This window comes from Dryobates pubescens, chromosome 8 (genome assembly GCF_014839835.1).
Source record: "Dryobates pubescens isolate bDryPub1 chromosome 8, bDryPub1.pri, whole genome shotgun sequence".
Taxonomy (NCBI): domain Eukaryota; kingdom Metazoa; phylum Chordata; class Aves; order Piciformes; family Picidae; genus Dryobates; species Dryobates pubescens.
In genome coordinates, this window is record NC_071619.1 from 13,309,839 (window position 1) to 13,375,753 (window position 65,915).

General features: G+C 45.9%; 2 protein-coding genes across 2 annotated transcripts; both read right to left on the reverse strand.

The window, feature by feature from the left end:
• Window positions 1-1,848: 1,848 nt before the first annotated feature.
• CPN1 (carboxypeptidase N subunit 1) lies at window positions 1,849-14,323 on the reverse strand. Its single transcript, XM_009908095.2, has 9 exons — window positions 13,820-14,323; window positions 10,798-10,994; window positions 9,991-10,146; window positions 9,335-9,517; window positions 7,713-7,824; window positions 6,853-6,992; window positions 6,481-6,580; window positions 4,640-4,758; window positions 1,849-2,782 (listed from the first exon to the last, which is right to left on the reverse strand). Exons 1-9 carry the CDS (start codon window positions 14,040-14,042, stop codon window positions 2,654-2,656), a joined length of 1,359 nt encoding a protein of 452 aa, XP_009906397.1. The 5' UTR covers window positions 14,043-14,323; the 3' UTR covers window positions 1,849-2,653.
• Window positions 14,324-19,042: 4,719 nt separating this feature from the next.
• Window positions 19,043-56,138, reverse strand: ENTPD1 (ectonucleoside triphosphate diphosphohydrolase 1). The gene is made up of 10 exons (XM_009908094.2): window positions 55,685-56,138; window positions 30,820-30,947; window positions 30,320-30,437; window positions 28,726-28,876; window positions 25,808-25,967; window positions 24,928-25,164; window positions 24,202-24,462; window positions 23,057-23,176; window positions 22,733-22,870; window positions 19,043-22,578 (listed from the first exon to the last, which is right to left on the reverse strand). Exons 1-10 carry the CDS (start codon window positions 55,698-55,700, stop codon window positions 22,372-22,374), a joined length of 1,536 nt encoding a protein of 511 aa, XP_009906396.2. The 5' UTR covers window positions 55,701-56,138; the 3' UTR covers window positions 19,043-22,371.
• Window positions 56,139-65,915: the final 9,777 nt, after the last annotated feature.

Genomic DNA, 65,915 nt, shown 5'->3' on the forward strand with positions numbered 1-65,915 from the left:
TCATCCATGGCCAAGTGGAGCTTTACCAAACTGTTCAACACAAAAATATTCAGAGCTGGAAGGAGAATCAGCTGGACAAATCCCAGCCCAAAAAAGAGAGAGTGCTCCATAAGTTTGTTTCTCATAGGGTCCCTTTTGAAGAGAAAAAACTCGAGGCTGAGATTCTAATTTTGCTGCGGCACTGCCAAACCCACAGCAGCCTGTGAGGGTGAGTGACGTTGTCTCCTGGACGGCTGCCCCTCTCTAAAGAAGAAATCCCCCTCCTCTGACTCGACTCTGGAAAGTATGGGGAATTGAAATGGTCCTACATTTTCTAGGACCACAAGAGGGCAACATGAGAGCACCCTGCATTCAGCAGGCTCAGCAAGGTGCTCTGTGACAAAGCTGGGATGCAGGTGGCATGGGTAGCTCTGTGCTGGATGAGCATCACCCTGTCCAGGGACCACCCAGCTGAACTGGCCAATTGAAGGCTGCTCCCAGAAGCCCTTTCCTTGATCTCAGTTTCACAGGCATCCTTAGAGCTGAAAAGTTAGATCAGCCAGATAAGCTAGTGCCGTGGTTGAAAGCAGCAATATCTTCCTGCACAATGGCTTGGATACATGGTGACAAAAGACCCTTCGGCACATTCCATGGGGCTAGACTGTGGGAAAAGGGGTGGCCTCCCTCATCCTGCCTGCAAGTCCACCAGGAAATCTTTTGGGTGCATGTGCACTGACATGTAGCTTCAAAAAGGGGAGTCCTGCATCTGTAGTGAATGTTGCTGGGCTTGGCCAGAGGAGGTGTTAAACCACACAGGAGTTTGAACATCTCAGCCCCACCATCCTTTTTCCTGAAACTACCACAACTTCCTTCTGCCACTGAAAGATAAAAAATTAAGAGAATCTGAATTCACCTTTGGTTGTAAGTGTGGAACTGGATGGTGACTCCAGCTCACACTGGCCTCTGCAGACCAAAATCCACTCACAGTCATAGAATCATAGACTTGTCAGGGTTGGACGGGACCTCAAGGATCATCTAGTTCCAATTCCACTGCCATGGGCAGGGACACATCACACTAAATCAGGTTGCTTAGTCATGGTTAAGTGCACTACCATTCCTGGCATTTTTTTTTTGCAATAACCTGTATAAATACCCTGTGAGGGACAGTTTGCTCTGCCTGTCATGCTCAGGCATGACACACAGAGAGAGCAAGCTTCTGTTTGCAGGCAGAGCTACAAGAGTGTGCATGCACTTCTAGGACAGAAAATGCCACTGGCACCTTGTAGCAGATACAGAGGACAAAGTGATAGTGAGGGAAGAAGTGCAGAATATTGCCTACGTGGTAGGGTGCTAGAGGTTGCTCACATGAGATTAAAAGATGTTTGCAAAGGTGAAGCAAAGGGATGTCTGGGGGACATGTTTTGGACAGGCTTGAGACATGGAGAGAGACAGTGCAGTGGAGGGCTGGGAGGGACTGGGATAACTAGGCAAGCAAAAAGCAATCACTGGGGCACATCCCTCTGGAGCTATTTATTTTCTATGAGAAATGCTAGAAAGGTTTTGCCTGCTTAAGGTATTTTTGCCCTGGAAATAACCAGCTTTGTTTCTACTCTTGCTTCCACTTCAGACTTGCCCACATAACCTAAACAGCATTTTAAGGCCCAGCCAGTAGCAGTCCACCTCACTGAACTGTGGATTATGCCTTCCCTAAACACAATTACAATTCACATGGCTTGCACTGTACCTGCACAGCAGGTACACTGCAGAACACTGCTGGCACCAAGCATCCACACTTCCTCACTGCACATTGACAGGATCAAGTCTCAGGGTATTTGTCTCAAGGAACCTCAAATCACACTCCTACTCATTTCCAGATGTCAGACCTTACCTAATTGCTCCTGTGCTCAGACTAATAGTTTGTGCTGGCTAAAGCAGACCCATCAGTGAGCCATCTGGTTTGGGTCTGAAGACATAAGGAGATGGGATAATCCTTGGCTTTTGTAGGTGTGTATCATTTCAGCCTGTCTGACTACAAAGAATCCAAACCATCTACCAGCAAGTCCCATCTGCACATCAAGATAAAGGTGACATCAGCCAGGAGATGACCTTGGACTACCACCTCTCATTGCCACATTTGTGGTGTTGCCAACCTGTCATCACTGTGCCGTATGTGAGACAAACTCTGTTCCCAGCTGGTCGTGGCACTGACTGCTTTAAAAGTGACCTCCCCTTAACTTCGGGGTCTACAGGCAGTAAGCATCCTTACCTGAAGGAGAAGCATGGCACTCACATCCAGAGGACTAGTGCCAGGATTCACATACCAAATTTGTGACTGCAGCAGTCTAAGACCAGGGTCTGGTGTGCACTAGTGTCTGAGCATCTCGCATGAGCTGTAGCAACACAGTCCGCAAGTAAAGGGAGCAAAGTTCTCTGAGATGGAGCAAGTGCAGAGGAACAGATCAGCAGCTACAGGCACTGCCCAGAGAACTGCAGCCCAGGCATATTTTGTCGTGAATGACCTCACAATTTGCTCAGGGATTAAATACTTCCTTGTTTAATAACCTAGTAATTTGGGCTAGTTTCATGCTGGATTGTTGGAAAGTTCACTGGCTGGAGTCATCAGCCAAGACTCGTATAAACAGCTTCCCCCAGCTCTCAGCCAAGTGAGCTGTCCTCATCTTTGGGTCCCCCGACGTGTTGCTCTTGGCACTACCTTCTTTTGAAGGGCTTTGTTCGCACGTGTGCCTGAGGCTTTGCGCTCTAGGGGCTTCTTCACCACATTTTGTTTGAGCTGGAAATGCACCTGGATAAAGAACAAAAATAACCATGTAACACTTTGCGTGTTCTCTGCTGGCTCAGGGGTCTGCAGGACCTGCCTCTGCCACTAGCTTTTGAAGCTAACTCTTGGGCCAAGACAAGCAATAAGGGGCCTCAGCCAGTGTTGCAATACAATGAGAACTCAGTTCTCAAATCAGCTGGAAACTTTTTTTCCTCCCTGTGGAAAATGTTGTACCAACAATCAGCTACACTTCTTATGCAGAGTTGCTCCTGTGGCAATACAGCATCCTAGGATGGTTTGGAAGCTGGGCTTCCAAAGACAAGGGTTTAAGCTATGCTCTTTCTTCACCTTTTCTCACCAAAAAGTGGAGAAATGGCATTGCTTTGCATCTCTGTGAATATTTAATACACAGGATGCTTTGGGACAGACAGTCCTTTTTCAATGGCATCGTGTCAGTGGCATCCTACTTCATCAGTCTTTCAGCAATCCATGCTTTCAGTACATCCGGGGGGGAAAAAATATCCAGGATAGAAACTTCCATCCACTACAGCCATGTAAGCAGGACAGGAGTGAGAAGGGGACAAGGAGTGTGCAGGATACTGTATCAGATAACCAGGGAATAGGGAGGCCATACAGAAAGGTGAAACTGGAATGGGACTGTGTGGGCTTCCTAGGAAGGGATGGGGTAAATGGTGGGTATGGGAAATGTTGCAGTGGCACAAGGAAATGCAGGCAGAATGGCTGTAGTGAGAGATCCACAAGACCCAGACCATCAGGGAACAAATCAGTCTTCTACAGTAACATTGTAAAAGGAAAATCTATCTTTAAAAGGAAAGCCAAAGAGCTGGGTGTTTAACCTAACTAAACAAAGGCTAGGACTGGGCTTGACAGCTCTCTATAAATACATCAGGGAATAAATACCAGGGAAGAGGAGCAGTTATTTAAAGCACAACATTGGCATAATTAAAAATAAGAATAAACTGACCATAAATAAATTTAGGATGAAAATTAGAAGGTTTCTAATCCTGGGAAAAGGGCAGCTCTGGAAAAACTTCAGAGGCTGGGTAGGGTGGGATGAAAAGATGTAGGGTGGGAGGACTGCTGAAGTATATTTATGTCAGAGCTTGACCAGAGTACATGTAGTGAAGCAAATGACATGCCAGGATGGTGCAGCCAGGGGGATCTTGCTGATCCTCAGAGGAGACTGCATCTGCAGTCCCACCATGTTCACAAGGCAACAGCAGGGGCAGGAATCACTGCCACTGTTGTTACAACCAATTTCTATCTGTCCAGTGTGCCCTCAGAAAGGAGCTGTAGGGGCCATACTGGAGTCAAGAGCACCTCATCTTCCAAAGGTGCTTGGCTGCTCTTGGGTGCTCTCAGCAGAAAGAAATGTAGACTTTGGCCTCTTACTATGAGTTTGATAGCATGTTTGGTCCCAGGCAGCGTGCAGATGACATCAGAGCACTGAAACCCACAGAGCCAGGGAGATAATGAAACCTCAGAGAACAGATGCTGTCTCCACATCATCATGTCCTGGAGAGTGGGGAGGAGGGAGGGAGAGCTAAAGAGCAGCAACCCAAGCCAGCCAGGGGCTTTATAGCCAAGAGGCAGAGAAAGGTCACAGGAGCTGGCATGGCAGCCAGTGCAGCTGTGAGCCGTCAGTAAGGAATCAAGAAGCACATGGCATTGCCTTCACCCTGTTCCCTTCTGTCAGCTGCGGGGAGTCCTGTGTCTGCCAAAGCAGACAGCCTGTAGCCACTGGCAATGCTCACATCTCATCTCTCTCTTTGCTGCTCGCTAGACATCCCCTGCTACATTTCTTTCTGCCTGGGGTGAAGACATTTTAAGATACCCTCATGACTGTGCAGCCTGACTCACCAATGAAGCTGCAGCTGGGCCCACTGTTGTTGTCACTGTCTGAGGCTGGTACCCTTCTGCAGAAGCTGTGACAGTGTAAGTGCCAGGCAGCAGCAGCCGGAAATAATCCCCCATATCACCTGGAACACAAGGGGGAAACAGAAGATAATCAGGATACACAGGAAGCACAGAACAGAAGATATTCCAGTATGTCTTGCTGCATGTAATTCCTTAAGGATGTGTAGCCTCCAAAACCCAGGCAATTTTTGGCCTTCCTTCCAAATCTGTTGGCTGCCTCAAGGCTGGATCCACAATGGTACAGCAGCTCTGGCTGCGCCAGTGCCTGGAGGGTGCAGATCTGAGGCGCTTGCCAGTCAGATGACAGCAGACCTGAGGGAAAACACAGCTCCAATCTGCTCCTTATGCGTAACACAATCTAATTCCTGTCATACAGAAGTTTGCCATGTTTGGGTTATCAGCAGGGTTTTAATTGCCTCTCAGCTCAGCTGCTCCCTCATTCTCTCCCAGGAGCATTCTGATGGACTGTGTACTGCTGTGGCTAGAGATAAAGGACAGCAAACAGGGAGGCACCACACTATGGTTTATTTTTGACAGTTTCAGTATATATGGAACTGGATGGTTGTTGTAAATGTGAGTCATCATTACAGGCAGCCTGTCTTACTTTGGCTTAGGTGGGACTAATTAGTACAAGTGAGACACATGAGCCAGGGGCTTCCAAGGGAAAATAGGGAGGGTGGCTGGCAGGTCAAAGGGAATAATTTTCTCCCTCTGCTCAGTCCTAGTGAGGCTGCATTTGGATACCATGTCCAGTTTTGGTGCCCTCAGGTCAAATGGGAGAACCCAAGCTTCTGTCTGACAGGGAGAGCTCAGTCCCCACAAGGAGAGCTTGGGGAGCCAGGTGGGCTCAGCCTAGCTGGGAGGAGGTGGAAGGTGATCTGCTTACAGCTGGCAGCTACTTGAAGGGCAGCTACAAAGGTGATGAAGCCAAATTCCTCTCAGCAGTTCCAGGCAATACAGCTTGGGAGCTTTGGGGTGGATCAGGGACCATAGCTTCAAGGTGAAGGTGGTGCAGCCCTGGCACAGCAGACAGGCTGTGAAATCTCCACCCTTGAGGGTCAGCAAGAATCAGATGAAGGGAATGATGGCTGATCAAAGTCAAGGTTGCAGGCAATCCTGCTCCAAGCAGAAGGCTGGACAGGAGACCCCTTTTCAGCCAGCTCCTCTGCAGTTCTATGATCTCTTGCACACTCCCCTTTCTTATGCAGAGTGTTACTGAGTTGCAGACCTGCGGCTAGAAGCTTTGATGACTTCAGTCTGATCTCTGAAGAGCTGGAACATTGGCTATTTTTCTGCAGCTGGTCTGTAATGCCTGGTTCATTTGTTGAAGGGTACTTATGCAAAGAGGTTAAAATCAGCCAGCAAAGGAGAAATCACCACAGCTTGGATAAACTAAAATGTCACTTTATCCTCAGTCTAAATTTGTCTGGCTTGAAGCTATCAGGCATTTCAGCTGTGTAGATACTTAAATGCTTGAGTAGATAATTCCCTCAATTTTCTCTTTTTGTTATACACAAACATATTTTATCCTGTCAGATAAAATAGGAGGAGACTTTCTGAGCTCCTTTACAATACATATCAAATTACATTGCAATTCTCACCTCTTTCTTTCCTGAGCTCCCTCTGGTTCAGAATGCACAAGCACATTTCTCACAACTAGTGCTTTTGGAAAGCAAACCATGCTGGCCATGTAGCCTTGCCTGCTAACCTCCTCCCACATACCCAGATAGTGTCTGAGAGGCTGTATCCAAATTGGACAGCATGTAAAGAGACTGAAAACCTACCAGAGGTGACGTCATGGCTGATTCCCTGGACAGAAATCACTGCTCCTGCAATGCCATTGTTGTTCTCATCTGACACCATCCCTTTAATGCCCTGGTGAACCTGTGGGGAGGGATACAGACTGGTGGGTCAAAGACCTTCCTTTGATCAAGAAGGTACTGCCAAGCACTAGTGGAAGGCAGAACTCTGGGGACAGCTCCATCTTGTCCTGCACTTTTGTCTCTCCTGGTTCTTCCCAACAGAACCAGTCTAGGACATAACAGCCTCCCCAAAGACCACCAACTAGAGCACTGAGTGAGCTTCATGACCACCTCCCTCCCACCCCTAGTGCCTGCTGGTCCCCTACCCTCAGTGTCTCAGGACTGCCCCCTTACCTCTTCAATGAAAGCAACAAGGGCCTCTCGGTTGGCCATCCACTGCCGCTCCAGGTCCTCCTCAGGTGGAAACTTATTGCAGCTGAGCTCCAAGGTGATTTCAAAGCAGTTGGTGTAGAGGTAATTGAAGTCCTGCATACCTGGAAGAGAAGAAAGGCCTGTGGCCAAGGGAATGCAAGGTCCCTTCCCTTCCCCAGGCATGTCCCAGGCATCCTGGCTCCTGCCTATCTTCTACCAGAACTGTTTTGCTCTCCTCTTCACTCTGCAGGTGCAGCCTCCTCCCTCCAAACCAGCACAACTAGATCCTTTTCCCCCCATGCAGACCCCTTGTGGATGCCTGACTTTCTCCTTCAGCTGGATCGTTTTCCACCTTGCCTTCAGAAGCTCGTGGAGGTTGGGTACCAGCAGGGGCTATGTATCTCTTTCCAGTTCATCTTAAATCTTTTTTCTAGCCTAATTTGCTGGTTTTCAGTTTCCTGATTGTGTCCTAATTTTAAGTCAGGCTTTTCAGAAGCCATCAGCAACAAGGAATCACGGAATCACAGCTCTGGGTCTTGATGGAGTAACGCTGTAACATTTTTAGACACACTAACAGATTAATGCTTCCTTAGTTGGGCAGCAGACAGCAGGTCTGTGCAGACTTTGGCTATTTCTGTGTCTCTCTCCCAAGCCACTTCCTGTCTTCCCAATCCATTTCCCTGTCTAAGATGGAGACACCAGAATGGTGTCTAGTAATGTGCACAGTACTGCTGTCACAGCCCTTCCCTATCCCATTCTATTCTGAGGTTTCTCATCTATTGTTTCACCTCTCTTCAGCTTGACACCTTGCTGCAGCTGGTGCTCATCTGCCCAGCTCTTACCTTTGCTGAGTGAGTACCAGGATGCCCCATTCGTGATGCCATCAGCAAAGTAGTCCCCACAGTTCCAGCCACGGTGCATCCAGCTGTGGGCGTATGAGTAGGTCTTGGCCAGCTAGAAGGGAGAGCAGCTGGTGGTCACCACTCTAGCAATGCATGGCTGGGGCCCCTGCCCAGCCTTGGGCATCCTCCCTCCCACATGAGCTTCACTGGGGACTGTTGGAGGGAAGTCAAAGAGGAGAGAGCTCCTGTGTTTTACTGCCATGAAATGCAACATGAGGTGGCCAGGATCTCTACAAAAGGAACACAGAAGAAGGGGAAGGAGGAAGAGCAGAAATCTGGCAGGCTGGAGGCTTGATGGTGGCACAAGAAACTTCTGCCCTTCTCCCCTGAGAAAAGGGGCAGCACAGGGCACTCAGCCCACACAGGGGCACCCAGTCCCATCGGTGCTGGCCCCCCCACAGGATATGGCACTAACAGGGGGAGAAGATATGCAAGGAAAACTAAGCAGAATCAGTCTTGTTGCAAATACCATGTGTATCAGGGGAATTTGGATTAGATGCAAATGCCATATATAGCAGAGGAATTTGTGTTAGGAAAGAGTTTGGGTGACTTCTAGCAGCTTATTGTCCTTATTAAGTTTGCTGCTTATTTTTAGACATGAAGGCAGGGCTAAAATTGGGCCACTGCATTCAAGACCCATCCTTTGCTTAAGACACAGTTTAAGAGACTGGTGTTTGCCCTACCTAATGCAAACTCTATAGCCTTGTATTATGCTTCAGATGCTGATACAATTCCATTCTGTCAGGAGGAAAACAGTTACTTCGCTACATGTCTGACTTCTGAGGTTATGTGGGTATCATTAGCCTACGCCCCAGACTGCAGCCTCTCTATATCTGGGTAGGAGTTCAGCCCTGATCCCAACAGGTCCTGGCAAACCCCTTCACAGCCTCTGCTTCCAGAGAAGGCTGAACTCCAGCTCAGACTTATTTTTCTCATTAACTGTTCTAACGCAACTTGCTTTTTCTTGTGCTGGGTATTTCCTAATGGAAGCAGTGACTGAGGCACTGTTTTCTGGAACATTTTAACAATGGCTTCAGTTAGCACTACTGGGATCAGCAGGACAGACTGATACATTCCCTCATGTCTGCCTAAGCTCCTGGTATGCTTTTTGGGGTATTTCTTATTCTTCACCATCAGCAAGCTCCTGCTGGGCACTCACCTTCCTAATCCTGCTCTCAGCACATCCCCAGACAGACCCTGCCAGCTCACCAGGGAAAAAACAACCATATACATGCCATGATGGTGCAGCAAATCTGGAGACAAGCTCCAGCTCTGGAAGAGCTGGGGTTATGGGCACCCTAAACATGGCATGGACAAGAAAGAGGCTTCTGAGGGTTGAGACTGGTCTGTCCATGTGATACTGGCTCATGGAGGGGACTGCTCTGACCTGGCTTATGGGCTGGCAGTGGGCAGAAATGCCGAGGTCTGCTAGTGGTTGCGTCCAACATGTTCCTTTGCTCAACAGCTTAATGAGGCAGTGACCAGAGACTCCCAGCCAGTTCTCACATGGAGCACCCTGCCAGGCCTGTGGGAATGCCTTGGCCCACTGAGGCTGTGCTCACCTTCTGAAACAACTTGTCATCAGGGGTAGGTGTGTTGACTGTGCGCCGGTGGCTCCGGAACCGCTGGTCCTGAGACTTGTCATAGGGGTAGTTTGCCACCACTGCCCCACCATGCAGATTGGCTGAGAGCACAAAGTTGTAGTTGCTGATCCACTGGATCACAGCCAGTGTCTCTGGCTCCACCTGTGAAAAGATGCATGGGACAGGGAGAAGAGCTCAGCCATTTCTGGGCCAGCAGCTGCTCCACAGCAGGCTGTGGTGTGGTCACACCAGACCTTGCCCTGTGCCATGCCTGCTTGAGCACTTGTGGCCTCCTCCATTCTCCACTGTCTGCCCTATTATGCAGAGCAGGCTCTTTGCATGCATACCCTGCTACAGCTTTCCCAGCACAGCCCACAAACCCAAGGCATAGGCACTAGTGAGCACATGCCATATCTTCTGCCCTATGCATTGCAGCCTTCTTCCCAGACTGTCTATGATACCAGCCTCTCCTTCTGGCAGAGGTGTGAGCTGTGATATAGGACTGGATTACCTACTTTCCTGCATGCAAAAGGCAGAAGGATATAAGCTCTGTGCAAGCCAAAGGACAGTATACTCCCTCGTGTGCTGAGCCAATCTAAGAATGCTGCAGCCCTCACAGCATCCCAGACTGATACCTGGCTTTTCCAATTGTCAGGCAGTGGAATGTGGTGATTTGGTCCACTGATTTCCCCATTGTAGTACATGAACGTGTTAAGGTCAGGGAAGTTGCGGTTCAAGTCCACTCCATTGGCATTGTTCCTTCCTGTCAAGTAACCATTGCTGTCTGGGCCCTGCAGGGCAAAAGTACATCATGGGTGAGTATAGGGTGGGTGCCTCAGGCTGGGTGGCAGGGACTGGCTGTGGTAATGAAGCTTTGGCGCCCTTGATTCACAACATGCATGTTATTGCTGGCGGGAAAATAGAGAGTATTGGCTCTGGCAGGGAAAGTTAGTAACAATATCTCCACCGTCCAGGGTGACAGAGCAAGGCACAAACCAAATAAACAATCTGCCTCAACTGAAAGTGTCGTGAATAGAATATCTCCCCGAGATCTAGTGGTAAAAAGGAATGGATGAAGTTTTGCAGGGGACTAAAGTGCTTCCCCTCAACCCCATTCCTCTCTGCCTGCTCATGATAGTGACATTCAGCTGCCACTTCCCCAGCCTGGGGCAGGGGATTTTCAGTGATGCTCCTGTGACAAATAACTTCTGGGGAGGATCAGACAGGTGTAGGAAGCCTCCTCCATCACTTGCCAGGTCCACCTGTGGCAGGACACACTGCTGGAGCTCTTGCTCCAATAGGTGACAATCAGTGGCGCTCAGGGAGGGGGACAAATTTGGAAGGGAGGAAGGATGGCCCCTCCCTGTAGCTGTGGTGAATAGGATCCCACAGGTCCTCTTTCTGCCCCTACCAGGCTGGAGGAAGCGATTGCTGCCTGGTACCTGCTTGGCAGCCACTTCGTACCCGTCGGGGTTCATGGAGGGCATGATGTGGATGCGGGTGCTGTGGATGAGGCTGGTGATCCGCTCGTTGCCCCGGCGGTACTCCTCACAAAGGAACTCGGAGAGCTGCAGCAGCAGCTCACGGCCCAGCACCTCATTCCCATGCATGTTCCCAACATACTTGAACTCTGGCTCCACTGGAAAGACCAAGAGATTGATACCATCAGCCAGGACTGGGAGAAGAGGGAAGAGTCTACTCCTAATGCAGGCAACCCAGGCAAGCCCAAGGGGCCCCCAATAAATGGTGAGAAATGGCCTTTTCCTTTGGAAAATGCAGACCTTAACAAGGGAGAGTGTCACAATTCCCAAATGGGCTTCCCTCCATGTTGCAATAACGCCGCTGGGAGTAACTCAGGCTTTCCACTGAGTTGCTGCTTGCCTTTGAAGAATACAATAGGATGTATCTACAGATGGTTTATTCTTGGGCTAGAATGAGGCAGCTTAGAGGGACCAGAGAGCCTCCCAGCTCAGCAATGAGTGGCAGTAGAAGGTCAGGCCATTTCACCCACCTCTGCCCATTGTGGTTTGCTCTCAGTACCTCTCACCAACATGGCACATTTCTGGCTCTGCATGCTTTAAGAAGCTTTAAATTACTCTGCAGGATAAAATCAATCCCTGGCTTCAAGCAAGCCATGCTCTTTCACTGGAAGGGCACGTTTGCTTCCAGCTGCTGCTGTCAGCTCCTGACTCCCTCCCTTGTACCTGCCTCCAAGGAAAAGATTAAGGGATTTCTCACCCTCAAGGGACAGGGACAAGAGCCTAGAGAAACCCTAAGCAGCTGAGTATGGATCAAACTGTCCCTCAGGCAGCTCTGGTATGAGCAAAAAGGTCTCTCGCCATTAACTTTTCTAAAACGAGGTCTCAAAATACAGACAGAGATACCACAGGCTGACAGTGCCTGGAGCAGGACTCACTGCTTTGCTGCAGGAGAGGCAGCACATGTGAGAGTCAGGTTATGCTTTCCCAGAGGGTCTTTTAAAGCAGTTACTTGTGGGAAAATAAAATGTCCTACTGCAGGCTGGAGTCAGCACTGGTGGAATAAAAGACAACAGAGGAATTCAGTTAAAAAAGGGAGCCTGACTTTCACACAAAAGGGTCAGGCAAAAATAGGGTGTTGCTACAAATGTCAGCTTGTCAGAACTTGAGACTCCTACATCACCCTGAGTTTTCCAGCCACCAGCAGTGATCACACTCTGCAGCAGCATGCAGTTCTGCTTAGGGTAAAAGGCACTGCAGCCCCATGTAGGGCATCTGCTGCTTCTGAAATCCCCTGTGCCTGGGAGAAGATACCACACCCAGACATGCTGAAGACAGATTCTAAAAAAAGTTCTAACTTTGGCAAAAGATTTTGGTTTTCCACATCTTTTGAATGCTGTGCCTCAGCATAGGACACCACAGGTGGGCACAATGTTTTGACCTGGTTAGGTTTCAGGGACATCAGAACTGATTTAATTAGGTAATCCAGCTATAAAAATGTCTTGAGGATATGTGCAACCTTTATTTAAAAAAAGAAGGCCTCAGCAGGGATTCTCCTTCTCTGCTTTGTTTGAGACTGTGACAGGACTTGTCAGCCTTTTTCAGTACACAGATCCCTAAACGCTGTCCATGTGGACACACAAACCCTAATTACTGTAATCTAGGTTGCTTTTTGGAGTTACTTACTGTGGTCTTTAAGAGAATCCACAGTTTCCCAGTGCCCTCATGATACAATCTGAAAATGCCAACCCAAGCTACAAGCAGTGCCACAGGTCCATACTGCATGCCGGGACAGGAGAGATCTCAGACACCTTCTTAAGGCCCTTCCAGCTGCTCTCTCGTGGTTCTGCTAATCTAAATCCGGTGGTGCATTGCCAGGGCCCTTGCTTTGAATCAATCCCTGATATGCTGTGGAGATGTCCAAAGTGTCCTTCAGGGTCATGCAGTTTCCCTGTACTGAAAACCTGGGCTGGTGTGGAGGTGGTCAGAGTAGGAAGCTTCCCAACCTGCCTCCCATCACCCCTGAAAGTGAAATTCTTGGTCTGCAGGATGGGAGGAGCACTCTCCCAGTTCGGTGTGTCCTTGGGAAAGCTGATGCCAGATGTGGGATGCTGTGGGGTTTAGAGGGGCTGCTCTACTAAGGCGCACACAGGTACAAGGTCCTGCTCACCCCTTCAGTGCTGCCATCAGTTTTCCACATGACGAGGCTGTCTGGACTTGTCAGCCCCTGCACTTAACCACACCAGACAGGATTTGAAAAGGCAAAAGATTCTGAAAAAAGTTGGCAGAGTCTTGCCCACATCTGTGGCCCAGGGGCACACAGCAGGGTAGTGAGGCAGCTCTCTGTGCATATCCCCAGCCTGGAGAGCCAACCGGTCTCCTCAGTCCCCCAGGGGTGCCTGGTCTGGCTCCACAGCCTCCATGCCACACAGGCAGCAGTTCAAGGGGGCCATTGCTGCCAAGGCTCCATTGAGCCACGTGGCAGCAGGTAGAGATCCTTCAGACAGGCCAGCCACAGGGGCTGCGTGGAACGCAGGGCTGCAGAAGCTCAGCATCCACTCTGCCGGGGTCCCTCTGCTTGCTGATCCCCTGGCTTTCGGGTCTAAGAACAGGAAAAGCCAAACTCTTCCCTCCCGACACTATGCAGCAGCAAAGGGTAGAGGTGGATGCTGCCTCTCCCTTCCAGGGTGACAGGGCAGGTAGGGTGCTGGGATGGACTCGTCTGGGTTCTCGCGTTAGCTTGTGCTGAAAAATTAGATCTCCGTCCAAAGTACGCCTGGGCCACGCCGCAGCTCACGCAAGCACGCGTGTTGCGTTTGCATGCGTGTCCCAGGGCTGACTGCGGGGTCCTTGCCAGAGCGGGCACGGACTGACACCCTGCCATCGCCAGGAGGCCTGCCTAGAAAGAGATACCCCCGCCCCGTGCTTCAGCAGTGCCTCATGGCAGGGAGCGTGGTAACTAACCCCCGCCCCCCCCCATACTCACGGGGCTCATGGATGCCCGGGTAGTCGCTGAACTCCAGCACGTAGAGGTGTCGGCCCTCGACGCTGCGGCCGATGCTGTAGATGCGAGTGATGTAGGGGCACTGGCTCTGCACGCGGAATAGGTCCTGCACCATCTCCTCGTAGCGATGGTGGAGGAAGCTGAGGGCAGCCGCCACCTCGAGCAGGAGCAGGGCTCCCACGAGGGACCGCAGCCACCGTGCCATCCTCCCGCGGCGATGGGCGCCCAGAACGGCTCCGAACCCCCGGCTCCCTCCCAGCCGGGAGCTTAAAGTGCAAACTCCAACCAGCGCTTTCCAGTTTCCGAGTGCCAGCCCCTTGCACCTGCGGGCGGGGGGCGGCGGGAGAGGGGTGCCCTGGGGCCCTGCAGAGCAGGAATGCTCCCCCCGCCCGCCAGCGAGCCCGCTCCCTGCCGTCGGAGGAACTCCCGCCTGCTTACAGCTCACTTATTAACCGGACAGTAAACAGGTTCCCGCAGCCACTGTCTCTCCCTGCAGAAGAAGCGCAGGGCTGGAAAACTGGCTGCCGAGGGCGTCGGGGCTGCCAAGCGCACGGCAAGCGGCAGGGCGGGGGAGAGGAGAGGAGAGGAGAGGAGAGGAGAGGGGGGCAGCCGGCCGCGGCCATGCCTGCCGCCCAGCCCTTCCGTGGGGATGGCGCACTGGCAGCCCCGGTACCCGAACGGCTCCCGCAGCCCTGTCCGGTCCCTGTCTGCCTGGCACGGGCAGGTCCCGCCGTTCCCCTGCGGGGCCCGGCAGCCAGCTCGGAGCCGCTCCCACTTTCCTGCCCCATCTCCTGGGGAAGCAGAGGGAGACATTCCGCAGGCTCTGCGGGTTAGCCGGCCCCCATGTCCCGGCCCCTTGCTCACCTGGCAGTCCCACTGCTCCCGGGGGTAAACCGAGACAGGGACGGCACCGCCTTCCCCACAGTCGAGTTAGGACGTTGCAGGGGGACAAGAACAGGGCAACGTGAGTTCTGATGCAGTAGTCTCTTGAGGAGGTACTAGCAAGGAGAGCCCTGCTCAGAGGTCTGCTGTGCACTGGGAGTGGGCATGATAATGAGCTGCAAAAGACACTGGGTAACTGGCAGCAGAAGAGAGCTCGGCAGCCTAAAGGCAGACGAAAATGCCCTCCTGCCTGCTAAAGAGTTGCACACTGTGTCTGGATTTGGGGGAAGCTGGTTTGTCTCTGCTTTGCCATGTGCACCCTTGCCCCAACAGGCAGCAGTGGTCTCAGGGTCTCTGCTCTGCCCGTGGACAGGCAGAGATGTGGGAAGCAGCCGGGCTTTGCAGCCTTACTCGGCGGGGCTACAACTCCAGCAGCTTAGCAGCTCCAACAGAGACCTTTATTAGGACATCTCTGACACAGAGCCCAAACAGCTGAAAGATTTACTATCGCTGCTGCACATGCCAGGAGAAAGGCTCCCTTTGGTAACATGAGAGTGCCATGCTGCTCTGCTCAGGCCATGTTAGAAAAGAGCTCCTCCTGCCATCAGCAACGGGCTTCTCAGGATACTCAGTAGCATGCTAAAAATCCATGCTGCGTTGCTCTAACCACAGTGTACAAGGATTGTTCTAGCTGCCTCTTTCCCCTTTACTGGTGCTGCTCAGCACCACTGCTTTCCTGCCTGTCCTCTGCATCTGCTTGAGTCACTAGCATTCTGCCTTAGCTTTCCAGGAAGAGCTGTGGTAAAACGAGGGAGCCCCTGTTTATAGCTTCTAATGTAAACAGTTCAGGCTGGTGGGCAAAACACACAGCTTGCCTGCTCCTGGCTTAGCTTATTTAGACTTTCCCAGTTCCAACTTTCTTCTACCCTAGCCAACCATAGGGGTCCTTTCTCTCCTTGTCCCTGTGCCTTCTTGGTCTTCTGCCCAATATGCACAGCACCTTCCTCTCAATTATGGCTCCTTTCCAACAGAAAAAAAATAATTAAAATCCTGGTTTTGAACAAATATCTTTTGAAAACATGTCCAGAATAATAATTTTAAAAAAAAGAAGTTTTACATACATAAAGATAGCAGTAATTATATTAATATCTTCTCCCATTTAACCTCCACCCCACCACATCCCCGCTTGTCAGTCAGTCTCAGAACAACACACATTCAGGAGCAGGAATGGCACTGCACCCATCTTCAATTCAGGTAACAAGAAAGAGTACTGGAAGTGCCAACTTTTTCCAGCATTTGTAGGAAGTGAAAAAAAAAAAAACCTAAAAACTGAGGCTGTGGCATGGATATGGTAGGACAGCTCTTGCCTCTACAGCATGCCACGTATTTTGTGTTGCTGGTGGCCCACACAACAATGGGAAATGCCCTCATGTCCTTTGTATCACCACTCCCAGATCCGACAAGTTCCCATGGAGCTGCTTTCTTCCTAGCTTCCAGCAATCGAGGCAGTGTGAAAGAGGTGGGCAGGTTTGCAGCGCCAGCCAGTGTTACTTGGCAGCCAGAGTGCAGTAGGCAGGGCTATAGTAAAATAGCACACACCCCATATTTGGTCTGTCTCCCTGCACCCCTTTCCCTTCCTAGGCTGTTTTCAGAAGCATGGGACAGCAGTGTCAGAGTTACAGCTGCAGCTGGACACAGGAGAATTGCTCTCACTTTCCTATGGAGACAAGCAATACTGATGTGAAAAAAAAAAAGAGAGAGAAAAAAAAAAAAAGCCAGGCTGTTAGCTCCTAAAAAGGAGCCAGGAGCAAAAAGTAGGGTGGGCAGAGGATGCAACTCACGCACTAGTAAGTCTGGAGAATTAGTCAGCATTATCTGTAGCATGGGATTGAAGGCAGCTTGTTATTGGGCAGCAGGTTTAAACCAAACAAAAGCAAATAATTTTGCAAACAAAGCACAAATGAAGTTACCTCATCAAAGCTAAAAGTTAAATGAGTGCAAAAGAGGATAGGATGAATTCATAGAGAACTGGGGGATTCACAGCTGTTACTTATGCAGATCCAGAATCAGCCACTTGATTTCCTATGCCCTTGATCACTAGAAAAGAAGGACCATGCCTTTTCCTTAGATGTCCACTTAAATCCTTGCCCATCACTCATCTGGAAACAAGCACCAGTATGCTGCCTGTCTGACCTCACATGGTTCTTACTACATTCTAGGAAAACAACACACTAACGAAACTTTAAGCCAGTAGGAAGTGAATACATGTTTAAAAACACTCTTGAAAGCAGAAACAAACAATATATGACATCAGCTCTCAGAAACAGTGCAGGAAGTAAAGACTTAATTTGGAAAATGAAGCTAATACAACTGGGAAGGATCAGGCACTCCACCTCCCCCAGACGTTCAAAGATGAAGAGACCTCGAGGCAGTGGCAGAAAGAATACAAGCAGCACCATGCTGTGACAAGGTGGTGAGAGAGAAATAGGAGTGCGTTCCCATGCCCCCCGTTGCTGCATGTCTGAGGGTCACAGGTAGCAAGGAGGCAATTCCTCTGGAGCTGGCTATGGCAGGACTCCATCCGGTGTGTTTGTTGTAATTCTGGCCTTATTGTTACCAAGGGAAGATTGGAAAAATTGAGGAAAGCTCAAGCTAAGAGACATAAGAATGAGGAAAATGGGGAAAGTGTTTGCTGAAAGAAAAATGATGGACTGTGACAAGCATGCTTATCTTGATGGAACTACAGCAGTAGCTGCATAGAGAGACAAGTGGCCTTGTAAATGAGGGGCACAAGTCCCCTGGCCTTCACCTGTTTTGAGGGCATTGCAGTGCCAGCATATGCCAGTGGTGCTTCCTGGAGGAGGAAGAGGGAAAACAAGGACAGAGGACTGCGGCCATCTGGCATGTGGTGAGGGAGAACAAGCCGCTTTGGTGAGGTCAGGGTGAAGCTAAAGCAAGGAAAGATGTAGCTTGGGCACTAGCAGCTTTCCCAGGAGGGAGGCCATCCCTGTGAGGTGCCCAAAGCCTGGGAAGGACCACAGTACCTTTTCTTGCCAGGAGGGAATGCTTCCTATCCACTGGGAACTTCACATCCAACACAGAATAACAGCAGGGAACTGGCAAGAGAGGAAATCCTAGCTTGGGACTTTTCCGTGTTTAGTGCCAGAAGCTCCATTCCACTGTTGGCAAGTTCTCATCATACGGAAAACAGCATAGAAACTTTTCTGGCATCGGTTTGGAAGTCTTTATTGTGATAAAGATACAGAGATTTGTGCAACAGAACAAAGATCCATTTCATCAGGGCTGAGTCACAAAAAGAAAGTGCATTGTCCTGGTGGCAAGGGACTGCTGTCCTCTGCATGTCCCCTCTCAGACCCTTCTAACAGGCTGATGAGCCCTGTGACACAGCCAGCAGCCCCACAGAGCCTGCATGTCCTACCTGGCACACAGAGCATGGGAAAAATTGGGACAGATGAGGAAGGGGCATTTGTCTAGCTGAGAGCTGCTCATGGAGAAGCTGGGGAGCTCTGACCAGCACCAACACTGCAAATCAGCCTCTCACCACAGAGGTGGTGATGGTCCCACTTCTGAGAGCTTTCTTTCAAGTGAAGGCTCCATCATACTTTGCTGTAGGGCCAGAGGAATCAGTTGTTGCCAATGCAGAGGAGAGCTGGCTATGTTGGGGAAAAACATCAAAGGTGCTTAGAGCCTGTGGTGGGGACTGACTGTTTTCTGCAAAAGGTGAGTGTGCTGCAGACATCTGCAGACATCCAGGCTTTCTCTGCTGACCCCCAAAGATCTCAGCCTCCCTGATAGTTTTGCCTCAGATCTGGCCCTGGGGTGAACATGAGAGTGTGTGGAAGTCATCAGTTGCAGAGAGACCAGACTGTTTCCACACCCTGCAAAGCTATCAAATCCTCCTGCAAGGAACCTTCCCCAAAGGGAACCACTCGACATTTGAACCTAAACCAGAGACAGTCATCCCACTTTGCAGTGTGTCTCAGGGTTTCCTGTGGAAAGCTAGGAGACCCCAAGGCCTGGAGTTTCAGCAGCCCAGCAGAGCTGATCAGTGTATAAATATTTGCAAGACAAGGACGTGCGGTGTTAAAAGATGCTTTAAACCAGAGAGCAAAACCGTCCAGAAGCCAGTGGCTGGAAATGAAAGCCAAAAGCTATCACATTAGAAATAAGGCACAGATAATTATTGGTGAGGCATTAACAAGAGAAGTGACACCGTGTTTTTACTGGCATATTTGGAAGTTCTGCCCACTACTGTTGATGTTCTTCATGTAAGCATTGGGTGGTTCTGGAACACACAGCTGAATGCAGCCGGGTCAGATGCAACACAGTAGCAAAGAAATGAAATGTAAATGTAAACTCTTTAACCAAGGATTTTGAGTAGCCTCCATGGATAAAGTCCTGCAATAGCAGGAGAAAGGAGAAGGGAAAAAAAAAAATCATATACTTTTCTGGGAAGATTTGAGTACAGCCAATGATATGCAAGGGTCTTACTCTGTTTGGATTCCTTCAGTCAGCCGGTTCCTAGAGCCTCAGCTGGCTCAAGTGATTTTTAAGTAGCACATCTGGTACCACCTTTGAAATTCGAGTTCTGGAGATATTTGACTTACAGATGTGGTCATAAGGTTTAAAAATACCATAATGTGTTTTGTACTTAGTTTAAGACCTTTAGGTTGCACTCAGGTTACATCTGCAGCTTTAAAAATAACAAAAATCCAAACCCAAAACCAAGAGAAGGATGGCAGGAGAGAGTAAGTAAAGATACCAGCTGGTCACTTGACTCCAGAATCAAGAGCTAACAATATTAATACTATGGAACTTGCAATAAAGATCCAAAACATTCTAAGGCTCTTCTGCAGGTTTTGTATTTGACCTTTTCCTTTGGCCTAAACCCTTGGCACTGACCAGAAAAGCAGTCTAGTACATGCTTTCTCTCCACACCAGCTGCCACGTGAAGTTTCTGCATCAATTTCTGAAACATCCCAATGTATCTGCCAGTTCCACCATCACAGACACTACTAAACAGCTACCAGATCCGTGAGGAGATCTCAGGAGAGGAATTATGATTTTGCAAGTTTCCACACTGTTCATGGGGAGAAAGGATGCACTAGGTCATGTTGGATGCTTCTCCAGGGCACCTGCACTGCCCTAAAGACTCCATATGCAAAGAAGGTGACTGTGTTGAAGTGGTGCTGACTGGGGAGCTGAAGCAGCTCTAATCATGTGTTCCTCTCCTGTATCCCTTCCAGCCATGACCAAAACCTCCTCTTAATCTCTCATCTACCTATCTTTGATGAAAACAACAGATGGAAGACTCCATCTCTAGATGAATTTCAGTATCTCAATGTACTTGCAGACGGGGAAAAAAATGGTCAGTGGTCAGATAGTGTGGGCGAGTGTCATTTGCAGGTTGATCTCCATCACTTGCTTGGGGGAATATTTTTTGAGTACTACATGTTTCAGTGGAGCCACGTAGAAGGCAAAGCATCTCATGTTAAGAGACAATGATGTACGGTGTGAGACAGCAGCTGTTCTGGAAAAAAAAATAAAGGCTAAGTTGCAGTAGTCCAACTGGACAAAATAGTCTCCAAAGCTTTTCATATATGAGCAGACCTGGTCCTGAGATGAACAAGGAACACAGAGTATAGATCAAAGCCAGAGGGTATTACTTTTATATACACTATTAATGACTCTACTACCACTTGTTCCTGAAAACTTTGGTGTCCGAATTTCAGAAGGATGTAAAAATTGTCAAGGAAGTGGAGTCGAGAGCTACAAGTGAGGTCAGCATGGAGCTCTTTGCAGATCAAAGATCTAGCTATTTAATAGGGTACAATGATGACTTGCAAGCACCAAAAGGGAGGGATTTTGACAGCAGAGAGTTACTCAGCCTTTCTGAAACAGACAGAACAAGACCCAACAGAAACTGAAGCCAGCTGAATCAGAGCAAAAAATAGATGTAGATTTTTGGAAGAACAATGAACTGCCCAAGGATCTTGCTACAAGACAGGATAGATTTTTCCCTTACCTTTAGGTCCTTCAATATGTTACAGATCCTACTTAAAAGCATGAAGTAGAAATAACTGGGGGATATTTTCCAGCCTGAACTGTGTGGAGGTGTAGCCTGGGACAGCATAAAGACCCTGAGCTCTGTGTCTGTGCTTGCCTAAAGAAGGCTTTATTGGTGTTGCACATCCTGATCCCCTCCACAATTTTTACAGCTTTGCTTGGGGAAACAGGTGAAGGTGTTTGTTTGCATGCCTTTCTCTCTACAATATCTACTTCCATTTGGCCTCCAGCAGTTACAGGTCATTAGGAGAAGAGATTTCTGAGATTTCATGGGAGGTAAACAGGCACCAGTGGTTTCCAAGTTTATTTATAAAAATGAATTTCTGACTTACCTTTCCTTTATTATGTTTGGGGTTTTTTTTGGACCAAGGAATGGAAAAATGGAAAATGGGAGGAAGTGATCAGTGGCATTGCCCCAGTTGTGTCCGAGAAGATGGGCTGCAGTATGTGCACTCACAAGCCTCAGTGCTTATGGTCATGGGATAAGCCTAAGCCATGAGGGAAGGCAAGGCAAATTTTCACTGATTTTGCTGGTGGAAAGAGTGGTTCAATCTGTGCATGCTGATGTTGGTTAACTGCTGCCAGCTGTCTATTTGTAAAGGAACATGACCTAATAAACATTTTCCTTAGATCAGAGGCTACTGTATGGTCACCACAGTGACACTAGATTACTTTAGTGGGTGTATATCTGTAGGTATGCTGATCACACCAGAGTCCCTGTAGGCATAAGTACTCTGTACTGGTCAAGGATCCTCACACAGTATGAGCTGTTCCTACAAAAATCAGCAAAGCCTGTCTGGGAACTTGTGTCTTGATGTACCCTAGGGACTTGGGAATGGCTCAGTGTAACAGTGAGCCAGCTTTGGTCCAGCAACAACAATCAGGAAGACATGGGAAAGAGGCTTATTGCCACCTGCAGATGGAGCAGACAGCCACCAGAGCCCAGCTAAGGGCTGACAGCCACCAGTGCATTCAGTTTCTTCATCCTCATCCCTTCTTCTTCTGGAGTGGCATTTGGGAACCTGCTTAGCCTTTGGAGGTCAGCCAGGTGCAGGTGGCCATATCCAGGTGTAGGACTGCAAGGGCTCAGGGCACGGGGAGGCAAGTGCAGGTGTGCTGGTGCGGGAAGGGCTCTCAGGAATAGCTTAATCTAAGAAGGAGCAGGATCTCCCTGTGATTGTTCCCAAAAGCTCTGTGAGATGTGTGACCCTGAGATTACCCTTGCAGGAGCACTGGCTCCCAAAGATTGCTGCCACTTTTCATGCACATGTCTTGTGCACAAGGCAAAAAACCAATAAGCAGCAAAGTATCACTGAATGAAGGTATGACCCATTATTCAAACAGGCGACACCTGCTTGATTGTCCTTGGTAGAGAGAGGCGGCAATCCTGATGTCCCAATGTCTGTCAGTGCAAGTATGAGTCAGAAGAAATGAATGCCCTTGTTGTACACAGTCAGTAGCTTCAGTGAGAGGTGAGAGGGGCTCTGCAGTACAGACTGCTCTGCTGGGGTCTCATAGCCTTCAGTGGGCAGACTGACACAGCCCCTCTCCTCCCAAGGCTCTTCCTAAACAATCCCCTTCTGCAGGCACTTGGGCTTGTGGAAGAGAAGCCAGGCGAACAGGAGCACAGACACCAGCACGAGGGAGCACAGCACCATCAGCCCCACGTAGCTGCCGTGGGAAAGAGGGGGCCCAGCAGGCTCCTCTGCAGGGATCATGTTGGTCAGATTCAGCATGTAGCCCAGAGTCCAGCCTGCATCGCTGCCACCAATCTGAAATGGGAGAGCAGCAGAATCAGTGCAGGCAGGTGCAAGGGCTGCTCGCCGCATTGCCGGGGCAGTGGCACCCTGGGGAAAACAGGCCTGGCTGTGCAGCGAAGGTTGCAGTTAGCTGCTGGGGTAGAGCCCTCCCTGCCATGAAACACACCTTTCCAAGGAAGTGGATGCTTTGCCAATTCTTTTCAGTGAATTTGTAGCCATTTTCCAGGAGAGAGAGGATGTAGGCTCCAGAGAAGCAATACTCGCTCAGGTACTTTTCTTTTACATGGTGATACACTGTCTTCACCTAGAGAAAAAGAAAGTCACCAAGCTGTTAGAAGCAGCTTCTTGCTGCTCCACCTTGTGCCTGAGAGTCCACTGCAGGTGCTGGGGGGGATCTTCCCCATCTTGCTTTGGAAGTCACCCCAACTGTTTATCCTACAAGAAGATATCAGCAGCTTTTGCCACCCTGAAGCCTAAACCCACTGCTCACCTCATTCCAAGGCCGAGCACAGAAGCTCTCAATGGTGCTGGCCACTTTGTCCAGGGCAACGGGGCTTTGTTCACTGGTCAGGTTCAAAAAATTCATCACAAAGTAGAAAGCAGAAAAAGCCTGAAGGAGAAAGAATATTTTAACCTGTCTAGGCCTCAGAATGAGCAGGTCAGAAGAAATCCCACAAAAGAAAATGGTTTTAATTGCAGATAGAGAAATATAAGAAGCAACATCTCTCACACAAAGGTAGGTGTATTTTCAAGAGCAATGAATTTTGATGCACATCCCTCAGAGCTGATGAGAGCTAAGGACCCCAAAAGGAAGGTGGAGGTAGGAATTTCACTGACCACAGTATCCTGAAGAACTTTGGTAAATCTCTCCGCTCTGTGCAGTGGTGCCAGTGGCACATGGTGAATGCTGCTTGATACCATTTTAGCAACTGAATTGAGATGAGTGTGCAGCCAATATCACCACAAACAACAGAGGTGATGGCTTGAGAGGACTGTACACAGCCCCAGCATATAACCCATCTCTGAAAACCCATCTCTGACCATGGCCAACGGCTGATAGGTTGAGGACAGTTTATGAATAGGGCAAGGGAGTGTTAACAGTTCCCACAGAAAACCTCACAGCCACTGAAATCTTGCAGCTCTAGGTCTGATGTTCCCTGTGCTGTCACACATGATGTGTCTTAAGAATATACACTGTTTCCTCATCACATATGGGAAGGGGACAAGTGAGCTGGTTTCAGTGGTGCTCACACACTTCTGGCATAACTACTGACCTTAGGAGGCAAGGATTGCGGGAGCTGTGTGTCATGCATGGCCCGCAGCAGGCTCTCCTGCCTCTGGTGCTGGCCTCCAGGAAGGATTCCTTGAAAAATGAATCAGTAAATGGAGCACCCCAAAGAGATGTCTACAGAAGCTGGGCTGGAATGGGAACAGTGCAGTACTGGTAGGCCAGTCACTATTCCAAGCGCTGTCTTCGCAGCAAGCACAGCACTGCTTTTTTAGATGTGAGGTCAAAAAGTCTTCTTGTAAATGATTTCCTGACCCAGCAATGGAGAATGCACTCTAGTATCTCTCTTGAGTTACTACTGTTGTGATATTCTGGGTTACAGAGAGTTGAAGAATGTGAAGACTTACCCCAAAATCCCCTTGTAATGGAGGTAGGTATATCCCATTGAAGGAGCAACTGGAGTGAGGACAATTGGTTTTGTTAAAGAGTTTCTGGATGTTTCCCCGGCACTTTTGATAATCACCCTCTCCCTGTATGAACAGCTGGTTGAAAGGGAATTGCTTTTTCTTGTCTGATGTACAAGGGTTCTTGAAGAGGTCACTTAGATTTATAGTCCTCTGATAGCCTTCATGAAAGCATGGATCAAAGAGGGTGCTGTTCTCCATGGTCTGCAAGTAAATTCAACCCAAGATGTTACAATTCACAAGGAATGGTAGCCACAAGGAGGGGTAGCCAAAGGGCACTTGTCACAGTACATCACACCACTGGTTGTGATTTGGGAGATGTCTGCACTGCCACAGGCTCTCTGTAGGATCCTGGGCAGATTACTTTCATCTGCATTTTGTGGAGCTGCTGTTGGTTTGGGATTGTCAGGGATGGTGAAACATCACCTCCCCTGAGCACTCTAGTTCAGCACAGTACACCTGCTATCCCATGTCTGAGAATCAAAGTACCTCAAATTGGTAGCACTTTTGAACGTGCTGACTGTCATCTCTTTGGCCATGTGCCCAGTCTTTATGGAAGCTAATGACATTTCCCAAATCCAGACTAAAGGATGAGGCATTTATCTGGGACACATAAACTTTCACAACGCCAGCACGTCAAAGGCGGAAGAGTCCAGGATCTCTACTTGCCTGTAGGTCCCTGGCCAGTTTCTGTTGCAGAGCTTGATCCTTCCCATAGCAGAGAAAGCTGTGTGTGTATACTTGGTAATCCTTGCCATAGAGACGGAAGTAGAGCAGGTTCTCTGGGGACTCATAAGAGAGTTCATTTGGTACAAAGGTAATTTGTGTTGAGGCTCCTCCAAGATCTAGTGCTCCTGAAGTCTCACTTATGGATTTCAGAGAAAGCAGAAACTTTGTCCAGCCAGACTTTTTGAAGAAGAAAAAAACCACAACAAAACAACACAAAAGACAAAAAAAAACCCAAAAGAAAATGAAAAAAAGGAGTAAACCAGATATATCAGGTGTGGAGAAGGTTTATTTGGGAACAAAAATGAGAAGGACCTATGAGGAGAGAAGCAGAAGCACAGAACACGGAAAAGGCAGGAATACCTAGAGAAGGGCACAATATGGAAACGGGAACAAGCCACCAGAATGAGGCAGGCTTGGAAAAGTAGAAGATGGATAATGTCTGAGAGTTTGCAGGACTAGGAATGTGATGTCTAATACAATTACGATGATATAAAGCCTGCACAATTTACTGTTTCAGCTCCCAAATGATTTATAAGCTCAACAGTAAAGAGTCATTGTTGAACTTTGCAGGCACAGAAATCTTTTAGGTCAAGCAAAGTTTCATTTAAGTGCTTTAAGTCTGAGTATAGAGGTACATTCTGATACACAGTGGTATCAGGATGTACTCAACAGTAGCTGCTGAGGCAAGATGTGCAGCCTCCTGACCTCTGGTAAATGGCTTACAAGGGAAGACAGAGCCTGTGACACCCTCCTGCAAGGCACAATTTTCAAAGCGCTGCAAGCTGGTGATTGAAATATGGACTGGCCTTTGATACAATACCTGCTTGAAATTACCCAGCAGATAGTTAATGGTGATCCATCCATAGGCTCCTTCTTCCTGGCCACTGATGATTCTGGCACCCTGGAAGCTGAAGGGAGCTGAGCGTAGCGTCTTCTCTACTGAGGACAAGACTTTGTCAGCTGCACTTTTGTTCTCCAAGCTGGATGAATGGAAGAAAGGATGAAGTGACTCTGGCTGACAGCTCTCTGCAGCCTATATGCTTTATTCTAAGTTGGCAGGCCACAAGTCTCCACCAAACATTAATTCATAGATTCACAGATTGTGCTGGGCAGAAAGGGACCCTCAGAGGTCATCTTGCCCAGTTCCCTGCAGTGAGCAGGGACACCTCCAGCTAGATCAGGCTGCCCAAGCCCATGTTGAGTCTGATCTTGAATGTCTCCAGGGATGGGGCCTCAAACACATCCCTGGGCAACCTGTTTCTGTATTTTACCCCTCTCACTGTAAAAAATTTCATCCTTATGTCCAACCTAAATCTGCCTTGCTCCAATTTTAAAACCACTGCCTCTTGTCCTTTTGCTACAAGCCCTTCTGAACAGTCCTTCCCCAGCCTTCCTGTAGGTCCCTTTCAGATATCAAAATGTAGCTATAAAGTCACCCTAGAGCCTTCTCCTCTTCAGGTGAACAACCCCAATTCTTAGGAGACGTCTTCATAGCAGTGGTGCTCCAGACCTCTGATCACCTTTGTGGCTTTCCTCTGGATCTGCTCCAGCAGGTCCATGTTTCTCTTGTGTTGGGGGCCTCAGCGCTGGACACACTACTCCAGGTGGGGTCTCAGCAGAGTACAGTGGCAGAAACCTCTCTCAACCTGCTGGCCACACTTCTTTTGATGCAGCCCAGGATGAGATTTGCCTTTTGGGCTGCAAGTGTACAATGTTTGCTCATGTCCAGCTGCTCATCCACCAGTTCCCTCAAGTCCTTTTCTTCAGGGCTGCTCTCAATTTCACTATCACCCAGCCTGGATTGACATAGAGATCTAGGTGCAGGACCTTGCACTTTGCCTTACTGAACCTCATGTGATTCTCCTCAGCTCACCTCTCCAGCCTTGAGGGACATCACCTGTCATCTGTCTCCATTTGGACATTGAGCCATTGACCACTACCCTTTGTGTGTGATCACTGTTCAATTCCTCATCCACTGGACAGTCCACCTATCAAATACATATTTCTCCAGATTAGAGAGAAGGATGTTGTGTGGCACTGTGTCAAAAGCTTTACAAAAGTCCACACATATGACATCTGTTGGTCTTCCTTTGTTCACTGACAAAGTTATACCATCACAGAAAGTCATTAGGCTGGTTGGGCAGGACTTGGTGAAGGCATGCTGGCTGTCTCAATTCACCTCCCTGTCCTCCATGTGTTCCGTTATAGCTTCCAGGAGGATTTGTTCCGTGATCCTCCCAGGCACAGAGGTGAGGCTGACAGGGTGCAATGTTTCCCTTCTTCCAGTCTCCAGGGACTTCACCTGACTGCCAGGACTTTTCAAATATCATGGAGAGTGGCTTTGCAACTACATGATCCCATACATTCAGAACTCTGGGATGCATCTCATCAGGTCCCTTAGATTTATGTAAGTTGAGGTTCCTGAGGTGGTCCTGAACTTGATCTTCCCTTGCAGTGGTCTGCATCTAGTGGTCCATCAACTCAGGAGGAAGAGGGAACAATATTTCCAGTGAAGACTGAGGCAAAAAGTTGAGTACCTCAACTTTCTCCTTGTCTGTTGACACCAGCTCTCCATTCTCATTTACATTTGTGACAATCAGGTCCAGTATTGCATTCCTTTAGGTAGAACTGTCTAATATCTGGCTCAGGAAGTTCTCCTTGAGGCACTGCAGGAGTCTCCTTGGTTGCCTACAGCTTGCCACGCTATTTTTCTAGCAGATGTTGGGGTAGTTGATGTCCCCCAGCAGGACAAGAACCTGCAAGCATCAGGCCTCCTCTAGCTGGAGTAGGAAGGCTCCCCTTGATCAGATGGTCGGTAGTAAACACTGACCACAAGGTTCCCTTTTCTGTCTTTAATTCTTATCCATAAGCTTTTGGCCTGTTCATGGCAGTTCTTCAAGGATACTTCTTCACACTCTATCCATTTCCCAACATAGAGGGTAGTGCCTCCACCCCTCTTTCCTTGCCTGTCTGTAGCCATCAATAACCACTTACCATTAATTGTAATGGAATAGTCAGGGGTACATCCAGCTCTAACTGGCCATGGCCCTCTCTGTCACACCTTAACAGCACAGCTGCCACCTGCAGCTGACCGTGGTACCTGGAGCAGAGACCAGAGATCCTGTGTTTTCCTGGAGCATGTGCTCTGGTGCCTCTCATTATTTGCCATCACCATTACAGAAGAAATCCAAGCCCTCTGGTATCCCCAGGGAGGTTTCCCAGGCAATACATACATGAGATCAGCTCCCTGTCCCAGTCAGGCACAAAACAGAGTTAAAGTAGGATATAATCATAAAATTACTTTAGCTCTGATGGTCTTAGGCTGAGTCCAAGTATGTGGGGAGTCACAGTATGGTTGGGCTCAAAAATCCCATGTCAGGTCTAATACAAGACTGGGGGGTGGGGGGGGAGGGGGGATGTCTGAGAATCCCTTTGATTTGAGGGATGTCTGAGGAATGCCTGAGCATCAGCTTTGGCACTACTACCCCGGTGTCTCTGTGCTGCATGTGTGTGCTGGGAATGATGGAAGGTTGGAGTGAGTAGAAATGGACCTGATGGGCAAGCAGGAGAAGAGCCCAGGGAGACTTGAGGCTCAGAGAGGCCAGTAGCAGAAGAAGGTATCTGGACAAAGTGTGAGTTGGCAGCATTTACAAGGACTTTGCCCAAGAGGCCCCTGCTGACCATCCATGGTGGTCTCAGGCACAGTACTGCAGGGGGAGGGGACAAGCCCTGCAGTACCTGAGAAGCCGCATGCCAGCAGTTGCTCCGAGGTAGACAGGTGTCTCTTGGTGCTGCTTCGAGGGAATCACCTCTTCTGCTTGTCGTAGGCACTGTGCCAGAGAGGGACCTGCCTTCTCTGTGGCATGGGAGTAACCTGAGATCCCAGGGCCTGCAAGAAATAAGGACACTTCATTGCTCAAACCCCAAGCGTAACCTCACAGTATGATCATTAAACTGTATCATTACTGCACACAGCAACATCAGATTCAACCACCCCATTTCTGAGGAGTTTTAGAACTTCTACAGCACCAACTAACCATGATGCATGCAGGGACACAGGTCCCAGCATCTGCCATCCGCTCTGCGTGCCGCATGCTGAACTACCAGTGAGGGCTGCAGTGATACAGATCATTTGCTTAGCGTGTCCTGGACATCTGCAGGCTCATCTCTGCTTCTGCCTGGGTGTACCCTGGATCTGTGCCTGAAAATGCCTGATCCTTCACTGTGCTGGATCCTCTGGGGGAAGATGCTGTCATCTGTTTGTGTATTGTTTGCTCACACTACAGCAATGAGTGTTTTGCAGCTATGCTCTTTCATGATAGCTCGAAAAAAAAATTCATTGTCTCTCTTTTCCATGTGTCTCCTGGTGAATGGGCTGCCCTAGGAGCAGTGCCTGCATGGGCAGCTGTAAAGCCTGCTCCGTGTTTGCCCCAGGTTGCAGTGTGCTCAGTGTGCTGCTTGTAGTGAGGTATGCTGCATCACTGAGCAGCTATCACAGCAGTTTGATAATGTGTGGTTCTCTCCTGTGCTGTAGACAGGCCTGAAAAGACCCCAGCCAGGCTCTGTCTACACCTCTCCTCCCCCAGAGTGCAGGGATCCACAATGGTTTACTCTATTCCTTGTCGGGAAGAAGTTCTTCACTATGAGGGTGGTGGAACACTGGTATAGGTTGCCCAGGGAGGTGGTTGAAGCTCCTTCCCTGGAGATATTCAAGGTGAGGCTCAACGAGGCCCTGGGCAGCCTGATCTAGTTGAAGATGTCCCTGCTGACTGCAGGGAGGTCAGACTAGATGACCTTTGGAGGTCCCTTCCAGCCTGGACCATTCTATGATTCTGCGATTCTGTGATTCTATTATTCTGTGTGCATCCTTGGCTTCATTTATGCCTTCCTAATCATACAGTATCTACATAGCAATTAAATAGAGCAAACAATAAATAATGGCACATAATGATATGTGTAAGATGAGCAATGCTGGCCTGCAACCCTGCCAAGTAAACCATGCTCTTCACCTCTCACTGCCTGGCATTCATTGGCACTTCAGCAAGGGAGTATGCAGGTGTTTTAAGTACATTATTTGGTATAGTTATTTCCAAAAAGCACTTGCTTCCAAGCATCCTAAAGCCAAAGGGAAAAACTGATCCAGCTTTCTTCCCAGGAATGTCAGACGTATATAGCCCTCGTGGGGAGCAGATGGGTATGCATTAGCTCACAGATGATGTGACACTGTTTTCACTATTGGCCTCTTCCTCCAGGTTTATCCTCCCCAACCCTTGGGTTGCATTATCTCTTCTTCATGCCATGCCCCTTGTACAGCTTAATTTTTTCCTCTTACCTTCAACTTTACACACCTCCACCTGCTGCACCACCCCAGTGTCGTTCTCCTTCTCTGCTGGCCACTCGTACACATAGAGGTTAGTGTGGGACGAGCCTGCATCCAGCACAATCCCATACTGTGGGCAAAACAGAGCCATCATTGCACCTGAGGCACCAAACCAGACACAGTGTGTGCCAGCCTCTGTATGTGGGGGGAACTAGAAATGAACAGCCTATCTGGAAGATGTGGGAACATGCTGTGTGATTACTTTTCTCGGTAGTGCTTCAGTGCAAAGTTTGCATCAAAGGATACAAGAGCAAAGAAGCAGCACAACGGGGACTGATTACTTAGGAGATGACCCCCTGTGAAGCCATAACTGTTTTTACCATGAAGATGTAAAATGAGATTTTGGGATGCACGCAGCCAGAAAGAGTGGTTAGCCAGGCCCAGCAAGGGCAGAATAGTCCTAACTCTCCCAGCTTGACTTGTTTTCCTATAAGTGTTCCAGCTGGAAATACCTTAATGTTCTTCGGAAGGGGCTTGTTTTGGGTCACTGCTACAGCAATTAAAGCAATTACAGCCAAAGTGGAGAGGAATCCCAGGATGAGTAGAATCTTTCTTGTCCAGGACATCTTTGGTTTGCTATCTGTGAACAAAGCAGAAAAAGGATGTAAGTATCCCAGTAGCCTATCTTACCTCACACCCCAAAGACCTTCAGGTCTGTTTCTGCAGTTCCTGTGAAGCATCACTTCATCCCTGCTCCCATCTCCTTTTCCATGTCCTCATACGAGACTTCTTAGAGGCAGAGCTCAGCCTTGTTATCCTGCAGATCTTCTCTCATGGTATGTGTCACATCTCCATGGGCTATCCTGTGCTAGGTGCTGACAAAGGAGGATGGTTTGCCTGTCCTTAAGATACCTGCAGGTGACTGAGCAACCACATAGCAAAAGAATCTGTATGGGGCAAGCACCATCTTCTGTAGAATAGAATAGAATAGAATAGAATAGAATAGAATAGAATAGAATAGGATAGGATAGGATAGGATAGGATAGGATAGGATAGGATAGGATAGAATAGAATTAACCTTCCCTCTAATTCTTACCCACAGGCACAGAACTTGATAATTCTTAATCTCTAGCTTCATGGCATATAGAGCCTCCCTGACGTACAGGGCCACCCCTCCACCCCTTCTCCCTCACCTGTCTCTCCTGAAGAGCCTGTAGCCATCAATTATGGTGCTCCAGACATGTGAGTCATCCCACCACATTTCTGTGATGGCAACTACATCATAACAAGGCTTCCAGCTCCTCTTGTTTGTTACCCATACTGCATGCATTAGTGCACATGCACTGCAGCTGGGCTGCTGGTTTCACTCCTGACTCCAGTTTACCACCCTCAGACTCCTGTCTCGGGGGACCGGTTTCAGCCCCTTCCCCCTTCAAATCTAGTTTAAAGCCCTGTAGCTCTGCATTTGGTTTAATAACACCTGGGAAGCTGAAAGAGCAGACTGCCAATATATCAACTGCTTAATCTTGTGGAACCCAAAGCTTTAATCCCAGGACATTTTGTCACAGTATTGCTTTGTGCTTTGGTTTTTTACAGTGTTTATAACAACGTCCTCATTGCTGGTCATGCATTTAGGAAGTGTAAGGCTATGGCTAACATCTCGGTACATAATAGTCAGCTCAGACAGTGCCGTCCTGCACCCTTGGCAACGCTACATAGAAACTGTGATATGCACTCCACAGGGTAGTTAAGAAACCCATGGAAATGTTTTGATGCCACTTCTCAGGAGATCAGCAAATTATGAACAGCCTGTATTTGCAGAAATAGCATAATATGGTTAAAAAGCACACACTTTCCAAACCATATACCACTCTGATTCCTTAGCTGATATGTTTGGTATTTTCTATCTAAATATTAAGTTTTTTTTGTGGCTTAAAATACACAGATACATTAGAATGCTGTAAAAAAAACCCCAACCAAACATTTATGACTGATGGAAATAATTAAAACCTGTCATGGTTATACTGAATACATAAATACCTGAATGGGTTAGTGGCTAGTATGATGCTGTTTTTCATATTTTCCTGCATTGGACTCTTCTATGTATATCCCATGGTAGAATCTCATTTCACAAGCCAATTCTGGTATTGCTTAATAAAATATCATCTTACAACATGTAGCTCTGGAAAGGGTATCAGCAAAAGTATTTTCCAGATTTGTAATCTAGGTATAAATTCAATTTATAACCAGTAAATAGCTTTGGCACTCTAGGGGACATACTCGCTCCTTCTACAACCCCAAACCAGTTTCTACCCACACTGATGCTCCATTGATTATCTTACTGCTCACATGGGTAGTAATTTCTCTTCTCATTATAGAAAAATATTCTTGGAGAGGTTTAGAAATACATTACAGGTCATCCAGGGTGACAATACCTCATGCATGCAACCACACTGACTATCTTCATGCTACAAGAAAGTAAGCTGACTGAACCTGCCCTTCACTGACATCACAGAACTGGAGTTCCATAGGTCATTCTGCAGCCCTTAGGTGATAGTGAGTCAATGCTCAAAATCCATCTGATACCCAAGGACACAAAAGCAAATATGAAAAGCATTCAAGTTCTGAGCAGGGTCATCTTCCAATCATTCTGGTTTAACATGGAAGGTGGTCCCAAGCACCAGAACTGTACAAAGTGTTAGCCAACCTTAAAAATGACCCCCAAAACCTAGAGTTATTTCCAGAAGCTAGCCTAAGTGAAAAGAAGCAACACCTCTCTGGAAATTTGTAGCTGTAGACAAATAATCCCTTCCCACCTACCTAGAGAAAATGGAACCTAAACAGTGCCAAGAGAACTTGTTTTGAAGATCTGGCAGGCAGGTCCATTGGAAACCTAATGCTGACCTGGAACTTCACACTCATTGTGCTCATTTGTAAATCTGCTGAGGCTAACTGAAATTTGGAAGCTTGTTATGCTCACATTTTATGAGTGCTTGCTAGAGCAAGCATGCTTGCCAATATCTCCAAGAATGCAGCTTAAAAAAATAGTCTAGTGCACATACCAGACAGTAGGAAGTACAAATGCATTGTATACAGCTTTATTCAACCCCCCCCCCGAACTCATGGCTGAAAGTGATTAGAAACAGCAGAGCACAATAGCTGGGAGACTTTTCTTCTTATTGGAGAGAGTAGTTGGCCTAGGTTATAGTATTGAGCATATACACTGAACAAAAAATATTGTAAAACTAGAAAAATGAGTAAAGCCAGATGCATTAATGTAAAATTAACAGCCTGGTATAGATGTGAAGCTTGAAAACTGAAACTGCTGCTGACATTCATATAGTTATTGCCAATCTATAAGATCTTGCCTCGTGGCAGCCACTAACAGCTTCACTGGGTGTTTACTGTCACAGGAACAAATGATGGGTGACTTTGCATCAGTTCTAAGATATTCAAACTTCCTGTTGTGACGGGTATTTTCTGTCTGCAGTAACTTTTCAGCAGCCATGCTCAAAGCAGCAGCATTAGCAGCAAAACAGGAACAGTTTTCTCACTGTAATGAGAAATAAAACAGCTGTAGAAATGCCTTGTCTGTAGGTAGAGGCATGATTGTAATTGCCTTCATCCCACCTGCAGCCTGAGATTAGTCACTTTTTTTTTCCCAAGGCACATTATGCATTGGAACAGGCTGCCCAGGGAGGTGGTGGAGTCACCATCCCTGCAGGTGTTCAAAAAACACTTAGAGATGTGGCTTTAAAGGTCATGGTGGTGTTAGGTTGACAGTTGGTCTCAATGAACTTAGAGGTCCTTTTGAACCAAAATGATTCATGAGTATTTCCTTATTCTATGACTATTCCTGAACATGAATTTTTGGATCCATTTTAGCTCAGTATCACAAGCACTTTTCAGGACTCTGCAGGTTGCAGATAAGCAATTTCATTGCTGTATCCTATACCAGAACATCCATGTGTGTGCATCCACTGTAATGCTACCAAGCAGCATTTTATGGAACTGTTTCATTTAGTGGTGGGCTTGACACTGTTAATAGTTGGATTCGATCATGGGGGTCTTTTCCAACCTTAATGATTATACGATTTAAGAACAGGCACAAAGTGATAAGCATAATCCAGAAGGTAGCCTAGCAAAGCAATAACCTTCCAAATAGTACTCTAAGTGTGCAGACCTGAGTACTTGATTATTAAAAAAAGCCCCACAAAAAGCCCAACAAATGACAGCATTAACAATCCAGATACAGAATTCAATGAAATTAAAATAAAACTCACCTGCCATGTGTCCCTAAATGTATTTGAAGGAGTTCCCTTTTCTTCCCGCTTGGTTACCTCCATCAGCTTTAGCCATAACTGCAGACTCTGCAGTGGCTAAAGAATTAACTTATTTCTTAGACTACTCCAGCTCCTTTGCACCCATTTTCACATTGCTGAATGTCATGCAAACACTCCTCAGTATCCACTAAGTGTGGCAGTGCTTGACCCTCTAGCACCTCTGATTGCCAAGCTCCAAGACCCTTTTTTCACTAGCAGTTTTCATCAGCTAAAGATTAAGTGCACGTGATTTTCTGTCTCCTTGCCCAGCCAGGACCCAAACAGAGACAAATCTCTGCTCTTTCTCCCATACTCCCCACTGTAAGTGGTGATAAAAACATCTGATAAGGCCAAAAGTTGGCATATAAATTACACTGCTTTTCTTCTTCCACATCACAAAGCTCAGAGCCACCTGGTGATGGAGTCCTGCTTGGCTGCACAGGCATTAAGTATTCTCCAGATGGTGAAGCACATCTCTGTTTCTAATTTAGGTCTCTTTGGTTTTTTGAAGGGGCTTCAACTGGTTCCATCCAGTGACTAGTGCAGGTCCCAGAACACAAACAGATCTAACATCCATTCTGTCTCTGAGCTAGCTATAAACTGAGAATGACATTGGCAGCTACTCCAGCTAACAGCAGTTTTTCTGCAGAAACCCTGTCGCTCTTGGTGAATAAACCAGGAAGCACTACACTACTGTGGGAGGCAGCTCTGTGTGAAGGCAAGGAAGCAGGATTGTCCCCAGTGTCTTCCAGAGCCTCAAGACAAATGGGACAATTGCTCCTCCAGCTGACATCATGCCAAGCTGCTGGCAGCTCTGCACACCAGGAGATGTCACTCACAACCAGGGCTGCCCACCATCCAACTCCCTTCTCACCGAACAAGACTTTGCAACAAATATTAAAAGGAATTAGGCAACTGTCTGCAGTAAAGAGAGGCTAAGGCTGGTTTAAAGGCTAAAATTAGGATTGTCAGAAAAGGAGAGATGCTGTGCTCCGTTCAGATAACCTCACTGTGACTCATCATGTCTAATACAAACAAATGCTGTTGTAAATTCTGGCTTAGCACACCAGTTAAAGTTGATGCTTGTTCTTTCCTTTGGATACTCAGGCTGTTAAGAAAGGATCTCAAGAGGCTGTACTGCAAGGCCATCACTCTTCTACTGCACAAGTACCATGCTGACAGACAGTTCCCACCATTACCTTTATGCTCTCAGCACACCTCTGCATGGTCAGAAATGTTCTAATTTTCAGTCTTATTCTAACTATTGCCCAGTCTATTCCCTCTTTGTTCTACCTCTGTCTCAAAACTTCTGCAACTCCTAATCTCCCTGGAATTTATTCTCATAATCAATTTATAAGCAATGATCCTTTCTGGATTTTTGTCTTTCCAGCCTTCTCTATCTACTTGAACAGTCCAGTATTCATTCTCTGCATACAAAATAATCTGTTTTTATTCTTAAGCATTCTGACCTGAGCTGCACAGACTAGTGTGCACAAACTGTACACTAGTAGCTTCGCACAGTAATGTACCAGGAGATGATACAGTCCCAGCCTAAACAAAGTGAGGTGAGGATCTATAGTACCATAGACATGACTGCTTACATAGACAGCTAGTGCTAATTCACCCCAGCACTTCTGCACAATCCCAGCAAATCCACATTTGGTCACATTCAATTAAATTAGCCCTGGTATACGTTGTAAGCAAAGGGAGTTCCAAGACACATTGCCTGCTGCCCACGAGGCTTGGAGTGACGACAAGAGAATAAGAAGGCATCTTATGAATCCTGCCGATCAGCTGGCAGCTACCTCTCCTGCTTTTCACCCACGTTGCTGCTACAGTCTGTTGGGAGTCTCTGTAATAACTGATTTCCTAAGTACATGTCCAGCCTTTGGGGGAGAGCTGCTAGATGCTCATGCAAACAGGAATATAGTCTGTGGAGCTCCTGAGGCTAAACATACCAGAGAAACACAGTGCAGTGCTGGGACACCACTGAATTATGACCCATCAGAAAGGGACACAGGCATGCTTGAAGACTGAGAAACCAGGAACAGTACGGATTGAAATGAGTCAGATGCCATTGTATTTTTAAACCAAGGAACAACTTGCCTGCCCAACTGCCAACCAAAAGAGCACAGGAGCCCATAGAGGACGGGTGCCTGAATCCTTCAGCAGTCTGAATGCATTTAGCGCCTGCAGCCAGCTCTGTGGTGCAGGGTGGATAGCTTGGGCAGAAGGAGCATCTGTCATCTTGCAGACAAACAACATCTAGGTCAGCACAGAGGCCAGTAGGCAGAGGATCTGGCAATGCAGTCTGTGCAAATTTACTAATTGCAAGAATTCATGTCTATAAAGTTCCACTGGCAGTCATGGCAGGTAAAAGGGATGGGAGACATCAGAGCTGCTGTTCTTCAAGGTAGATAGAAGGGACACATATCCTCCTGCTGAGGGAAAATGGGGTTTTGGTAGTCACAAAATTTATCCGGCTGAATTGCACACTTGGTGAGGTTGCTGAGCTTGCATCAGGTTCTGAGGCACACTACCTAAAACGTATTCCTGTTCCCAGATTCACTGCAACCAAATATCCAAGTCCATAAACATTAAGAAAAGGCACAGTGCTTCATTTATCAACCCTTTACTGAAATTTTCTCTGTCCCCATCTGACTTCTTAGTCATTCTTCATCTGCCTCTTTCATTCAAACATGCTCTTGTCCTAGGAAGATTTTGCTGCAAAGTAATGTAAACCATCTGTTTCAGGCCAACATATTGGAAAAGTCTTTTCTTAGCCTGTCGAGAGGCTCAGGTTTATCTTAGAATATACATACAAGCACATATACAGTAAGAGAATTGCTGTGGTTTAAGAATTCAAGCTCCAGATCAGGATTTCACATCACTTCTTACAGCTGTTACATGGAACAGTGTGGGAGAAGCTGCTCCAAGTGTTAATTATTCCTATGGCAAAGATCACGGCCCTAACACTGGCCTGATGTCTGTCCCATCTTGTGGTGCTATATACAATTATAAATGCAGATTTATTGGATTATGTTTTTCCAGATTAAATGCTTGTAAGTACTGAAGTACAAACACTTGAAATGTCAGTGAAACTGCTAATCCAAACAAAGTAATATGTTTGTTTTGGATACCGTCTTTCAGAGACATTTGATACTTTGAAATCACAAAGCCCTGCATGGCTCAAACCCCAGCAGGCTTCTATGAGTCTAGGCTAGGCAGCCCAGTAGAGAGTGCTTGAAGTAGTTTGTGCCATATGCACACACACACACACATACACACACACACACATACATGTACATGTCAGTGAGCTGGAAGATGGAGCAAAAACTATGCCTGTATCTGTCATAACACCAAGTTTGGAGCACAACCACACTGACAGATAGAGTTGGAATTCAAAATAAGTTTGATAAATAAGGCAGAGCCCAGGGAAAACACCCAACTCACTTCAATAAGGACAAGAGAAAAGACAACATTTAGAAAACAGCCATTGCTCAAAGACTATCATTAGTTAAGTAGCACTTCCAGAGAAAATATTCTTGCAGCTATTGCAGTTTTGTAGTAATCCTTCCTTCTATGTATTGCTGGTAAAGACTCTTATGTCCAGTTTTAGACATTGTCTTTCAGGAAAGATGTAGACCACTTGAAGAATCTCCAGAAGAGAACAAGAAGATCAGAAGTGTAAAGACTTTATATCTGAGGAAAGATTGAAGGAACTGGGTTGTTTAGTTTAGAAAATAAAGGGAGGGAGATGTGTTAGCTGCCTGCAGACGAACGAAGTCTCTATCTGCCAGCACTGTTGTAGCTGTGCTCCCAGCTCTGCCTCCTCAGTTTGGAAGGCAGGGAGTTTGTGAAAACAGGGCAATGCACTCATAAGCCACACTTAGCAAAGACCGATGCAATGCACATGCTCTCCTTGTGGGATGCAGATGCATTTGAATAAATCCATTCCCTCCTTCCCCCAGCAAAGCTCCAGTTTGCATTCAGAGAGAATTCAGCCACAGCAATCATCCTGCTATATTTTGTGGCGAGGTTGTAGTAAGGGGGATGTTCGTCTGTTCTACCATTTTGCAAGTAACAGGACAAGAGGAAATAGCCTCAGATTGCACCAGGGGAGGTTTAGGAAATATTTCTTCACTGAAAGGGTTGTCAGGCAGTGGAAGTGGTTGCCCCAGGGAAGTTGTTGAATCACCATCCCTGGAGGTATTTAAAAGGCATAAACATGGTGCTTAAGTGTGGTTTAGCAGTGGACTCGGTAGTGTTAATTGTTGGGCTTGATTATCTTAGAAGTCTTTTACAGCCCAAATGATTCTAGGATTCTAGGATATGCCATTCATATCTACAAGAATGCTGGGGTGGAAGCACCTCATCCTTTTGCTGCTTTTAGACTGGTGACTGGGACATGGCCAACTACACACAACACATTGGAGGAGCCCTGTTTTCCTGGAAAAAAGAAAAGCTGATGGCAATCCTGGAGAGCTGGCGGCTGCTAGAGGCTGCAAAAGCCGAGCGGCGGCAGCAAAATCCGAACACAAAGGAGCAGCAGGCAGCACAGAGGCCCCTTCGGTCCCTTCCGCAGCCACCCGCACAGGCGGCAGTGCCACAGAGGAGCTTTGTGCTCCAGGCAGTCCCGCGGCTCTGCTCACTACTGGCCCTGCAGCATGGGTTTGCTGCTGGAGGGGTGATGTCTGGAGGGTTCCAGGAGGGACCCCCTGTGACCTGGATCGCCCTACCAACAAAGCCCCCATTCACCCTGTGAACGAAGTGGATTCCTCTGTTAGAGACCTTCCAAGAGCACCCAGCAGTGCTGCTCACCCTCCTTGGCTGCTCTGTAAGGCACCCACACTGCCTTCCCTCCCTGCTTCATACCCACTCTCCCTGTTAATATACACCATCCGCACCAAAGATTCCTGATGCCTGGGAATTATATAGGGGAGAGAGTGTTCTGGCTTACATCACAGCAGCCAGTTGAAGATACTCAATACTTTCAAATACAACCATCAAGTGGCAGGATACTGTGGAGACAATGACCTTTAGACAGTTAATTTTCACATTTAGATGATGTTTACTGGTTTCTAAGACTGTAGGCAATTTGTACTCGCTCATTTCGTTACGATTCATACATCAAAGAGGTTTTCAAATCAGAAGAAACAACTGTTATCAGTTAACATCAGTCTCCCACCAGGCAAGTTCTGGCATTAATTTTCTACTAGCCCATCAAAGCTGTATTCTAGCTGGAGAAAATTTATTGCTGCTACCCATAAAGCTTGAAGTTTCATCAGAAAATATCTAGTGAGTGCAAAATGGTTTCCCCTCCCCCTGCGGCCCCAGCTTAGAGTCTAAGTTATTGCTTGAATATATCAGGCTGTCACAGGATATGAAGCCTTTTTTTTATTTATTTGGGGGAAATGAAGGACCATAAAGCACTGATAACTTTTCAGTTTTGTTATTATTGACAGTTTTAGTATCCTGAGTTCTAATGGGCTATTGGCACTGCTAGGCTTCCTTTTGTTCTCAATATCCATAAATTCTTTCTCTTCTCTCAAGCAACCAGCACCAGAACCAGAGGACACAGTCTCAAGCTGCACCAGGGGAAGTTTAGGCTGGAGGTGAGGAGAAAGTTCTTCACTGCAAGAGTCGTTTGCCATTGGAATGAGTTGCCCAGGGAGGTGGTGGAGTCGCCATCCCTGGAGGTGTTCAAGAGGGGGTTGGACGTGGCACTTGGTGCCATGGTTTAGTCATGAGGTCTGTGGTGATGGGTTGGACTTGATGATCTTTGAGGTCTCTTCCAGCCTTGGTGATTCTGTGAATTTTTGGTCTTAAATTTTCCTCCCCTTATGCTTCTTTTGACCATTTTCTACACTTTCCCACTTTAAATCTACATTAATTGCAGCTTCCTTTCCCCCCCCCCAAATATGCATCTTGTAGAGATTCTATTATTTTTTCAAATTAGCATAACATTCAACTGTCAGATTAAAGCTTTTGGAGAATAGAATAAGAAGTGAATAGGCTGCTTCCGATTAGCACTCCCATTTGGCTGGTTTAAATGCTCCACTGATTCAGCTGAAGTTGTTTTAAATGTGGGAAATCACTTCTTTTAAGAGCCACTAGATGTTATTTGTTGACACAGAATAAGTGCACATTACTTGTACAATAATTCATAATTCTCACAGAAATGTTTCTTTCTCTGTTGAGACTGGGGCCAATGTGCATTGTCCTTGTGCTGGAAGCAGTGCATTGAAAATTATGAGATGATCACCCTGGGTTTTGAGGGATTAACCTGTCATTCACTAAAATCAACCATCCTATCAACTCTTGTCATCCCTATATAGACAGTCACATCCTTCTCTCTCTCTGACATCCTGTCTGGTAACGGGCACTAACCTTCACCTGCTTTGATTGCTTGTTTCCAGGTCGGCTCCAGGCAGCCATTGTGTATAACTACTTAATTACTGTTGTTGCTCTTAAAGGCAGCAGGGCCACTACTTTAGTAGAAAGTGGTGAGAGGCCTGGAGCACAAGCCCTATGAGGAGGGAGCTGGGATTGTTTAGCCTGGAGTAGAGGAGGCTCAGAGGAGACCTTATTGCTCTCTACAACTACCTGAAGGGAGATTGTAGCCAGGTGCGGGTTGGTCTCTTCTCCCAGGCAACCAGCACCAGAACCAGAGGACACAGTCTCAGGCTGCACCAGGGGAAGTTTAGGCTTGAAGTGAGGAGAAAGTTCTTCACAGAGAGAGTTGTTAGCCATTGGAATGGGCTGCCCAGGGAGGTGGTGGAATCACTGTCTCTGGAGGTGTTCAAGAGGGGATTGGACGTGGCACTTGGTGCCATGGTTTAGTAGTCATGAGGTCTTGGGTGACAGGTTGGACTTGACGATCTGTGAGGCCTTTTCCAATCTTATTGATTTTATGATTCTACGATCAGTGATGTGTGAGTCACACCACCAAGCAGTACAGCCCACCCATCCCCTCTGCCCCATCAGCCACCTGCACCAGGGGCATGTGGAATTTGTCACAGCAAAAGAGAGGAAATAGCCTCCAGAACAACCATTTCCCCTCTTCAAGACTCGTGCTGGGTTAGCAAGTTCAGAAACTTGCCAGAAACACCAAGTCCTGAGCACTGTACATGCTGCTATCCCCAACGGGAGATTCTGGCAGGCAGAGTGACTCAAAACACATTCAAACCCTTTGCCACCCACAGCATGTTCTACACCTGGCACTTATATTCATGTCAAACTATGCCCTCCTGGTAGTCACCAGTTTTTCTGTATACTCTCTCCACTGATGACCTCTCCTGCTTTGAAGAGGTTGAGGCTGCTAAGCCCCTCACTGCATCTCAAGGATGTTTTTCTCTGGATCACACATTCCTGAGATCCCCTTCTGTGTTGAGCAACATTACCACTTTCAAGGGCTCACTTCCCCATCTTCCAAAAACAATGCAGCTGCCCAAAGTACCACATGTGAGCACACAGAGCAGCTGTCCATGATGCTGCAGACAGCAAGAATCTGAGCTTCCCGAGTATTTCTGCACAGCAAAGTAACAAGCTTTTCTCCTGGGAACTTCCCACCCAGGACCAGAAACCATTGGAGACTAGATGCAGAAGCACAAAAGCTGTTCCAGGCTGGTGCAGCATCAGCAGAACCACTGGCAAAGCCCCTGGATGATGAAGGCGTGAATGTAGAGGGATAGGTGACACCCAGTCCCCAGCAGCCTCTCATGCAAGTAGGTATGCTGGAGAACACTCCAGTGCTCATCTGTGAATGGGATATTGCCCATGCCTGGACTGTGGCACTCCTTGCAAGCATGATTTCCAGAACAGCTGTTTGCTCTTTTAAAGGAGCCTATCTCAGGCCTGCAGGATACCCAATGAGTTTTATCCCCCTTAACATGCGTAGGCTCATTTGCAGCAGAGAAAACTAGGCACCTTTCCAGCTCATTCTAGCAAATGAAGCTAAAGGACTCTTGCTAACCAGGCAGGGCAAGAGCCCTGCTGCCTCCTTTCAGTAAGCCAAGGTTAAGCCTGCACACGTAAAAAAGATATCTCTCTAGTTAAACACTTCCAGATTTGCCTCCATACCTCCATCTGTCAGCACTGGTGTCTCCATTCCTCACTGCACAGCACAGGACAGAAAACAGCTGGGACAGCCTCAGTCTTCTGCTGGGGAGTGCATCCACTGCCTCAGCTTTGTGGAAAAATATGCTGATTTTTCAGAGGTCAGTTTTAATACCTAGGATTCCCACTAACCATTAGAAAAATTCAGCTCATGATATTTGGCACGAATTTCACAGTCTGTTCCACATGCTGCTACAATTTCCATTTCAAACAGCAGGAAACAAATTACCCTGTGGTATTTTTCAGGACAGCCAATGGGAAGAATATGTGACCAAAGCCTGTTGCAGGGCACAGGCCTCACCAGAGGGTGTGAGTGTAAGAAGAAATACTTTTTAGAGGCTGCAAAAGTAATGAAAAGTAAATTTTCAAGGTCAGAGAGCACCTTGCAAGGGCTGGGGCCTCATGCAGACATGGAACAAAACAGCAAAGGAGTTTTGCTGGATGAATGGGCTGATGCAGGATGTTATTAGTCTCCAAAGTTCAGATTACTTATTACTGGGACATGCCATGAATCCCAGGGAGAATTAGGCTCAGGAAAGGAAAATTATAATCAAAACATGGTTTGGCCTTCAACCTGTATATATTAATTATTCCCCACCCCCTACCTCCCCACAAAGTCCTTGGCTCAAATATTTCAAAACACAAACATGAAATATTCTGAATAATGGGCATGGGCACACAGTGGTAGTAACAAAGACAAGGGGTGGTCACAGCAGCCTGTCCTTCTGACAAGTGCCTGAGCTGCCCTTTCTGTGTGCATTACATGCAAGGGAGGCATTAAACCACCATTATTTCTGGGTGACCAAGCAACACTCACACATCTGCAAAGTGTGCACCCAAAACTGGACCCAGCAGGTGCACATTACAGCTCTGACTTCTCACTGCATCTCCCCAAGAGGAATAAGAGTGAGAGCCACTCTCTGTTCCCAGCAAGAGGGGCAAGCAGGGAAGTCCCAGGCTTTCCTAGAACACTTGCCTCCAGCTTTCTGCTCCATGCTCTAGTCTGTATGTCCAAAGATGCTTACTGGGACAGAGAAGTCAACACTCCATTGCCAAAAGCCAACAAAACAAAGGTTACCTCATCTGAAGCAGCAACAAGATTGTGACACAGCCACTCCAGCAAAGGAGACAGACATATAGCACAGCAAAGAGCTGCCAGCTGGCCCTGTTCAGGTAAGTACAGCCCCTCAGCCCATGAGAAAAACAGCTACAGGTCTGCTGCTTCCCTGCCACTGATGCATTTGCCAGCCTCTATGAGAGCCATTCTCCTGCTGGTTACAGGAGGTTGGAGGTCCCAAGCTCAAACCAGAACCCACCTTCCAGCCACAGGATCCCCAGCCCAGCTGTCGTGCTTGCAGCAAGTTCCCATGAGCAAGGGCTTCTTTTCCCGTGTCGGGCAGGGGCATTGAAAAAGTTATTTATTAACAGCTCTGGGACAAAGGAGCAAGAAAGAAAACAAATCCATTTATAAATCAGCTAAAGAGAAAACTTGTGACTCTAATGGTCTCCTTTGTAATTGCTTCAGTGTGGCCTGGAGCTGCCCTGGCATCACTTCTTGTGATGCTGGGTCAGCAGAACAGGCCCAGCTGTACAGTCAATAACCTGATAAGGACAGAATAGCCCTGAAAAAGAAAGAGCTCACCTATGCTGTACCCAGACTTTTCTTGGTTTCTGCTAGGTTTTGGGGAGACTGATAGTGGTCAACAGTCTCACCACCAAATACAAAGAAGTGACTCACATTAGCGTCTACCTCTGCAATCCAGCACATATGCTTTCCCATGGGACAAGGTAGAAACAAGATAAAGAGAGAAAAACTTAGGAGAGCTTTCTCAAACAATACCAGCCAGTGCTCGCTGAGCTCTCAGGCAGGGCCATGCCAATCCCGAATGCTTTGCCAGACTTCTTCCTTTGATAACGTTTCTCAAGGGGGAAAGGAGAACAAAAATAACAAAACACTGTTTTGTTTAACAGTTACCCATAGCAGAGAGAAGCTGAGCTAAAGTTTCCAACAATTGTCAGTTAAAAAAATATCCTTAAATAAACCTGCTATGTGCTGTTGTTTTGGATTTTATTTCTTCTTTTTTTTTTTTTTTAACTTAAAACTGGCTGGGATAGGATGTGGATTGAAAGCCATATAAGAGCACACGGCAACATATCATGTTAGACCAACATTAAAATACTCAGCATAGCACTGACAGAGATGAAAGAGCAAAAGCCTCAAGCAGAAGTGGCAAATGGCACTATAACCCACTGAGAGGAACTGCACATCCAGGAAAAATAGATAAATAATGTCCAAGGTATCTATGGAAACCACCATCCTACACAGGAAACAATAAAACTTGGGAGAAGACAAACTTGAGATAACTGGAACTTCACATATTCTGAAGGACAATAACACCAACTGAAAGCAGCAATTGATCACAAAGAGGTGGGGACTCAATTAAAGAGATGTAACACAGGGAAACGAGGGCTAACAGGCTGAAGAAGTAGGAGCTGTACAGTAACTCTGTAAAGAGAAATCTGTGGAGCTGTCTCCTCAAAGCAGATGTGTGAGCCCTAGCTTTAAAATCCATTTATAAACTGGCTGGGCTCCCACAACATTCTTTGTTGGGAGGACACTCAGCAGTGGGTCTCCTCCTGGATCGTGATCTGCTCACCCTTTACACAGACATGTGGGAAATTAACTTGCTTTGGATGGGAACTGTGAAACCAAGAGGTTGGTGAGTAGTTTCAGCTTTTCACTTTCAATCACTGAAATCATTCAACAGCATTCCTTGCCCCTGTTTTGTTTTGCCCAGTAATTTTCAGCTCCCAGAGCCTCTCATAGCTTTGTTTGTACCTTTTTTGTCCCACTGAGCATGCCAAAACATAATCTTCAGTTCTGCTGGCTTTGCCGCTTATAAACAAAGGTTTCACATCTTTTTCTCATTTAAGAATGGAATAGTTTTTCACATAGCTAAGATACAGGAAATTAATCTAGCAATAGTGCAAGGCCTTATGAAGAAGGAAGATGATAAGCATTTTGAAAAATTGTTCCAGTCATACTTTCTCTCACCCACGCTTACTCTCCCCAGAATCACAGGCACTGATCTTGCCCAGGTGCTCTTTGTGTGTGATGGGACCAAGGATGCCAAAATGCCAAGTCCTTACCACATCTCTTGGGTTCCTCTTCAGTGGCAAGCTCCAATTTTTTGAGCAGGTCTTTCCCCATCTTTAGGAGATATCTGTTACTACAGTAGGATGCCTTTGCCTCAAGATCTCACTTACCTCATACCCCAAGAGTCCTAGGACGGGTGGCTGCTCAGTGCCTCCTTTTCCTTTTTTCAGGTACCTTAACTCTCACCGTCTGCCTTCCTTCTGGGAGAGGAGGAGGAGGACTTGCACATAGAATGTGCTGTGACCTTGCTGTCATCCTTTTATTATTTGACACAGGTTTTTTTCCCCCCAAGGAGTCATCTGTGCAGGGGCTTTATCAGCACCCATGCCTTCTGCTGATGAGCCATCCATGTGAAGCTTCTCAGAGTGCAGACTGCTGTGCTTGTCGCAAACACATTTGTGTCAGCGTTCACCCAATTTTAGTGCAGTCCGTCACATCTTTGGTTATCAATACCAACCATTCTTTTACCCTTGCTCTATTGCTTCATCTAGTCCTCTCTCTCTCACACACACACTTCCATTCTCATTTCCTTAAAGTCAGCTGTAGTATTTCTGCTTCTTCAGCTGCATCGTTCCCTTATGCAAGGTTCTGGGGGATCCTAAAAAAGGAAGCAGATTTTTAAGGCTGGTCTGGAGTCTGTTCCTGCATGCAGCTCTGTTGCTTGGAGGTAGTAGGGTCTCCCGCTTGGAGCCTGCAGCACAACATGTGCAAGTGCAGCAGAAGAGGCGGTGTATTGAAAATTAAAGGATGCTGAAATCCAAGAGAGGAACAATGCAGCCTGTCCCTGGGTGTCACTACCAGACTCACCACGAGGGATTTTAAACAGTTTACACCCAACAGTTTACACCCAAAACATCACTAACAATGTCAGAACTGTTTTCAGTCTATCACATCCCTGTGATGGTATGGGGTGAGACCATTGTCAGTAGCGTAGTCCAGACCTGGTGGTGTTCGGTAATCAGGCTCACAGGGCAAGGCTGGAATTAACCTCAGCTTCCCCTATAAATCTCCTGGTGAGACAGCACAGCTGCAATTATCCCACAGGAGCAGATTCACAAGACTCACAAGGAGGCTTTTATACACACAGGTTTTCTCATGTTCATGTCACAGTTTTATGAGTCCAGCCTTCTCTCAGCACCATAGACCCTAAGCAAGGCCATGACTACCTCATTACTTTTCACTATTCCCAGGCTACTCTTGACTGTGGGGCTTTCACAGCTGATTCCAGCACTCAGCAGTGCTGCCTGTCCACAACATATGGGGCACTAACCCCAAGTAGGCAATGCTTCTCTGTGGAACCTCAGCCTTTCCCTAATAACAAGTTGTAACATTTAGATTTGTCACAGTGGTTTCCATCCATACATCACCAGGCAGTTTACAGAGGTCAACACCATTAACCCTATTTCCCTAGATGATGAAAAAGCAAAGAACAGCAGCAAATAGCCAGCCTAGTGCTCTATCCCCTGGACCACCTCATCTGCTTCTCTGGGAAGCTCTCACAAACTAGGGCTCACAGCATGCTCTTTCCAGCTGAGGGGCAGAGTTCTCAGGGTCTGGGGAAAGAGCAGCATGCTTTGGCTACAGCTACCCTTAAACTTATCTTGCATCATTTTGATATATTCTATCATGTTCTGCCAGGCTAACAGCAATTTGGATATCATGGGTCTATTAAAACATACCCCTGACTCATACTACAAGATCTGTGTCGTTCTTGCTGTAACTTTAAAAATAGAGAGGGGAAGGAAAATGTCATTTAGATTAGAAGAAACATGCTGAAAAAGAGGAACACTGGCAGCAGAGCCCTGTAGCAGAAAAGAGGGCATTCCCTGTGTTTCCTTCCTGCAGTCTGACTTCAGGGATGGAAGTAGGAGACACCAGTAGAGTTGAAAAAGTTGTAGACTACTCTATAAAGGCATTATGAACTACAGAACAGCAGTCCCTCTGTGTTATATATAATCTTTATGAAATGCTAGGGAAACTAAAGACTGACTGCTGCACCACACCAAAAGTTCCCGAGATGCGGTTTGCAAAATGCTACAACGTGAATTTATGGTTAGAGTCTCCTGAGAACTAAATGGGTAGAAGAGGTTCTCCAAGATCCCTATTTACAGAAGGCCAGCTATTCCCAGAGAGGCTTCTGGGACACAGTTAGCATTCTCACAGACACCAAGTGGCCACAACACTAGAAGGCACACACTTAAATAGACAAAGAAATTGCTAGTCTCTGGAGATGAGACACGCTTTGTAACCTAAAACATAACTGTAAAATGACTGTCTTTAACAGGAGTCCATAGCATGGGGCCAGGTTCTGTTACAAAACACTATTTTTAAAATGAAGTGCAAAGGTTTAGCTTCACAGTTGGCTTAACTTGTCTATTTGCTCTGCCACAAAGACTATCCTACCTCTGCCTTTTAACATAGTTTTACCTTGCACTTGTACAAATGCAGGTTCCTTCTTCAATTTTGACTTTTTAGTATTTTTTTTGTCATACGGGTTAAATTCTCAGGCTAGGCTGACAGAGTTATGAGCACAGTGTGGGGAAGGAGCTGTGGTCTGCTGCCTTCTCATCTGGCAGGGTGGATACAACTCATCCCTTCATGTGTTGAAACCACTTGCTACAATCACCTTTAAACTTGCAACTGACCAAGTTAAAAATAAGTTCTTAGTTCTCCCTGGCTAATGACATAAAAAATCCTAAACAACAGTGTTGGAACATGCTTTTCTTGTTTTCTTCATGACCTTCATGCTTTTTTGTCCCAACAATAGTTCTAAGTCTTGTAAACAATAACCTGACCACTAGATTTACTGGAATAAAGTTCTTTTCAGCTTCAGTTGCATGTGTTTACTGCAGTCCCAGAGAAACCTGACAAATGGTATGCTTCCTATGCTGTTTCAGGAAAGCAAAACTAAATATATAGAAGCTGTAGATCAACTTACTGGACACATTCAATTCAAAGCAAAATTGCAGATTTCCATTGTGTTTTTGCACAAAGCAGCAGGAGCCAGCAGCTAGGGGCTGTTCTTGGCCAAGATCAGATGACCTCCCTGGCAAGAGCTGCCCTCAGCTATTCTGGAAAAGAGCAGGTAGAAGGGAGGGACAATTCTCAGCAGAGAGACAAATCCCACTCTGTTACCTGTCCCCACCACCAAGCCCATGTTCCATATAGGAGCTCCATCTTCCCTCCTCCTGTATGTCTGCTCCCTGGGCTTTACCATGCACCATGCATCTATTCCATCAGCTGTGCTGCAGAATCTCCAAATTCCATCCATTCCTCACTTACTGAGGAAAGTGCAGAGGCTGCTGCCTCCCCTACCCCCAGTTGCAGCATCACTCTTGGGGAACGTTAGAAACCACAGCAGCTGTACCAGCAGTTCCTGCCACTGTGTCTTGGGAGCCTTCTGAGCCTTGTGTGAAAATGCAGCTAGCTGAATGAGAGGTTTAAGTGGTTTCTACATCCTGAGCTGCTGATTCACCTTCTTCAGGCAGCACACAGAGCTCAAAGACCAGTTGTAGCTTGAACATGATTGCAGATAGTTAATGAAAACACAAGCTAATTTTTATTCCTTTGTAAAAATTGGTCTGTTTGCTTTTCATTCTCTTCCCCAGGAGCAATGTGATTAGAGCAAAGATTCTCAGAAGGATCAGAAACAAAGGGGAGCATATAAACTGAACTAAGAGTCTTTAACCTGTGCTAATGCAAAATGAAAGTGCTTGCTCAAAGGTGCAAGTCCCAGCATGTAAACCATCCAGCAACCCTTTAAGTGTTACTTTTTGGCCAGAAGAGATGTAGTGTAGAGCAGGATGAAGGTCACAAGGAAGCATGAGACAGTGAGGGTCAGACTGACAGGCATGTGTCTCCTCATACCAGAAGCTTAATCACTGCCAACAAAGTATGTTGACATTACAAAGGGAACTTGAAAGGCAATATGAAGGCAGACAGAGAAACAGCTCTGCAGATCCTCACGGAAAGCTCTTCCCAAGCTAGAAAAGACCAGTAAGAGCCTGAAAGGTTTCAGACAAAAGCTATGAGAAACAGAGTTGCAGCACTGCTGGCGTTATCTGAACACTAACAGTGACTACTACACTGCTTGCATTGCTCTCGAAGGACAACTGCCAGCTTAACACAAGGGGCAGAGGGATGGGCAGCCCACAGAGCTGATCTTTCCAGCTGCATTTGGGGAGAGCAAATGCATGAGAAGACATCAGAAGATGAATTTGTCCAGTGTGCACTTAGCCAACTCTGTTTCCTTCCATCTGGTCCTCACACTTTTTCCCTTAACTCATTTCTTAATCTGTACTGCTAATGCAGCACTGTTTCAGAGCACAAGGCTGGTTTTGTGCCTCTCCTTGTCTTACAGTGAAACCCCCTCAAATAACTTTAATCTGACTGGCTTTCATCCTTGTTTCCTCCTATTCTCTCACTTGGGATGTTGTTGGCTTTCAAGCCAGACAAGCTCACAGTTATTTCAGGGAAAAAGGAAAAAAGAACAAGGCTAGAAACAAGGACAGGTGCCTTTTCTCTGCTCTTTCAGTAGTACAGATTTATGTCAACTTACACTGGCTGTAGAAATGCAGCCTTAGCCCCTGCTGCTCCCCACGCAAGCACATTGGCAACAACTGCGCTTCTAGGAAATGCTGATGGAAGTGCCTGCCATAAAATAAGCTCTGCTTAGGGAAGGAAAGTTTCTACTAAGCTTAGAGATCAGGCCAGGTCTCAAATCTAGCTGACAAAATCATTAAAAAATTTCAGAAGTGATCCAATTTTACTCATTGTCCAGAAAACCAACAGGAGTGCTTCTCTTGTGAAGATGACCTAGAATTTCACAATTTAAGTTATAAGTTTCAAGTAATACTAATCCCTTATGGGTTGGCTCCCCAGAGATAGCTCAGTATCAATCACTTCAACCCAAAGTTCAGCCTAAACCCTTCTGTCCTTAAATCAAATCCTAGCCACTTCAAACATCATTTCCAAGCTGAGAACCTGGCACCTGCCTCAACACACCTCAAAAGAGGTTTAGCTCCGTGGAACACTGCTATTGAACACTGGGCTGGTAAAAAGGTGCAAAATACCTAGCCAGAGGTTGTTATCCCCACAATCATATTTGCTGCTTGCTTCCAAATCCCACAGGTGCTAAAGATAGAAAGGAAGGAATGTGGCCATGTGGCATCATACTAAGCCAGTTATAGAATTCAGGAAAGGTAAAACAGATCACAAATTATTACAGCTGTTGTAATCCTCCCCTTTTCAGGTGTACAGGCTCTTAAATCTCTTTCTCCTCAAGAAAATTCCTTGAGGAGAACTTTTTCTCAAATAATAAAAAAAAATGCTTTAAAATTAAAGAAACTCCGAGTTATGGGTCACATGCATAGCACTTCTGCATATTTATCTGGACAATATTTTCTGGAAATCATTCTGCTCTATTCAGGATTTCAATGTCCAATTTTCCTCCCAAAGATGCATTAGCTGTGCTTTTACAAGCTTGGCTTGGAGCCTATTATTTACTCTTTATGTTTCCAACAACTCTTGGCTTCCTTAGACTTTTTCCTCTGAGTTAATTGGTATTTGTACTGGTCTTCCTAGCACTGACAAACTCCATCTGTAAATCAGCAACAATTTTATACTTTTTAGATTATTATTGAAAATGTCTAATGCCATTAGGCCTCTTGCAGAATACCTCTGAAAACACAGCTGTTTCATGATGATTTCCTTTGGTAACTATTTTTGAGGTCTGTTGTTATCCAGGTCTAAATCTATTACTTCATTCTTTGCTGGAGAGTCACAAGGAGCCTTTTGTAATCAGAACCACACCAGAAATGCATCTATTGCTCCGGAGAAGCAACAACATGGGAGATATTAATATTTACTCTTTTTTACCACATCTGCCATTTCTGAGAAATAAAACAAGTGCAAATAATTAGTTGGAAAACAGATCAGATAAAGGACCAGTTGTCTTCCCAGTCCTACACTCATAATCCACACCATGGCTATCAAATACCAACTAGGGAAATTAGTTCTTTCAGTTCCCCTTTTGTGAGGTGGTTCCTCAGGAACTTTCCATTAGGAAAGTCAGGCTTTAGAAGTTCCTTTGCTTACAGCCCAGATCTATTGAATGTTCGCTCAATTTTTAGGATTTGTTTTTTCCTAGAACTTTGATGGGTCTCCAGGCTCATTTGAAGAAATAAATCACAAGGAAGATGTTAATAGTGATAACATGCGTAAGGGAAAATGTAGCCTGTTTTCTTTCCCCAAATGAATTATGTCAAGCTTGTTTAATATCTATTTTGCTAAGTCAGCTGACTTACTCTGTAAACAATAAAAGCCTTCAAGAAAGCAAGGACAGATGACGAGGCCTATCAGTACTTGACATACTTTCCCCACCCCTCCCCTCTAAGTCAAGCTCCAAATCCAAAAGAAACATTCCTTGAATGCTTTTTTTCCCCCCCTTTGCTGCAGACTCTTGCAGGTGGGACTGTGTCTGTTCTAGGGTGCAGATTAATATACTCACATGAGGGGACCATATGAAGTCACAGGCTTGAATCCATCTAGGATGAGTAATTTCCTTTGACGCATTCATTTCCGTGACCCGTTTTGACAGCGCTGTCCATTTCTACAATGTTACTCTGAAAGCTATTTTGTAAAGTCTTATCCCTTACTTAAAAGAATATGATCAAACTGTCTATTAAAAATTGGTTACTGGGGAGATCTATCCAGTTATCCACATAGATCTGATGTCAGACTAAAGTGGCAACAGCTCTGTAGCCTGCCCACCATTATACTGCTGGGAAATTGGGTGAATAATTTCACCCTTCCCATTGGCTAGGATATCCCTAGTGTTCTACTCTAGTTTGCTGTTAACATCATTGAACACAGATCTCAGTATTTGGCACATGTAATTTAGAATTAGTACAAAAACTTTGTTTGCCCCCCTAAATATTAATCCACAAAGCAGGTTATAACCCTTCCATGAAATATTCCTACTTGGTTATAACCCTTCCATGAAATATTCCTTCATATCAGAATGTATCTTTTTCTCTAAAATTTGGGAAAGTATTTAACCAGTGCTTCTGCAGGGTTTTATTTCTGCATCATAGTAAAAAAATCTTACCCTCTCCACCTCCTTAGTGATTATGCAAGTGCTAGATACACATTATTTTGCTCCTAAAACACACTGAACATCTCCTTTGAATTGTGCCTCTTCCTGCTCACTTTAGATCTTTCCCTGACATCTCTACCTGCTCTAAATAATCTTCCACAATTCACATCTTGTATGTTCCATCAGACATTCTCAATTTCCTTTCTCTACTTCCCTTCCATTTATTTACTTATATTAGCTTCTATTTGCTGCCTTCACTGCCTGAATTAACTAGTCAGTCATCTTTCTTCTTGTTTTTGCAGTGCTGGCCAGTAAGTATTCTTTAAATTCACCATCTTCATCCACATTACTTTACTTCCTACCCCTTCCCCTCCCTCCCCCCTCTATTGTATTTTGCTTTATTACTGTTCCATGCTGGAACAATCACTGGTCCATAGAGAGCAGTCATCTGGCAGCAGTGATTAATTTGTCGTGTATATAGAGCTCCAAACCAGAGTTACTACCTTTTGTTCAGTTCAGTAACTTTTCTGTTAAAATCTGCATATTTTAGAATGTTTACCACTTTTCCCTGTTGTCTGCATGAAATCAACATCATGCTTTCCCCACACTGAAGCCCCCCACATGTATTTTTCAGACTAGGTCACTCTTTCTGCCTAAGAAGATATTCATACATATATCACTGTATCAGCCCAAGCAGAACTTTAGCATGTGCATCCAAATTTCAAGGCAGAGCCGACAGTATCAGTGTTTTAAATATGAGCTTCCTGAAACTGATGAATAACCTTGCTTATTACAGTCCCTGTGGATGAGACTCCCAGGAAATGGACAGCTCACTGAAACACTCCCTAATAATTCCATTCTGATGAAAATACATGCCCTTGGTGTGTCTCCACGCATCATTTCAAGGTGGAATCTTTCCCAGCTGATCGACACTGCCTGTCCTGGACTCCTCAGTGTTGAATGTATTGAATGCTGCCTCTGGAAGACACACTGTGAGAGGTGTTTTCAAAAACTGCCCTGTGTTTCCTTCTCCCACCACAGCATCAAGTGTGGTTTCTTGCTTTTCATCGCACTAATTATCATTAGGCTCCCGCAAGACAACTTGCATGTTCTGCAGGTTGGACTATTCTGACACTATCACCGCCTCTTCTGCAATTAGCTCTAGCACTACCTGTCAGTTTTCTTCATTTTTCCTTCTGTCTCTTAAAAATTCCACTTTCTAAAACAAGACTTATTTGGTCCTCCTTGCTAAATCGGTTCTCGTCACTAAGTTCCTTCCCTGTGATTCCTCACCTCCCTAGAAAAGGCATCTCCGTTCATGCATTACATTTGATTTTTGGAATGAAACTTTTCAAAGGCTGGTTTCAAAACTATTCTTATCTCCTTCCTCAGCAGAGGAAAATTGTTTCTAAATATTTCCAGCTTCACTCATGACCGCATAAAATAATGAGCTAACCTTCTCGTTCTGCCAGTCTTTGTTTTATATTTTGATGTACGTCAGACTGAGAAAATGCTTCTTCCCCTCAAACACCATTCATTACAATGTGTGAAGTTCAAACCTTGGATAATTCTAGTGTAACATTTTATTTACTTCAAGAAAAAAAAAGAAAGAAAGCTGGACCGTGTTGCAGAAGCTGCTGTAAACGGAGGGCAAGACACTCAGATAGACAAAAGCTGATACTAAAGTAGGAAATGTTTCTGCCAAACGTTCGGTGTGACGGGTGCTGCTACGTGCACCACGCTAGCTGATTATAAAAGGCAAACCCTGCTACAAGACGTATATTTCTCACAACAATTACTGCGCCGTTGGCATCTCCAGCTAACGCCGAGTCCCTCCCCCAACCCTTGGGACGAGAGTCAAGGCAGGAGGGCTTGCTAGGGAGCCAAGAGGGGAACCCCCTCTCCATCGCGCTCTGCCGAGCTGGTTCTGACCCTGAGGCCACGCACCGAGAACCCTTCGTACCCCGTGCTGCATTTCTTCCAATCTCAGAGCTACCATTTCCCACGCCGTTTCCTTTTTGCTCTTTCCTTTTGCCCTTTTGCATTTTCCCCACTTTGTGCTCCGACTGCGGTTCCCCGTGCCACGGGAGCTGGGCCCGGGCCCGTGGGCAGTGCGGGCTGTAGCCGGCGAGCCAGCTCCGGCTCTCCCGCGGCGAGGGAGGGAGGAAAAGAGGAAGAAGGGAATCCCTAACACTGACGCGACCAAACTTCTGCCAGACGCCGGCGCGGAGCCTCCACTCCCTCCTGCCCCACTGCACCGTTCGAAAACCCGCCAACCTCCAGCTTGCCCCAGCAGCCACCCCCCGCCTCGGGCACTCCAGTCACAAGTTGGCACTGTCACTTCAGAATCGGTCAGGGGTCCTTAGGGTTGAAGACGATGTCACCCGGGGGAGGACTGCGGCAAGGCGGTACCCACCCAGGCAAGCCCCCACCGCGGAGACTTCGCCCACCGCCAGGAGCGCTCCGCGGGCGCCGAGGGAGGGACACGACGCCCGGCTGTGCCGCAGCCGGAGCTCCCCTCCTGGCTAGCAGCTCTGAAGCAGCGACTCATGAACATGCACAGCCCCTCCCGAGAGCCGGTCGAGGGATGCCGCCCCCCGGGAGCACCCGGCCGGCTCCCTCCGCACGCCCGCGCCGGGGATCAGGGCTGCTTTTGGAGGCTAGAGATTCGCTTCAGTCCTTACCCTTTGGCTCGTCCATCAGTGCCGGTGTTCGCTCGCTCCCTCCTCTCTCGCTCTCCCCCTCTTCCTCTCTCAGGCTCCTCCGGCTCTGAGCTGCCTTAGTGAGAGGTGTTCATGAAAACGGTCTCCTCAGTGGTCCATAGCTTTGTGGGAGGGGTTAGTTGACTCTACATGACTCAATCCATCTAACTTGCAGGCTGACCTCCTGCTTTCCTTCACAGCACAGATTAATTCAGAGCTGGCGCCGTGGGCTCCTTCGCTGTGTCGGAGGGTCCCGCCTGGCCGGGGGGAGAGGGGCGGGACCAGGGGATGCTACTCGAAGGAACGGCCGCTGTGGGCTCCGCAGGGGCCGTGATGTGAGGCAGGACTTCATCGCTGGATCCCGGAGGAAGAGGTCATTTTGACTGCAGAGAGAAAGCATTTTGTTAGTTTGGTTTGGGGGTGGAGATTTTTTGTTGTTTATTTGGGGGTTTTGTTTGGTTGGTTTGGGTTTTGTTTTGAGTTTTGTTTGTTTGTTTTTCCTGTTATTTGAAGTTTTTTGGGGGACTGTGTGTTGTTTTCTCTTTTTTTCCTTCCCCCTTTTAAATTGCATAAGACTGAGCAGATCTCCTCCACCCTGGTGAGGTACACAAGAATAGTCCCGAGAAGAGATGAAGAGATGACCTTCCTTGTCTCCAGCTATGAGGTCCAGCCCACAGGAAAAAAAGCACCAAACAAAACCAAACAATAAATCATGAAAAGATAGAAATTTGAAATAACTGCTGACAAGTCACCTGCCTCAAGAATGAGCTTGCACCTCTAGCTGCATCTCCTGGGAAACTTCTGGAAAGACACAACCTTTGATTACTTCCCAGGAAGGCCTGAAAGGATATTCCCCCCTGTCTGTTTTATCCCTGTGGAGACCCCTGCACACCTCCCAGACTGACTCCATCCAAATTAGAAACAGGAGATGGTGCTGGAGGAATCTCAGCAACTTTCCTCCACATTGACACTAGCCCTTTCTAGGTACCACATGTGCTGCCACATTCCTGCCTATGATCAGTCAGCACCACACTCCAAAGGCCAACTGCCCTGGCTCTTTCACCTCTTTCTCACAGCAGTGACTACCAGCTTCCCAGCCCTTAGGGCTCTTCACCATCGTGCCTTTCACACTGGTCATCCAGAGAACAAAGTCACTGGAGTGCAGGCCATCAACCACCTGCAGCCAGCTGCCATGCCCTGCCTGTGTCAGAGCCTGCTCCCCTCTCAGACATGTCACTTCTACCAACTCATCCTCCTGTTTTCTGGGCTTCTTTTTGCAGCAGGACAGGTAGACATGCTGCTCTGCAGCTGAACACCATCCAGCTCTGTGCCTAGCAGAAGCATAAAAAGTCTTGCCCCAAGGAGAGGCAGGAAGAGCAGGGTCCTTATGGTAGGACCTGGTGAACCAGTTATGGACATGGCTTTGAAAGCCCTTCCATTACCGCAGCCCCATCACTAAGACAATGGTTTTTCTCCTTCACAAACAGACTTTGACCTAGCATGTTCTTACTGCAATCTGGGAAGACAATACTCCTGTTTACAACCTTTCTGGGAACAGGAAATCGGGGATTTACAAAATAAAACAACCTAGAAAAAGGCTTTGTTGAGCTAAATTCTTTCTGAATTATTGTCAGCTTTGGTTCAAAAACCCGGGGAGCAGCATTTCAGCAGATAAAGCTGAAGGTGGACTGAAAGTGTTATCTTTTTCAGAAAAATTGGCCTGAGCAGCACAAGTAAGGGAGATCTGAGCTTACCTCCCAGTGATATAACAGGGCAGGTTTTTTAAAGGGTAGAGCATGGCAGAAGTAATTTTATCACTCACCTTGAACACCAAATCTTTTAAAAATAAGCATGTCATCGATACAATGCTCAATTAATAAATACAACTTCAAAAGCCTTCAGTGTAAGAAGTGTTCACTGCACAGATTTATCAACAAGAAATGTTTTGTTTGTTTGTTTTTTCAGACAAGACTAATACACCGTCACATGCTGACTAACACACGGTCACATGCTGACTTTCTGCTAGAGGACATAAAACATATGCATAGAAAACACCACACATGATATGAATTAAACCCCACTGAATGGATTCTTAGAATAGTTGGAATCTGGAACTGATTTTCAGGTGGCTGCACTTTGACTCACTCTATCTGCAGTTAGTAACTCAAAAAGGCCAGTCACCTGGGCTTATTGAAGAACTCAGATAAGGGCTGAAGATCAGAGAAAGATAGACATGACTCCACGTCACATCTGACACCTCTTGTGGATGCTCAGAGTGATGTATTTCACGCCCTTTAAAACTGTGTGTGTGCATGACATACTACAATAAGCTCTCAGACTGTCGGTGACAGTTGTGTATTTTACGTCTGAGGAAGTTCGGCTTCAAACTGAAAAAGATGAAACCACTGTGGAGAATGATTGGGACATTGTTAGTCAGCCACCATGAAACATCTAGCAGCATTTTCACACAAAAGGAGGTTGTCACCTGGAAGGTAAGGGCCCTCTGGGTAAGGGTTGCTATGAACTGTGGTAATCCTTCACAGAGCTGCAGGGAACAGATTTCTGAATGGAAGATGATGTACTTCAAGTGACAGACTGATAAAGACATGAATAATATTTCTGCAGCTACAAGAGTAGAGAATGATGCTCCACCCTATTTTGCAACCATTTAGTTTAGATGTAAGAGATAGTGATAAAACAAACTTTCCCCCTTTGGCTATGACAGAGAAGAGGAAGGGCGGACTTTGTAGCCTCGTGTGACGTGAGATGCAGACTTCCTCTTCTACAAAGGGACAGATGCAGATTTGCCAGAGCAGTTTGGTTCTGTCAGTTGATTCTCCTGCCTTTGGGCAAACCTGACTGCAATCCACAAACCAGGGAGGATTCTGTGTCGCAGTCATTTCCATAAGAAAACAAAAGGAGAGGGAAAAAAGCAGCCAGGAGGTAAGCATTTGTACTCAGATAAGGCTCCAGACAGTGTGAGGAGGAAGCTTGAAAACACAGAAATAAAAAAGAGGAAACCAGATAGCTCAGGATGCAGTTTCCACATGTCTTGAGCAGTGGGTAAGAATAGCAAAATAGAGGAGTGCCACTTATCTACTCCTAGGACAAAACCAAGCATCCTGTGCAACTCTGGAGGAACAAAGTGCTTTAAACAGCGATCTTCCTCCTAGCCATTGTAAGACCTTAGTCTCAATTGTCTTTCTTTTCTACGTTTACAGAAGTTGAGCATGTGTTTGAATGTGTAGAAAACATGAAATGACAGAGATGCCTAGAAATTAGTGTTCTGCAGATGAGGTGTGCTGCCTTTAGAACCCAGAAAAGGAGCAAAAATAAGTGAGCACTGGGACACACTATCTCAATTTCATACACACAGGGGACAGAAGGAACTGAATGCAGGGCCAGAACCTCTTGGATTTGGGATGAGGGAAGGTTTTCCAGTAGTCTGGGAACAAACCTACAGGCATTAGAAATGTAAGTTACACGTTTTCACAGAAAGAACTGATATGAAAACATCAGAAATATTTTAAGCAGAAACAGACCATCCCATCACCAACTTCAAGAACAATATCAAAGTCACCCATGTCTGGTTTTGCTTAAGGGCATGGCCTGGGAGTGTGTGTTTAGATGATGACATCACTCTGTGTGTTTAAGCAACAGAGCAGTGGGGCAGGTTCAATAAACTTTGTGTGTAAACATTTGCCCTAGCAGAGGTAGGCTGAATATTCCTAGACATTTAGTCTTTGCTGTTTCATGTCACACCTACCAGCTGGCGGCCCTGGAAAGCAGGTATTCAACCCTCAATCCCTGGCCTGACAGTGAACACTTTAAATTGCTGGGATCAGAGGCAGATCGTGGAGTCTCTTTTTCTTGAGACTTTTAAGACTTGCCTGGAGGCATTTTTGTGCAACCTGGTTTGGGTGAACCTGCTTTAGCAAGGGGGTTGGACTAGGTGATCCACAGAGATTCTGTCCAAACCCTACCATTCTGTGATTCCTTTGTGGAAAGCAAACCTCTTGGATAGCTCTTGAAGAAATGAACTAACAACCAATAAGCTGTACAATGTTTGTCTGGGTGCACTGAGCATTCTTTTCAAAGATGCCAATTCTCTGCAAAATGAAAAATTGCTTTTAGTATTTAGGTAAAAAGTAAGCTTTATCTTACTGCAAATATTGCTCCTGAGCCTTGAACTTGCAAAATGCATTATCTATACAAATTAGTTAGGTTCCTTTAATTTCTCTCACTTCCTTATCTTGGTTTGAATATTTGTAACCCTCTTCTCAGAGGATGCCCCTATGCTCTTTCTACACCAATATTCACAGATTTTTCACCCCAGGTCTGTGTATCTCCTCTAAGAGAATGCCTTTTTTACTGTATTTCTCCACCATTTTTTAGTTTTCAGTAGAAATTACCATCTCCTTGGTCGTTCAGCTCCAGTACAAATCCCTTTAATTTCTTCGCTGCTTCTTGGATCAGACCATATATCTGATGCTGGTTCCTCTTGCACTGTGATGTAATTTCTTCAGAGATCCTGATGGTATTTTGCTTTGAAGTAGAACAATAAAATCATCTATCTTGTCTGTTACTCAACCACTATCCTGCCATCATCTCTGATGACTGTTGTCCGTTCATGTTAAATTTTCATAGCCTTTGACCATCTCTATTATTTTATTCTTTTGGGGGGGTGATATAGGAATCACAGTGCTTAGATAACAAATCTTCTATCACTACCTTTATGAAACTTTAGACATATTAATGAAATAAAGGCAAAACCAATTAATCTTCACAAACTCCTTGGTATGACAAACTGTCTGTCTTAAAAAGTGAATATATATTTTTCATTATCCAAGTACCTAGCTCACAAAGCACCATTTGCTCTTTCTGCTCAGGTTATTTCATGCACCTGATAGCTTTTAATCCTGTCAGCTGTAAATATTCTAAACCAAATTCCAGGGGTACATTTACTTGGTAATTTGAACAAAACTGTCTAACAGAGGGAGCATCCTGCCCTATAAGTCTGCTTCTCTGATCATTAATTAGCATATTTATATATCACACTGGTGCTCTCTTGCTGGAAACAGACCTCTTGCTTTTCCTTCCAAATATCTAGGAACAGAGCTAGGCAAAACTATTATTACTGGGTTTTAGCAAATACACTTAGTGTTGCTGGTATTTGAGTTTGATTTGATTAATTTGATTTTTTATTCTTGTATTTTGCATGTTTTGATACCTTCTTATTGTTTCATCTGACAGGAGTGGTAGACAGTCCCTAATAATGTCTTACCAAAGCAAAAATTCCCAACTTTCTATTGCTCCCACAGAGCAGGGAGCTTCAGCAGCCACTTTTACCTCCTAAATCTAACTTTTCATGTTATGGAGCCACCAATACAAGAAGAGAAAGGAGCACTGTAAAGTGAAATAGGTGAGGCTTATTTAAAAAATAAAAGGAGAAAGAAGATCACAAAAAAGATCATGTCAAAGCTCTAAGAGGACAATATAACAAGTAAAAAAGAAAAAGAAAAGGGAAAAAAGAAAACAACCAAAGAGAAGAGCAAGGTATTAGAAAAAACATCAGTAAATATACCATGAATTGATAAGAGAAGATAGTGAGTACTAACTGTCCTCCCCAGCAAAGAAAACTCCAAAATGCCTCCCAAACTTTGTAAATTACAGAAAAAAAGAAATACTAAAAATAAATGAACATGCATATAAGCTTTGAATAGTTTTGTCGTGTTCAATCTTAGTTTATCACAGAGCACATTGGTAGCTAAGACAAAAATAGACAATTTTAATATTTCTTCAAAAGGATAAAAGTAGACAGAATGTGGAAAATATGCATAAACCAAATAACTTTAAAATAAATACTTCTTTTTTTTTTTTTTTTTTCAATGTTTGAATTCAGCCTGACTACCCACTCACCCTCTGTTAAGTGATTTGTTCTTTAATAAGTGAGCATCTGCAGAGGAAAGCCAGTGGCAGCACACAGACACCTTGTCCATCCCATCTCGCTCAGTCAATAGCAAAAGGGAAGCTGACTGTATCCATCCAGAGGGACTCTCTGAACACAGTGTCAAAAAAGGAGATGTCTCAAGAATCACAAGCATCTCTAATTTACATATGTTTGTTAACCATAGCCATAAATACACCCATGATAATTCAGCCCACCTGGTTTGCTGTGTTCTAGACACATACCATATTCTCCTTCCAACAGAGCTACAGAAAGTAGGCTCTGTTTGGGGAAATAATTAAGCACCACTGTGTTGGATTATTTACTACCTTTTACCAAAAGGCAATCCACTGAATCTTTGTGACTGTAAAAGCTTGCTGCCCTCTTTACACTCCACCTCATCTCAGTACATGCCTGTGATGAGTTTATGCATGTCCATGAGCATCACAGAGAACTATCTATAGAGATGTGAAGTCTCAGATCTCTTCAGGCTTGCTTTCAGATTCTATGTGAATTTATGTATGCTTTACCTGACTTTGGATGCAAGCATTGCAGTGCAATTGTCTTTATTTAGTCTCTGGGAGATTTTCTGTTATCGTTTTTAGTTTTTGCACTTCAACAGACTGACAAAACTGCAGGAATAAAAAAAAAAGAAAAGAAAAGAAAAGAAAAAGTAATCCTGAATTTTAGACATTTTTCTTAGAAAGTGTTATATCTTCATTTACTGGTGATTGACATTTGTTACTTCAACAGGGTAACAGGAGTATTTTTGCTTTATATAAAATCTTCACTCCAATTGTCTTGGAATTAGCAGAAATAATGAAGTAGCTATTTATATTGAAAGCCACCTTGGGTTTTGGGGTTTCTTTTTTTGGTGCATGCATTGATTTATGTGTTTGGGGAAATGGTTAAGTCTGGTTATTTTCAGTTTCATTGAACTTCGTACTCAGTCCTAAACTGGGGAACTAACTTGTAAGTTTTACCAAATACAGACTTTGTGCATCTATTAGCGATGGAGAATCGGTTTGGGATCTATTGGTTCATGGATATCAGCTGTGTCACAGAAATGGCTTTAAAATCCTTTTATGTCTCAGTGAACTTCCCTTTTTATACCATCAATTCCCAGTCATTAACTTGAATTCCTTATCCAGTCTGAATCAGTAATGGGAGGTAAAGACCTGACCCCTTGGTAAATACACCTATGTAATTTCAAATCATGGAATCATAGAATGGTTTGGATTGGAAAGAACCTTAAAGAACATCTAGTTCTAACCCCAATGCCATGGGCAGGGACACCTCCTATCAGACCAGGTTGCTCAAGGCCCCACCCAACCTCTCTTTGAACACTGCCAGGGTCAGAGCCTCCACAGCTTCTCTGGGAAACCTGTTCAAGTGATTTATCACCATTCTGATGAAGGATTTTCTCTGAATGTCTAATCCAAATTGATTTTTTTTTTTAAATTTAATTTGAAGCCATTACTTCTTATCCTGTCACTGCAGGTCTTTGTAAAAAGTCCCTCCCCAGCTGTCCTGTAGGTCCCCTTCAAGTACTGGAAGGCTGCTATAAGGTGTCCCCAGAGCCTTCTCTTCTCCAAGTTGAACAGACTCAACTCCCTCAGCTTGTCCTTGCAGAAAAGTTGTTTCAGCCCTCTGATCATCTTCATGACCCTTTTCTAGACTTGCTCTAACAGTTCCATGTCTTTCATGTGTTGGAGGCTCCAGAGCTGGACACAGTACTCCAGGCAGGGTCTCATGAGAGCCCAAACACATAGTCACCTCCCTGTACCTGCTGGCCATGCTTCTTTTGATGAAGAGTGGGACTCAGTTGGCTTTCTGGGATGCAGGATCACATTGCCATGCTCAAATTGTGCTTGTCATCAACCAACACCTGCAAGTCCTCCTCAAGACTGCTTCTATCCATTCTCTGCCCAGCCTGTGTTTGTACTTGGGATTGCCCTGACCCAGGCTCAGGACCGTGCACTTGGCTTTGTTGAACTTCATGAGTCTGGCACTGGCCTATCTCTCAAGCCTGTCAAGGACCCTCTGGATGTCATCCATCCCTGCCAGCATGTCGACTGCCCCACACAGCTTGGTGCCATCAGCAAACTTGCTGAGGGAGTGCTCAATCAATTCTGATTTTTAACTCTGATTTCAAGTATCTTAAAGGTTTACATGAAGCTTTTCTCTCTAAATTGGTAGCTTGTCTTTAAAGACCTGTGGATCATTAAGCAATACTTTAGGATGAACACTAAAAGCTGCAAAAAAGAACTGCTAGCAGAAGTAACTAATTTCATTTCTACTGTTTGCTCACATTGAGCAGACTTCCTCTGAACTCAGCTGTGTCTGCAGGAAGAACATTACATCACAGAAGATCTAACATGCTAAAAATACAGTTTGTAGGTATAATCTTAATTATGCTTAGGTTGAAAAGATTGAGTAACCTTGGAGATAGAAAACAGTGTAGAAGTGATTATTTTTAGCCTCAAGAAACTTCTCCAAGCAACAATACCACACAGTGTAAAAATATACCAGGTCAGTACACTTTGGAGATTTTAGATGCTTCGTCCTCTTATGGACTAAACTACAGTACTATTAAACTACATCATTCTGGAACAAGTACTACAATTATTTTTAAAAGATTTATACTCCATATTACCAAAGAAATTACACAGATATGGGAAGATATACAGGAACATTAAGCATATCATCTTTACAAACCGAGCTTGGCTCAAAAAGAAAAAAATAAAAGAAATAAGAGTTTTCCACTGGCTTTCAGGACGACTATCCCCTGCTTTAAATGGAATTTGTAACACTGAGAGCAGAAGTTAAGAGTGACAGCCTGAGTTTCAACTCAAGACAACAGCAATTTCTCTGTGGTCCCATGCTTATAAGTATGCCTCTCATAAAGTCCTCAAGCTGTAGTCACAGGCAGAAGTAGTCTCAGCATCAAAAACCCACGTGATCTGGTCCTGTTCTATCATGTTTGCTTACTGACAGCCCCTTCCCCACCCAGGCTCCTCTTTTGTTTGCCATTTTTTTGGTGGGTTGGGTTTTTTTGTTCAAGATTTTTTTTTTTCCTCTCATGAACATGCCAAACTAGTCTGCTGGAGCAACACAGTAGCATGTCAGCCCCCTTCATCACTTCACTGGATAACAAGTGCGAGTCTGTGACTGTGGGAGGAAATAATTGAACGTACCATGTGAGTAGCTATCTGTTAATAACAGCTTGCTTATATTAATAGCATCTCCATTTCTGCTAAATAAAGGCAAAAATCTTCTAATATTGGTAGAGAGAATCTCCCTTACTTGACACCCTATCAGGGAAATGCACCACACGGTGATACTTACCTAACTTGTGTTAGCTATGAAAAGAAACCTGTGTCCACAAAAGCTTCCTAGCTCAGATCAAATGGAATTTTAAGTTTCAACACTTAGTGACAAAGCCTATATATAAGTGTATACACTGAAGATTTGTTATCAAGATTTACCAGAAGAACATAAGTGGATATCAGTCATTGATATCTAATGTTTCCCAAAATGCTCAGATTTCTCATGGGCTTGATTCCCTTATGTAATGCTAGCTTTTATGTGCTGAACAGGTGGTGAGATTTCCAGACAACAAAGGGCAGGTTGCACTGTCCTCTACCAAAATTCAGTGTAAGCGGGCTGAGAAAAACTGAAGTGAAAAACTGACCTCTGGAAAATGCAGAGGCCTGCTCCTTCTGGGAGCTGTGCCATTGTACACCACTGCAGCTACTGGCACAAACTTCACCATCGTAAGAAAGCAGATTTAAGAGAGCTTGGTTTACATGCAGGCAAAATTAAATACTTAATATAGGAACAATGGGGTTCTTTGTGGTGGGGAAAAATATTTTCCCTCTGAGTGCTGGCAGATTAGCCTCAGTCTATTCAGCTTCTCTCACTCTGAGTGCTTTTCATTATCACTATTTCTTATATTCTATTTTGAAGAACACTGGAACTCAGGAAAGACCATTGCCTGCCCCTGTGACACAGGCCTGTCTAGCAGTATGAAATAGAAAAAAATAATTTTCCCAGAGCAACCTCTCACTTGAACTCACTGAGCTCCTGAAATAACTGAGAGGAGAGGCTACATTAGCATGTTCAAACACAGACACTGTCAACCTCAAGCTGTTAGCCTTTTCTTACATTGTTCCCATTCTCATTCTTCAGCTCTAGCCTCAGCATTAATTTTTCTTTCATTTTTTAACGTTTCACTTTCCTTTGCTCCCTTCCCCCATCTATTGG

What these genes read in the sequence shown, in the direction of transcription:
- CPN1 (XM_009908095.2), bottom strand. Translation starts at nt 14,042, where the DNA reads ATGGCACGGTGGCTGCGGTCCCTCGTGGGAGCCCTGCTCCTGCTCGAG. An exon ending in CCCGGGCATCCATGAGCCCC is followed by an intron (nt 10,995 to 13,819) that starts GTGAGTATGGGG and finishes TGGTCTTTCCAG; the next exon opens with TGGAGCCAGAGTTCAAGTAT. An exon ending in GCCCAGCTGCAGCTTCATTG is followed by an intron (nt 2,783 to 4,639) that starts GTGAGTCAGGCT and finishes TTCTTTATCCAG; the next exon opens with GTGCATTTCCAGCTCAAACA.
- ENTPD1 (XM_009908094.2), bottom strand. An exon ending in TGCTGGGTAATTTCAAGCAG is followed by an intron (nt 25,165 to 25,807) that starts GTATTGTATCAA and finishes TTCTTCAAAAAG; the next exon opens with TCTGGCTGGACAAAGTTTCT. An exon ending in GCATCCACTTCCTTGGAAAG is followed by an intron (nt 22,579 to 22,732) that starts GTGTGTTTCATG and finishes CTCCCATTTCAG; the next exon opens with ATTGGTGGCAGCGATGCAGG.